Source organism: Merops nubicus, unplaced genomic scaffold (genome assembly GCF_000691845.1).
Source record: "Merops nubicus isolate BGI_N331 unplaced genomic scaffold, ASM69184v1 scaffold615, whole genome shotgun sequence".
NCBI lineage: Eukaryota > Metazoa > Chordata > Aves > Coraciiformes > Meropidae > Merops > Merops nubicus.
This window is the reverse complement of record NW_008607358.1, coordinates 1-56,674: the sequence shown is the minus strand read 5'-3', so window position 1 is coordinate 56,674 and position 56,674 is coordinate 1. Positions and strand designations below refer to the sequence as shown.

The window sequence follows — 56,674 nt, the reverse complement described above, 5'->3', positions numbered from 1 at the left end:
GCGAGGGTGTGGCTGCCACAGGCTGGCCGAGCAAGCCCTGGGGCCAGTGGCTCCACTGCTCTCCCTCCTCCTCGGCTGGCAGGCAGCCCACACTCACATTTCCCCCCACCTCAACTTCTGTGCTCTCCTCTCAGCCCAACACTGCCAGGCTCAAGGGTGCACAAGATGGAACAGCACCATCCAGCTCCTAGCAACAGAATAACTGCCTCAAATTTCAGGGTCTTCCAGCCCCCCTTCATTGCTTCGTGCTGGAGAGGGACCACAGACCCATTCCCCACGGCTGGGAACCTCTGCCCGGGCAGTTCCAGGGAAGGAGCTGCCCCTCCACAGCAGCACTCACAGCACTGGAGACAGTAGAGCACTCCTGTGTGCCTGCCCCTCCACAGCAGCACTCACAGCACTGGAGACAGTACAGCACTCCTGTGTGCCTGCCCCTCCACAGCAGCACTCTGACAGCACTGGAGACAGTACAGCACTCCTGTGGGGCTGGCACTCAGTGCTCACTTGGCAAAACCTGCATGTTGAGACTTCAGTCTTAGCCAAGGAAAAACCTAGACCATCCCTACAGCTTCCTGCACTTGTCTTTAACTTGAGGAACTTTTAAATTAGGAGCCTTACAGATTATTCAAACTGTTCCTCTGGATTAAAAACAAGAACAAAAACAACAAAGCAAACCAACCAACAACAGAAAACAACCACAAACATGCAATATCTCATTTTGGACAGGGAAAAGCATTCCAAAAATTATTAGCATGATTCATTTGAACATGATAATAAACAAAGGGATTTGCTTCAAAGACTGCTGGTAGAAGCAAAATGCTCCAAATAGGTCCCAGCAGCTGCTCTGTGCTGGGCCACCAGGCTTCTTATGAGAAGACCTAAGCAACACAAGAGTCTTTAAAATCCCATTTGTCAGACTGCACCAATAGTCATCTCATGTTCTCCTTTTGCCCTGCCTGCCCCTCTGTAGCCAAGTTGAATCGTGAAGAGTGTTTCTTCAATGATTTATGCAATAAAGATCACAAAATTATCAGATAAATTATTCAAGACATTATTTGCCAATTTTTGCTGCTCACATTACAAGAAAGAAATTGAGATCCTGAGAACGTTACATGCAAAAAGCTTGTGCCTACAAAGCAGCTTTGCCAAACCTTAAGCAGAGTGTTATTTGGAAATCCCCGTGCCCAAATAGCTCCTACTGCCCAGAGCGGGGCCAGTACAAGTGACAAAACAAAGGTTTGCTCTCCAGCATCAAAATGGGGAAAAAATACATATATTTATCTTAAAGGTTGGTTCAGTCATTGAAGAGTTGCCTAGCAACATTTCCTAGCAACACCACTGCAGGAAAACCACAGCAAGCACTCTCCTACAAGTCAATTAGAAATGGTAATTTGTCTGGGAAGATCCCACCGTCCGTTCCCATTAGAAACAACAATTCTTTCCTCATCACCATTCTTTTTGTTAGACCCTTTGTAAATTTATCCTTGCTCCATTTCACTCTGCCTTCCTTCAGTTCTCCTTCCCAGGTAACAAAACTTTACATCAACAGCAAGCCACCATCGACAGTATTGGGAGCAACACCTAAAAATATATACCAACTAATTCATCTTAATTTCTAACTCAATTATCAGTTTCTCTTCTTTTGCAACAGGAGCCCCAGAGCCAGAGCTGGCTGCTCGGTGCCCTTCAGGTGTGGAGATGCTGCCACAGCAAGAGTCCTGCAGCAAGCTGCCACTCTGGCACTAGAAGTTGTGTTGTGCTTCCTGAAGTTCACACTGTGGCTGGGTAACTCCTCCACATCCCGAAGCACAACACAATTTGGGAATGTGGTATTGCACCAGTAAACGACTACGCTGTTCTGGGTGTAAGCAATAGCAATGGATAGGAACCCTTTGTTTCAAAAAAAAAAGTAATTAAAGTGCTTGGTAATTTCATGTCATTTAACGCAATATGTTCTGAAATGAGATTTGAAAGCTAAAAAGCCTGGCAAAGCCTTGGGATGGGAATGATCACCTATTTAAAGCCTTTCATACTTGAATCTGTCAATCTCAGCAGGGAAATTAAATGAAGAGAAAGAGGAAAGAAGAAAGTGATCCTGTGTGGGCTGGTGACTGATCGAGGTTTAAACAGTCTCATTTACTTATCTCTCCAATATACAGTAATGACAAAAAATAGATTTCCTGCTGTCAAATGACCATAATTTCCTAGTTGTTTACTCTCTCTAGGGCCATAAAGCTATCTCCTACTTAATTGCTTCCCAAAACTATTTTATGCTTTCAGCAGTGTTTTTCCTACTCCCTCCCTCCTTACATAATTTGCCAGTAATTTGAGGGAGACGTCTCCCTCAAAGTTTGGGGGAGATAAGCCATACACATAGATCTCACCCATAATGCACTTATATTCCTAAAGGGCTGCAAACTCACAAAAACTTAAAGGATTAGAGAAGTCCCTTCAGAGACTTAGAGCCTGAAAAGTGTTTTCCTAGCCCTGCACCTCCAAAGCAAAGAGCAGTGCTGACCTTCCCGTGGCGTGGGATGCCCTCACTACTGAAGCACCAGTGAATGCAAGCACTGTGCTGCCTTTGCCCAAAATCCTCTTTGGGAAAGGGGAAAAAGCTTCTTCTACTATGAAGAAGCTGCATCAGGCCACAATTACCTTTCAAAGTTGCAAGTCCCAGAACACCAGGCACGGGGGCAGGGAGAGAGTGAGTTTGCCTCATCTGTCCCCCTGCCTTGGACAGGGTCAGCTGTGACCCCCACCATTCCCAGAAGGGCTTTACCCAGCATGACCTCAGCAGCCACCAGTGATGAAGATGCTGCTACCTCCAAAACCAAACCACTTTGGTTACTCATGAACTTGTCCCCTAATGGCAAAGCTTTGCCACATGTGAAGTCCTTTGACTTAATTTAAAACTCCTAAAACGAAATAAAAATTCCTTCAAAGAATTCACAATGCCCATACAACACTTGCCAAACCTTAGTCTTCAGAAGGGAATTTCTGCCTCTCCCAGCTGTTTTCGAGCCATCTCCCTACAGAAGATACCCTTAGTGACCAACACTTCCAAGAAGGTACAGCTGCTTTGCAGTGGCTACTGGGGAAAACATGGTAGGTGTGTCTGGAAGTATCTGACTTCAAGCTGAGAAATAACATTACAGCTCTAGCAGCATCAGCTTTAATTGACACTATTAACAGAAAGCTTATTAGTCTGTGAAGCCTACATGGTGGGTCTGCAACCCTCCAGCTGACTACAGCTAACTACTTATTTCACAAAGCCCACAGCAAAGTTATTCAGTAGGAACATAAAGGGTAAAAACCACAACTGTGTGCTTTAACATATAGCTTGTCAAAGTTATTGGAAAGGGCTATACAGCCTTTAGCAAGGAAAAGGCTTCCCACACTTGCCTGAGAGCAATAGATTGGGTAATAAGGCAGTACAATCAAAAAGCAGACCTTCCTCCATAGCAAACACATTTTGATGCTCTGATTTATATGGCAGTATCCTCCGTCAGCTAGAACTGGGAGACAGATCTGCCTACACCTTTCCTTTAAATGAACACAGTAAAAATACCAAAAGAGCAGCGAATCTCCAGAGCGAGCTCAGGAGAAGAACCAGGGCAGGTTAAATTCTGCAGCAGCAAAACCATAAATGCACCGAGCATGACAGAGTGAAATAAAAGGGTCTGAAACCAGCATTGCCATTCCTGGGTGAACACGTGAGGAGAAAGGCTCAGATAAGCCCAGGGGCTCCTCTCTGCTCCTCAGCCTCTCCAAGAGTCAGTGCCCCCTGCTCTGAGGCTGGGCTGCAGGGCTGCTCCCCACTGCTGCTCATGGGGTGCTTGCCAGGAGCTCGGTCTGCCCCAGGTGAGTGCTGCAGCTCCCCAGGAAGGAGGCAGCTCCCTTGCACAGGATCACCCTGGGATGAGTGGACACACCGAGGTGCCTCGCTCCCTCTTGCCCAAGCACAGCTTTCACAAATAAAGCAAACCACGAAGAGCAAACAAGCAAACCACATCCCCCCCACCAGACACTCCCTGGGCATGGATTCCACTTCACTGGAGTTAAATGTAGTTAAGTGGTTAGAAGTCACTCTTCCAAAGCCATGATTTGGGATTATGTAAATTCTGTTCAGAGCACAGGGAGCAGTTTATAGCCTTTTACCAAACCTGCGGTACTGAAACCGTGTTTGCTCATCCCTCAAAAGGCCAGGGAAGACTTTTACAAAAGAAATGAAAAGGTAAGACTTGAAAGGCAATTTTAGAATTTAAATGAGGGAGTAGTGAAGTGATTATGCCTACAGCCCTTCAGGACAGACAGAAGGGCTTTTTTTATAAAGTTAGGCTGGAAACAGCCCAATTCAACTATCAGAAAAAAACAGAAATAAAAGGGGGTGGGAGGGGGGGGGAGAGCCCAAACCAACAAACCAAAAACCCCCAATGAAACAAACAACTTCTCTGCATTAAAAGTATCATTGTGCTAATGGTCCAGAAATCCAAAATGCCCTCCCTCACAGGAACAGGAGGGCAAGTGAAGAAGTCACTGGAGAGACCCACTTAACCCTGAAAAATTCCAAAGCCCCCAGAAAGGATCCTGTAAGGTAATACACTGGCAAGATGAAAGGCATTACAGGCTCTGCATCCCAAATTCCTTTATGTTCTTCAGAAGCACTCAGCCATAGCAAGCACCAACTGCTGCTCTTCTCAGCGGAGTTAGCCGCTCCACACTGACCCTGCTGCAGTCCCAGGGACCTGGGAATTCAGCTTTATCCATGCTTATTTGGCATGGCTGGAGTCAGAAGACAGGGTGGATGGAAAACAAGACAGAGCCAGAGGACAGGTCCCCAGGGCAAGAGGAGCAGTGGGCTCCCTCCTAGCACCACCAGCCTGCAGCAGCTCAACCTGCAGGCTCCCAAAGGCCCCACGGTACAAGCTACCTCAACTCCTTCAGAAGAAAGCCCTCAATTCTCTATTGCTTTTTGGTAGCTAAGCAAGAGGAATCCTCCCTTTTCCTTTTTCCAACAGAGAAAAAGAAAGCATAGAATAAAATGCAAGTTCAAAGTCTGCCTTTGTTACAAAGGGAAAAAATGCCTGAGAAGAATATCGGGGGCAGTTATAAAATAAGCCCAGGTCACTGACAAAATGTGACAGCCTCTGGGCAAAACCCACAAGCTTTCCTGGAGACATCTATCCCCAGCATCATGTCCATTCTTGTTTTAAGTTCTTCTGCTAAGAAACCCTAGTGCCTAAATGGTTATTTGTGGAATACTAATAGCCACAGTTTGCAATTGAAATGAAGGCAGCAGAAACCAGGCAGACAATCCCTTTTGTAAGCCAGAGGGTAGGGACAGGATGCAAGCTGCTAAATGTCAAGAAGCAGAGCTGTGGCAAAAATCCCCAACATTTTGTTGGAGCAGAATGCTGGTATGAAAAGGAGCTTTGTCTCATAGATAACCTACAAACTCCCACCTAAGCATCCACATTCAGCCCAAGTTCACTAGTCATCAGACACATACAGGGTAAGTCACTGGCCAAATCTTTACTGACATTAGAAATTTAGTACCACGACCTGGACAGAAAGTCAAAGCAAAGGAAGGAGAGGGAGAAGAGACCTCATCATAACTCTCTTTTTTTCTTCATTTAAAAAAAAATAAAAAATTAGTATGGACTGCTCAAAGCCAAGTCTCTGATTCATCCACTAGACTTGCAATTTAACCTAAGAATGCAAGGGGAGGAGTGTGGAATTTGTCCCTTTTATGGAGCAAAAGCCTCCAGCTTCTAAAAAGAGTTGTTTTGTTTAAGAGGACGGCACATTTGTCAAGTCCTCTCTTGCCAAAGGAACTACAAGTTCTTTGCAGAAAATGGTCTCACAACAGCACAGAACGATGTAAAACAGCCTTGTGACCCACCACCTCACTGCCCCAGCCCGTTCTTTGTAGAGCACAAAAAGCATAAAAGCAGCGAGTGGAGACCTCCCAGGCTCAGGTGGAGCAAAACTTCCACTCGCTCCAGCTCCTTTCTCAGGCAGTTTGCCTTCACACAGACTGCAGAAGAACACTACATATCAGACAATCAGACACACAGGATTTGGGTGGATTCCCAGGGCTGGGACACAAGGCCACACACCACTCTTCCAGCAAGCCTGGGGAGCACATGGGAATTTGGCTTGTCCTTCCTCATTCTCCCAGAGAGGTGGGAGGCAGGAAAATCTGTTGCTGCTGCTCAGGTTCAGCATCCATCAAGTTGCACATTTTCCCTCAGAGAAAGGGGAACAAGGGGAAAGAAGTTCTGCAGGAACATTTTTTTGCCTCCTCTGACTGCAGCCTTATTACCTGTCAGGGTTCAGTCTCTTGTCCCCAGAATGGATTGTTCACATGGTGTGCGAATCCCATCCCCACACAGGAGATACTGAGTTTATTGGGCTCCTGTGCAGGATCATGCTGGGGAACACCACATCATAGTGACAGACAGAGAGTAGTTTTACACCAGGCAGTGAGGGAAAGGGGCAATGGGCCTGTGGCCTTGAGCAGCAACAAGGTACCTATGGCCTGTGCTGAGCAACAGGGTATCTGCTGGTCTGAGGAGTAACACTGGTACCAACCACCCTTTGCTAGGCAACCATCTGCCCATCAACAACATATCTACTGCATCTGGCTTGGTGACACTGCATCTATTGCCTGTGCTTGGCAACAACATGTATCTATTGGCCCTTGGTGGGTGACCATGTACCCATGACCCCTGGCCCTTGAGTGGTCACTTCCCTCAGTTTGGGGCCTCTCTCAGTTTTCCCAACTTCGGGCCCATCAAGCCATGTCTTCCAAGGGGGCATTCCTCCTCTTCTTCTAAGATCTACCACGTTTGGCAAGCCTGAAGCAGTGGGCACAGCTACCCAAAGATGAGAAGCATCTGGGAGGTGACACACAGCATACTGATGGCTGCCTGGAAGGAACTGCTGCTCTAAAAGGCACAGAGAAACCAGATTTCCAACTGGCATGTCTCAAGGTGTTCAAGTATACCTACACCAGAACCACCAAAGCATTTCAAGCCACATGCAAGGGCCAGAAGAAAATGTAAAGTCTGTTCATGAGGCTTTGTAGTGCAAAGGACCAGATTTGTGTGAAAGTGATTCATCTGTCAAGTATAACATTCCATACCAGTTTGCAATGAGAGATAGGAGAGAATCATAGAAGCACTTTGGTTGGAAGAGACTTTTCAGATCATCAAGTCCAGCCATTAACCCAGCAGCACTGCCAGGCCACCACTGACCCGTGTCCCTCAGCACCACATCTCCATGGCTTCTAAACCCCTCCAGGGATGGGGACTCCACCACTGCCCTGGGCAGCCTGGCACAGCCCTGGACAAACCTTTAGGGAAGAAATTTTTCCTAATGTCCAACCTAAACCTCCCCATGCTCCACTGTTCAGAGTATCCTGCACCAGCAGCACCCTTTCCTGAGCAGAAAGTTTATAAACTGCTACTGCTGAGAATGTCTTTCCCCACCCCACCAAAGAGAGAGGGGAAAAAAAAAACCAAACCTGTTTGGAGCTTTATTACCTCTCAGGATTCAGCCCCTACCTGTAGCAACCCTTCCTACTGAGGACAGGAGGACTGTTCAGCCTGAGGCTTCAGCAGGAGCATAGGTGGCTATGGGTAGGGATTTTGCTAACAGTTACACAAAGCTTTTTGCAGGCATTGGATCACCCAAATATTCCCTAAAAGGCAAGGCAAGAAAAATGGCACATTGAACTGTGATGCACTGGCAAATGGTCTTGAGCAATAATAATAAAAAAAAAAGCAGAGGTAGCTGCATGGCTACATACCAGATGAATATTTGTCACAAGAAGCCATTTCCATCTGTCCTAGTTTGGCTGTGGTAAATATGCTGAAGGTAACTGCAGACCCCTAGGCACCATTGCAACAGGCTTGTGTACTTCAGCACTCCAATGCCCCAAGCTTCATTTAAGACCAGAGGACACCTTATCTGTGGCTCTTGCTATTGTGCAATTGCTATGGTATCAATACGTGGAGAAAAAGGGACTATTAGAGAGTGTAATGATCATATTTCTTCCCTAAACTATCTCTTTGGAACACCTTGAGAGTGGCTTAAAGCACAGGTCAAGGAGTCCAAGAGGTTATTGCATTGAAGGGATGAGACCTGAAGGGCTTCAAGGATAAGAAATGTCAACTATTGTGGTTACCACAAACTGATCTTAAAACAGATAGCATGATAAAGAGAAAAGGATGGGCACAGCCTTCAAAGGACAGTCATTCTTCAGTGCCTATCAGCAACACTTCAGTTACAGCACATGGTCTCCCCACATCCCATGATTATACTTCCTGCTGTGCTCACAGGCAAGTATTTCTCAAAACTAGTTTCCATTCCAGTGGCAAAGACTGACTCCCTGCTGCACATGCTGCAAGCTGGAGACACGGATGCAGACAACCTTGGAGGTTCCTTCCAACCCAAACCACTCTATGATCCTCTAGATCAAATTAATTAAAAGCATAAAACTGTACAGTTGTGTGCACATCTGGAATAGTGCTTTGGTTCATAGCTTTGATGCAAGGCCCGGATCCAGTGGCAATTATCTTACAAATTAAAGCACTCAGGCAGCCCAGATACGAAACAATCAGTTGTGTTCATGGATTAAGAAAGTATTTCTGAAAAAGCAGCAGGGAAAGGCCTGGGGCACAAGCCTGGCAAGCACAGAGCACACGTGTGGAGGTCGTGGGTTAGTCTGTTCACAAGCACCGAGCAGCTCTGCACCATTGCAGGGGAAGCAGAGGAAGGACCAGAACACTCGACCCGGCGTGCTTTGCTCTGCTGGAGTGAAGTGGCCACACACAGCTGCTATTTCTTGCCAAGATGGCAGCAGATCTGTGCATCTCTTAAAAACAAAAGGCAACCCATGCTGTTAAATGTCCTTTCACCACCCTTCTGGCTGCAGGAGCTGCCCAGTTGCCACCTGCTTTCCAAACAACTCAAACATTCCAAAAAGATTGAAAGAATAAGCCAATTTATATAAAGAAACAATCTTCAAGCAAGTGACAGTACATATCTTCAACTCCTGTGCTCTCTTTAAAGTTCAGCAATTTTATGCAAGTTATCCCTAACCTGCCATGCTTGCAGCAGAACAAATGCTTGTTTTACACTGGATAACTCTGCTCCTACAGACCCTTCTCCATGTGGCTCCCTTGCTGCCTCCATGCTGCCAGACCTTGCAATATTTGGCACTCCTTGTCTTTTTTTTTGGTGGTCTTTGAAGCTCAGGATTTCACTAATTCATTTCCATGCTTTGTTTCTTCTAAGAATTCCATCATGAAGCCTGCTCAGGCCTGGGAAGCAACACTGCACTGGCACACGCCTTTCACAGCCAGGAGCTCACGTGTGAAATGGGAGCACACACACTCACACTACAGCACAAACGAGCTGGAGAACAGGGCTCAGAGATGGGGAACAGCTTCCTGGCCCAGAAGCAGCTTTCCACTCAGGAAGATGAAAATGGATTTCTCCACTCTGGTTCTATAGCCATCCCCATGTCAATTTGTAGAGCAGATGCTTTAGACCAACAGGTTTTCCATCAGGAGCTTCAGCAGTAAGTGGAATTGGAGGCATGTACTCATGCCAGTGTAGTGCCATGTCCAGGCTGGATTTCACTGTGCTCCATCATCCCTAGAGCCCACATTTCCTTCATCTTCAAGGAACTCACAGACAACTTTCCTACCCATCTCACCACCCAAACATACTTTAAGGCAATCGACAAAGTCCAGGATGTCACCATCCATAATTGCCTTATGCCTTGCACCAGCTACTGGGGCTTTTTCCTCTGCTCCTGTTAAAACTCAACTACAAACAGATCTGCAGCTTTTCTTATCCACTTTCTTATCCACTGTGACCACGACAGAATTCCTCCAGAGCAATTCCTGCTCTAGTTCACAGGAGTCTTCTCTTCTGGGGTGAAGACAATGGTTTCTGCACAGAGGTGCCATGACCTCAGGAACAAGTCAAGCCAGCTTGTGACTCAGTTCAATCCATTGAACACAAAAATAATATTCTGCACCTATTCTCCACAGATTTTGTAACAAGACTTCCAACCCTTGAACTACAGACCACATTCTGATTCCTTGTCTTTAAATTATTAGGCCAGGATATGTACAAGTTTCTGAACAGACTCTAAGATTCTCAAAGCTGAGTATTCTATTTATTTGAATTGGGACTAGATGAGTTAAATTGATTTTTTTTTAATGCATTTATCCTCTGTAGGGACTTTTTTTTCCCTTAAATGCTGATTTACTGAAACTGTGCCTATCCAATACTCATTACTGAAATGCATGGAAAGCTGCCAAAAGAAGCGATGCCTTCTGGACTAAACAAGGGATTTATTACTGAGAAACCACAGCACAGGGTAAAAATCCATCACAAACTTATTGATTTAAACTGATTGTAAGTAATCACACACAATTTATATTAAGTGAAACATACTGCCATCTAATTTAGAGTAAGTGAATTGAACACTACTACTCTGAATTCTGTTTAAAAGCAAACTCTAATTGATATCCAAATAGAAATAATTAAAGCTTTCAGAAAACATGAATAAAATATTCTGTTATCTCTGTTTATTATGTATTGATAGGTCATTTTTACCTATTTAAAAATAGTTAAACAGTAATTATGGTATTATATTTCAGCAGAGATGGAGACCTAAGCCTGAGGGCCAGTTAAATAGAATTGGACAAGTGCTGCACCTACAGCGTGGAGAAAAGAATTTGATGTGTGGGATGTTCTTTAAATGAGTTCAACTCACTCTTAATATAAAGGCCTCCAACTTTGCCTACTTTCCATCCAAAATATGATAAAATAAAGTTATGCATTTTACTAAAACATGCTTCTTTCACCTCCAGAGAAAGGAGCTGGGGATGAAAATTGTACAACACAAGTTGTCAGTGTGGCACCACACCTTCCTTCCAAGATCCCAGGCAGGGAATTGTGCCTGTCAGTCTCCCTTGGTGTGTCACATAATTGGAACCCAATCCTCAGCAGAATTAGTCAGCCCCATAACCAATTTTATTTTTAAATAAATGTTTGAAGGTATTTGCTGTTCTTTTAAACTGTCAGTGTGTAAATACTGCCGGGAATTGGAAAGAATCTTGTTCAGAATGATCAGTCTCACGCTCAGCAGCCTGGCTATTAATATGTAAGGACCTGAGAACATATTACTTTTTACTAATACAATCACTTAATTGTAACAGGAGCACAGAGTGTGCCAGCACTTTTGGTATTCAATTGGCTTCATAGCTTTCAAAGAGCAGAAGCCCACTCAGTCCTTTCCTCATGGAAACCCCTTCTTGGGTCATATTTCGTTAAAGACTGACATAAATTTCACAGCAGGAGCACTCATGTGCCAGACAACAACATGATCAACTCACAAGGTTCACTGGAAGCATTTCAACTGTCCTCCCCACTGCAGGCTGGGTTCAGAGAGCTGCCCTTTTGCAGGAAGGGGCATTTTAAGTCTTACATGATACTAAAAACATAAATAAGGTGTTGAAATGGCCTTTTGACAACTTGAAAATTTTATTTTTAAAGTAATGCTCTAACATATGTTGCACTCATATGCAGCTCATTGCAGGATTAGGTTCAAACTCATAAGTGGAACAGTTGACCATAACTAGCCTCATTACAAGTCAATTAAGTCCATTTGCAGAGTGTATTGCAGGACTGGGCCCTCAGGAATTTGTGATGTTCTTAGAGCTTATTAAATCGGTGGATATCTTCAACAAAGCAATAGCCCTGCATCCAAATCATAATTTACTCCTATTTGCCTGGTTAGCACCAGCCACCTGTTAGCTGTTATTTTTGCACAAATAGACATGTGGGTTTTTATACAAACTTTTCCCATTTTTAATCATAATCTGGCTCTTACACCAATGCTCCACTGCAAAAGGCTCTCTGCTTTTCCACTGCTCTGAGGTGCAGCAGTACCCCATTGCCATGGACAATGCCAAACTGCACCAGAGGATGCCCATGCCCTCAGGTACCTGCCAAGCATGACTTCCATTCTCAGGAAGCTACTATTAGAAACAAAACCTAATTGACAAGCTCAGTTTTTAAAAAACAGAGCTATCCACCACAAACCAACACTGTTTAGCAAAGACTTTTTCCTGTCTACTGATGTGAATGTTTTCAGACCATAATAAGCCTGCTTGAACACAATTCAGAATCATTTGACTGATCTTCCCACCCAAAAGTACATTCAGTGGATGAAGAGAGCAGAGTTGGTTTGATATAATTTCCTCCCAAAACCTGTGTGCTGTCAGCTGCCACGCTGTTTGTGAACAGAAGGTTGAGGAATTAGCAAGTTAAGAGTAATAAGCAGTCCTCTTCTCCAACGGGTAACTTTCTTTGTTAATAACCAAAACTCCAATCAGAAATAAATTGTCATAAAGGAAAGAAGTGAAAGAGGTTTATTTTGTGTGGCTTATTTTGAATGGCTAAGGTTAAGCAGCTACAACTACTAGTTTTTTTTTCCCCTCCCCACCCATTCTCAGCAGCCTGGCTGTTTCCAGCCAGTCTCTGAAGCCTGTGCTAGAAAAATAACAGGCTAACTAGCAAAAAAAAAAAAAAAGAGAAAAGTTCAGTGGATCATGTGCAGCAAGACAACTCTGGCACTATCTTTAAATAGGAAATTGTGAAATGCACAATATGAGAGTTGGCTCTGGGCATGAAAAGCTGCTGGCAGCAGGACTGTTTCTGAGCCAAGCTCTGCAGGTTACAGTGGTGGTCAGTGGGAAGCAAGGGGCACACCTCAGTGGGAAACGAGGGGCACACTGTCAGAGGTGCTTTCACAGAAAGGGGCAGCAATACTACATCCTCCTCCTCTGTAATCTAACTCTGATGTAAGTTTTGAGGAGCTCTAGCTCCCACATCAAAATACATCCTAAAACCAGGGTTTGTTGTTTTGACTAAGCCATTTCCTCTGCCTCAGATCACTGCAGAGCACACCACAGAAAACATGAGATTTTCTGAGGTTTCACCTGCTGCTACACTGTGTGGTAACACCACACAACTACGTAGATACAACTGGTGCTAACACCTTGTGTCCCATCACATCCAAAAGGGAAGGCCCACAGTCCCTCTACTTCCACTTTAAAAGGCTGTTCCAGTAAAGCCATTTGTCCTTTGTGTTGCACTGTGGTAGTTTGACACTTTGCTTTTCAACATTAAAGAAACTCCACTGCTAAAGATTTCAGCAATCCAGCCCCAGAGGATATCAGCAGTAATGACACTGGGCAACAGCATAAGGGATGTGAAATGAGAAGCTGCAAAGTGAAGTTTAGACATGCTTAAGCAGCTGAAGCAGCAGTTAATATTTGCTTTCTTTCCAGCCCAAAAGGAAGCAGTTTGATTAAAGGACAAGCTGTCCTACACTCTCACACCCCAACATTCCCAACAGCTCTAACAGAGCCCAAAGCTCTCCTGCACCGTTGGGCACACTGCCCTGGCAACAAAGCTGAAGTCAGAGAGCAAAATAAGCACATCACAAATTCAGCATTTACATTCACTTCAGATGAAAATCTGGTTTTTCCAAGCATTAGGGAGTAGCCTTTTTTTCTGGTGGTAACAGACAGAGAGGACCCCTGCCCTGCCTTTTGCCAGCTCAAGGCCCTGCCAAGCCACACAGCTCCCCATAACTTGTTCCATCACTCGCCACAGGGATTCCCTGCACTCACTGCTTTGGCAACTCACAAAGGGCACAAACTGGAACCCAGAAGGTTCCACCTGAAGAGGAGGGTGCCAGAGCACTGGAGAAGGCTGCCCAGAGAGGCTGTGGAGTCTCCTTCTCTGAAGAGATTCCGAATCTGCTTGGACACAATCCTGGGCACCCTGCTCTGAGTGACCCTGCTGGAGCAGGGGGGGGTTGGATGAGATGGTCTCTAGAGGTCTCTTCCAATCCCCATCATTCTGTGATTCTCTGAACTCCCATCCTTTAAGGCACAGTTCCAGCCCTCTAGATGCAAAAGTACTTTGTTTGCCAAAGCCCCAACCTCCAGACTGCCCCGAAACCTGGGCCACCCAGATCCCAGCTCTACAGCCCAGTCCACAGGGGGATGAAGCTACCCCAGAATGCACACGTATAACTTCTGGTTGCATGGGGTGGAGGAAGGAGAGGAGCCAGGGCTGAGCCAGCTGCTGCTGCAGGTGCTCCCAACCCTGTCCCACTGCCCTCCTTCCTTTCTGTTCCTGCCTCCACTGTGGTTCTGCCAAGTATTTGACACAGCTCCCAGAGAACTGGGACGCTGGAGAAAGCAGAAGTGAATCTGCAAAATACTTTAGAGAACAAAATAAAATGTCTGCTAAAAGTTGTTTACAGCCTGTGTGAGATTTGGAGAGAAGCTGGAAGAAGTGCTGCAGATAGGAAGAGTTTCTTTTACCCAAGGAACACTTCTCTAACAGAGAAAAGCATCACAAAGCATTTCTTCCTCAAAGCTGCCATGAGCCAGACTTGCAGCAGCACCTCAGAGCACTGACCAGCTACCCATCCACTACATGCAAAGGAAAGGAAATAGGCCACTAAGCTTTCAAGATGAAGCACTGTCTGGCATGAGCTGCAAAAGGCCACAACAGCTTAGAGAGGAGCAAGCAGGCCTAGCACAACCCAAACCCAGCACCCTGACCCAGAACTCACCACCCTGCTGGGACTGGCACTGAACGGGTCACAGCTTACAGCAGCAGAGAGGCTGGGCCAAGAGCATCGTTAGAAGACCAGGATTCAAAACCCCAAAGCACAACTGGCTCTACAGGGATTACTTGGCCTCCGTTTCTTTTCCCACAGGAGGTACAACATTGCCCAGTCTCTGAAAGGGGCAAGCACAGACCCCAGCTTTTGTTGTTTGTTTTTAAAAATAACCTCCCTGACACAGTCTGCAGAGAGATTTGGAGGCCTTAACTCCCCATCAACAGAACCAAAAGACAGCAAAATATTACAAGATGTTTTCTGTCCTGGGTTGTGTTCTTAGCCTCAGACAGTCTTCTTTTCTTTAAGAATGAACTATATTTTAAGTCAATGTAATGTCAAAGAGCACCAAAAGAATCCCCCCATCACATCTTCCTTTGCTATCCCTGTGACAGCATCTACACACACTGTGTTTACAGCCTGTTACTTTCTGACAGTTGTCCTCTCCTTGCTTATGCCACAGCTTTGGGTCTCAGAAAAGTGAAATGTTGATATTCAACATGAAAGAGAAATTCATCTGTGTGATGAGAGCAGAGAGCTGGCATAAAACCTGTCAAACTGAGGAAATCTCTTACAACTGCCATTGGATAATGAAAATATTCTTTAAAACCCTGCAATCTGCAACTGCAGAGCAAGACAGCAGCAGCCGCCCACACCTGGAGACCCTCCTCTGTGTGAGTGCACATCAGCCTCTGTACAGACACTGGAGTGCAGACAAGTCCTGTTTCCAAAATGCTGAACCAACAGCAAAAAGGGTCAGACAGACCATTTGGGTCCTCATTTCTCCTGTGCCAAAATAATTCATTATTGCAGAACAGTTTAGGAGGAGACAGGAGAACTGCCAGCATCCCAAGTGCAAGAAGCTCCTTGCAAAGGATCAGCCCTGGAGGCACAAGGCTTCAGCTGGGGCAGGATGGATGGAGCCTCACACAGGTTCAGAGCCACACAATGACAAGCAAAGGCAGGTTAGGTAAGAGGGAGCCTCAGCTCTTCTGAGGAGCAGCTGGGGAAGGTCACTGTCCAGCCCAGTGCACAATTTCAGGCTTTTAGAGAATGCAGTCTACATAATGAACATGCTTTTTCAGGAATCAAAATAAAGATGCATATGAAGCTTAAAACTGCAGAGTCCACACGTTCTTGAACTTGCACATCTGAATGTCAAACAAGAAAAGACTTTCTTTACAGAGAGGATCAACACGGGTTCTGTTTTGCCACAATTCCTGAAAAGCTCCTGATAATTTCAGTGAATCACTTTGCCTCATTGCAAACATCACCTGACTCTAGTGAAAGACAAAAATTTATATGCTTTTTAGACAGTTCAGTAGAGATTTTCACAGGTCACCAGGGAATTTGGATGTTGAGCTCTTGCCAGAAGTTTGAACATTGAAGAGTAAGCACCGGCAAGCAAATATTTGAGGTATTTAACCTCTCCTGAAGGTACCAAAGCTAAGCCCCCAAGTGACTAACCACTTTCAGAAACACAAGCCTTGGATTTTGTGAGGTCATTTATGCTGGCATTGAGCAGATATTAAGAGATGTGGGAGCATTATCCAACACACCTTCACCTTGGCCTTCAGTGCTTATGAAGTCAGCCAGGCACGCTGGGCCTGCAGGGCAGAGCACAACTGGCTTCAGGGCTTTTAGCCACTGTTGTGATTTTATATGCAGTCTAAATGCAAAGGTGGGGCAGGAGGGGCATTCAGGAAGGCTGATTTGAGGCCAGAGAAAACAGAGTATGGATAAGAGTGGAGGATTGGTATTATCCAGTTGATACTGTACAATAAACATAGTAAGTCCATTAATCCAATTAGCTGAGTAGAGCAAGATGAATATGAGGGATACTAGTGAAACAGGAAGGCTGCAAGAGGCCAAAATTAAACATACCCAAAACAGAGATGCAATGAAAACAACGTTCTAAAACAGTGGGGGTTTTGTAGCTAGTGCAGTTTGAGACCTTAACCTGAGCACAGATCTCATCCCAGCACTTTTGGAGCTTGTATCCCAGACAGAGAGCAAAAAGAGACAAAAGTGCAAGTTTTTTCACAAGTCACAACACACCAATTTCAAAATTCTGCAGATGAAGCTTGTTAAGCTGCTTGCAAAATCCCATTGCACTGTGATACGTCGAAAAGAAAGACAACTATCACTGTAAAGATCTGGCTGCTTGCAGAGGCCTATTAACTTGTAACACAGCCCACATGTCCTCCATGGATACTCAGACAGTCATATCTAGCAAGGAACTATGAAAATAATGGGGAGGAGGAGGCAGCCAGGCTAAGGAAAGAACTAGCAGCCTAGAGGAGGAATAGGTATTTTAGCCAGTTTCCAACATTTATGGCCATTACACACACAAGGGGAACAGGAAAGCAGCCTGCTGAGCATTAACTTCAACAAGACATCCATAAAAGGGAAACTTCTCCCCCTGAATGTTTAGGGAGAAGCTAATGAAGACTGACTTATGCATGCATTTATTAAAATTTTCTCAGCACTGAGCATTTCAGCTTTTAAGTTTCATGTGCAGCTTGAAAGCAAGGCAGAAACCAAACCGTTAGGAAGAACACCATCTCTTTAGAGGATTAGGAATTAAGTTAACTGCACATTAAAGATAAAATAGTGGAGTGCTTGTCTTTATTCTTAATAATAAACCATAAGGCATTGAGCTACACAGCACGATTAACTTCTTTCAACTTCTCACTATAACTGCTGAGACAGCTACATGGTAGTCTCACAGAAGCATTAATAAATACAGAACGATTAAGTTAAAATTAAGTGAATTTAGGGCAGGCAAAAAATACTACATTGCAACCCTGAAGAAGTAAGTCTTTTGTTCATGTAAAGAGCAGCCTGAGCACTGGTAGCTTTAGAATGAATTCCTCAAAACCAAAGTCATTCACAGCTTGAAGTGACCAGCTCTGGGGCTTTACATGTTATCCAGCATGCCTCCACTCCTGCCCAACTCATGATTCATAGAATTACAACACTGCCTGCAATGCCTACACCACGCTGGTGAAAAGGATAAATTGGGAAACCACAGCTGAGGTCTCATTTCTTTTACCAGGCCCACACAGTCTTGAACTTCATTTTTCTTTGAACAAGTTCCCCATAACTCCTCTTACAAACAGGACAAAAAAAAAAAAATCCAACAACAAAACCCTGAACAATCAAAACTCCATTTAAGCCTGTGAGATACAGACATACTGAACACACAGGGACCATTGTGATCATGAGACAACCAGGCCAACACATAGAACTGAGATGTCAAGTAAAACTTTCCAAGGCTCCCAGGAATAAGAACACTCCCCACAAGACAGAGTTGCACTTTCAGTGTGTAACTGCAAGTCTTAACTGTTCTCTGTGGTTCAATGAGATGATAAGTTTCTTCACCTGTGCCCTGGCCTGGTTTAGGATAACTGAAGTAAGAGAAGGACAGAGCAAACCTCCCAGCCCTCCTCTCCCTCCAGGCTTTAGCAGCAGCTGCAGCCTATGAGCAAACATTGTGTACTTTCTCCCATGCTACCACCTCCCACCTGTGGGAGAAGCTCACCTGCAAGGTAGACAAAGCTATTGGTTTGAGCAGTCCTCAAACTCCACCTTAAAGTGCTTCTTTACTCCCCAAAAAAGCTGGGCAGCACTTAAACCACTGAAAAAAACCACAACTCTGGCACCCAAGCCCATCCTGTTAAGGCAAAGCTGTGCCCTTGGCATTGCAGGGTTGGTTGGGGTGTTCCATACCTGGTTAGTGAGCCATCTTTTCCTGTATTACCCAATCCAGCACAGGTGACTCAGACCCAGGCCTAAGCAAATCTAAACAAGCAAACAGCCCCATAGGGAACAGCTGAAGGCATCATTGCACAACATGCAGCATCTGCTTTGAGGTGAATCACAGAACTCCAGCATGGTGGGGGCTGGAAGGGACCTCTACAAATTAACTTGTCCACCCCCCCTGCTCCAGCAGGGTGCCCAGGATCACATCCAGGCAGCTTTAGAATATCTCCAGAGAAGGAAACTCCACAGTCTCTCTGGGCAGCTGCTCCAGGCTCTGCCACCCTCAAAGGAAAAAAAAAAATTCCTCTGGTTCAGCTAGAACCTGCTGGGTTCCAGTTTGTGCCTGTTGCTGGGCACCACTGAGAAGAGTCTGGCCCCAGCCTCTTGCTCCCTGCCCTTTAGATATTGGCAAGCATTGATCAGATCCCCTCTCAGCCTTCTCTTCTCCAGGCTACGCAGCCCCAGGGCTCTCAGCCTTTCCTGGGCACAGAAGAGTCCAAATCCCCTCAGCATCTTCCTACCAGATTCTCTCCAATAGTTCCCTGTCTCTCTTGAACTGGAGAGCTCAGAACTGATGCACCCTCCTGGTGTGGCAGGCAGCAATTCCCCTTCACATCTTATTTCTGCAGCTGTGTGAGGTCCTAAGCAAAGTATTAAAGCCCTTTCAGCTAGGTACAATGTGCTACCTGGGACATGGTAGATGTGCCTTAGCCAAGCATATGAGGCTCGTGTGTTTAGAGCTTTGTGGTGGCCTTTAGGCACTACAGCTCAGCTGCCAAGAGAGCTCAGTAGCATATGCACAGACCCAGTGTGCCAGGCTGAGCCTTGAGGTGTTTGCCACCTAAGCACATAAGGCAGAATCAGAGCTGCTGAAACTTTTCCAAGAAAACACTGGAAAAAAGGCAATGAACCAAAATTAAATGCTTCCTGGAAACGTACTAGCTTCCAAAAACAGTGGCAAGTTTCCCCATATACTCTCCTAGTAGGCTGCAGGGATTTCACAACATCACAGGCTGAGCAGACACATAAATTACCTGAAAAGGGCTTTTGGGTTCTACAGGACCAGCAGCCATAGGAAACTTTTGTCTACCCAAGCTGGCAGTGATTTCTAATCTGTGGTGTGTGCACCCCCAGGAAACTATGAGAGGTGAGCCTTTGGTCAGATCTCAAAAGAAAATGTTTTCATTAGAAACTACTGGGTTTCTGGACTGATAGGTGTCAGGATTTTGGGAGCATGAAAGTCTGGTTACTGCAAAGACCCAGTTCTTGACGTAAGAGCCCTGAGAAACTTGGCTTGCTCTGGAATATGCACAGCAGAACTGGGATTCTGAGAGAGCACACTCTGCTTCCTGAGGCTGGTACAGTCCCAGCTCGCTGTCACTCGGCTGGCAACCAATCTCAGCCTGAGGCTTTAGAAACCATTACTTCATTTTGGGTAGAATTTCAAAATGACATTTCCTATGTTGTCTTTTAAACTTATCAGCAAAGTTCCATTCTCCACCCAGAAGAGTGACTTCATTATGATTTTCATACACCTACAGGATGGAGATACAGTACAGTGTATAGCATACATGGAGAAATTTGGAAAATTAGGCTTGTTTTGATATTGGTTAAACTATGTAAGGCTGTGAGTCTCTCACTGGCTGAAAAGACAATACAGAGCTCCACAATCTCCAACTGGTGCCATTGCCAGATAGCCTGTTCCCCTTGTATTCCATGTTTGGAATAAAAATGCAACAGCTTTACTGAAGGAATCAAAAGAGGCAATAAGTTTTGCAATAAGTTTTCCAGTTTATGGGTGGAAAACACCCAGTTTTACACAGTTTATGGTAAACTGGGTGGCTCCAGTTTAGAGTTTCATCTCTAATAATTTTTTTCATACTTACAGCAAATTCGGGATTTCTCTGATGCTCAGCAGCAGAAGACTTTATTATCTTCAGCAGGTCTTCAGCTATGTACAGGAAGAAAGGAAGCACAGGTATCAGCCTCTGTCTTTGCACCACTTTCAGGTTCAGAAAATCATATTAAAAAACCTTTCTATTTTGGAACAGAGTATTCTATTATGTACAAATCATTCCCATTCATTTCCTTTTAGACCTCCTGTTCATCTCCCCATCAGACAATCCTCTGTCCCTGCCTCAAAAGCATAAATATGCTCATAAAACATCATATCCCAGGCTAATGTTAAAGCACTAGTTTTACACCCATCAGATATTTTTACAGGCTACTAACTCCATATTTGCCAAGATGTAAGCCATCCAAAGAATCTGTCAGAACTTCTGAAGACAGCCACATGCCAAAAAAGACACAGCAAACCAATCTTCTTTCCTAAGAGCCAAAACTCAAATCTGGAATTCTTGATAAAAGAAAAAATCCTGCAATTTTACACTTAACCATCACATTTTTACCTGTATTTGTGAGTCTTTTTTCCTGTCTTAAGTGTGCAAATACGATAGTCTTTCACTGCAATTTTCACTGATGGGATGTGTTTAAAATGTATCTGAACCAAAATGTGTTTAAATCAAAAGCCTGAATCACTGACAAGTGTAGTGTTGCAGAGCTGTCTTATTTTTCAGTTGGATTCCCAGGTTTAACGAAGTGCTTAGCTCACACAGCAAAATGCTGCAGGCATTCCTATGCAAGGAATTTTGGAAGTGAAAGTCAAGGACATTCATGATTTAGCTATTCAGTGACAGGCAAATCCAGACCTGGACATGGGGGCAGAACTAAATTTGTCAGAGGTACATGCACAAAAACAAGGTCCAGGTTACTACTGTAGTAGTCTAGATGCCAGAATTTCATGGAATCTCGTGTAAATGATCAATTAGACAGAGATCCAACTACCCTGTGCTAAATTTACTGGGAATAGGTGGTTCTCTGTTAAATTATTAAGCAGTCTCAGTGCTAATCAGAGTCAACTTTACTAAGTCAGAACTGCAGAGACATAGAACAAGCTCATGGAGTTTAGAATTAACAACGTTATAAAGCTACTGCAGTCATCACAGTATAATTCTTAAAATACGATGCCCACTTTGACTCTAATCCCTCCAAATTGCAGTCAACCTAACGGTAAAACTAAATACCCTGCCAGAACAGGCTTAGTGCATTGCTAATGGGTAGTGGAAAATATAACTGGGGAAAAAAACAAAACAAAACAACAAAACCCAACAACCAAAATCATCACAATGAAACTTCTCATATAGAATTTCTAAAAATAGATGTAAAATCTCTTTACAGAAGGAAAGGGGGGGAGAAAAGTCATATCACAGGGTGAGAAACAGAGAGACAGATTCTCAGTATGATCTTCTTAAGACTCCCCAGCAGGTTAGAACAGAAATCAAACCTGAAGCCTCTAGTCCTTTGCTTTGGAACACAATTTTAAAACACACAAACATCTGAAGAAACACACTACAGAGGAATATATATTGTTTTAACACATTGATTTACCTCCACACAACTGGAATGAGAACAAATTTTACTTCCAATTCTACACAGACTGGCTGTATCCCCATGTTACCAGAGCTCACAAGTCCTGCTATCACACTAAACATATATGATGTACACACAATATCCAGTTCAGAAATCCTTCTAGAGGTTCTCCTTCTTACACCCAAGGTGGAGGATACAGCCCACCCTGGTAAGACACAGAGTGACTCCTGGGGTCCTGCTATCTGGCCACCAGACCTGTCTCAGCCGGTGAGGTCTTGTCGGGATGGAATTTGAAACATTTCTTACTCAACCTTATCTAATGAAGCTCAACTTTGGTGAAGGAAAAAAAAAACAAAAACAACCAACCAACCAAAAAAACCAAGCCACCAAAGTGTTGCTTTTGCTCACTAGCATCCTGCCTTCTTAACTTAAGATAAAAGTGGGAAATTAAGCAAACTATTAGGGAAGAGGCAACAAGTTGAATATGAGTGATTGATTAAAAAATGAAAAAAGGGAATTGTTAGAGGTTTCTCTTCCCTCCCTATGAAGGCCTCTGTTTCTTTAATCCTTACTTTTGACCAGTTTAACCTGGAGCTGCAGGGTACCACACCACTGACCTTCCCTCCAGGAGCTGCAGCCTGGCTGAGTCAGGCCCAGGAGGTCCTAGGAAGTAGAGTGTTCCTGAAGATATTTCTCAAGATGCCTTTAACAAAACAACTCCCACCTAGACTCTTCTTCTCCTAACACCTTGCAGGTGTGAAAGCAGGAGTGAGGGGGCTGCTGAGATTTGTGGAGGGCGGGAAGCACCGCCGCCTGAGAAGCACCGGCTGCCCCTCTCTGCGGCCCGGCAGGAACTCCCGGCAGGCTGGATCCATTTGGGGGCTAAAAAGAGCCCCCAAAGAGCCGCAAAAGCGCAGGGTTAACCCGCGGCCGCCAGCCCGGGCCCGCGTCTCCCTCTAGCGCCCGCGCGCCGCCGCCATCTTGGCTCGGGTTTTTCTCTCTCCCACACTGCCCTCTGCAGCTCGGCTCCCGGCCCTGCCTGCTCCAGCCAAAGGGCTCGAGCTGAGGGGAAAACAAAATAAAAATTAATATAAGGAGTCCAAAAGGGTCCTTTCAGTCAGGACGGACTGGTCAGAGCAGACCCATGTTGTTCGCCAGAACACCAATGCCTCCCTGGCCTGGCTGCCTCAGCACTAATGCAGAGTTGCTCACACACAGCTAACAAATCCCATTTTCTCGCACAAAGGTGCCAACTTGACGCGGCATGAAGTCCTGATAAAGACGATCAATCGGTTTCTGCAAGCCAGGCGCGTTTCTGCCCCATGGCAGCGCACTGTGCTGTGGCACCACCAGGACAGACGCCTGGTGAGCGATGAGCTGGGCCGGGCACACACACACCTGCCCACCCTGGCCGTATTTTGCTAAATAGATTATTCAAAGCAACAGATTACTCTATTGCTGTACTATTCAGTGATGTATTTACTGCTGCAAAGCTCCAGATGCTCTGTAAGCCACGATAATACAGTTAAGTGGAAAATGAGTCATTTAAAACCATAATGACTATCATAGCATGACTCCGCTGGCAGCAAACCACAACAATAATGCTGCAAGGTGGATGATACGCGTCCGTCAGGGCTGTTGGTCCCATCCAGCTCTGACTTTGGGTTGAACACCCGCAGCCCTGAACCCCCCAGCGCTGCTGAGGGGAGCCCACTGTGCAGTGGCTGGGGGCTGAGGTGCCCCTGCCCTCCCCAGCATGTGGGTGCCAGCCACCATCTCCTCAACGCCGTGCTCCACCTCACCACTGCCGGCTCACCTCACACCTTAGCTCTGTGAAAACCGCTTCTGTCCCTGCCAGGGGTGCAGTGCGGGGCACACAGATCTCCTCCAAAGCAGAGTGCAGCTCTCCTCAGCCAGACCAGCAGGTCCCAGGGCTCACACAACAGTGGCCCTGGCAGCAGGGTGCATGCAGGGCTGCCACCTTCCCCAGGGAACTGGCTCCTGGGCCAGCACCCCCCAGGCTGTGCCCATGGGGACAAGACCCATTTTGAGGTGCTTGTCTGGGGGGGGCAGGCAGGTGTGGGGCTTGGCCTTCATGTGGGAAGGGAGATGAAGTCTCCCTCGGCCTGGCCAAAAAGCATCTGGGGGCATGTGGGGCCATGCTTTGCTGCTCACTCCTCAGGGCAATGCCCCTCGAGGCAGGCAGCCCCTGGGGAGAGTCAGGAGAGCTTTTACAGCATCAGGGAAACCATAGCCCTCTGCTGACATGGCAAGGTGAGTAGTGTAGACAAGGAAAAACCAAACCAGGGCCAGGTTTTCTGCTGGTATAAAGCAGACAGCTCTGATGATTTTAAATAAACTATTTTAATTTACGTCCTTAGAAAATTTGGCATTCACTTTTCCCCCATCTCCAAATGAAGCCATTCTCTTCCTTAGTCCTTGGCTAATCCTTTCAAAATCCAGGTAATGGGAAAAACAGAGTAATGTCCTCAGTAACGGCTGAGGCTTTGAGAGGCCAACATACACTAACTCATATTGTACATGCTATTTACTATAGAGGAGCATCTTTTATTCCTTTAACATAAGCAATGTGCTTTCTTGCTAGACTGTAGCACCATGTAATTTAAGCCTAACTCTCAAAACTATGATTGCCTTTATCTAGCTGAATGCTCTTGGTATGGTCCATTTCTAGTCCCTCTTATTAAATGCAATAAAGCAAGGTCACTCCTTACTCAACCTGATCACTGCCTGCCACGGCACCACTGAGATTTCTGTCATTTATGCAGGGGAACAGCCAAGCTCCTCACAGTTCAGCTTCTCATAAAAATAATTTACAGCTACATCCACCTTGCAGGAAACAGCATAGCTGTCCTGTCAGCCTACACATATTTCAGTCTCTCTTTAACTACCCTCTTGTGGTATCTCTGAAGAACGACAGCCTTTTCTAAGAGACTAAAATAAATCCAGCTCTATTTGGTCATTCTAGTATTAACACAGAGAATAACTTTACTTTTAGAGGACAAGTAGCTAGCAATTGCTTTAGAATTTGTTGGGGTTTTTTTTATCAAATGAGCTCCAAATGAATTGTGTTTGCCTCGAATACACTGAAGTCCTTCAAAAATAGAGACCACTGAAAATCCCAGGAAGTTTATACTTGCATTTTTAGTTGTCTTTAGAAAAAGAAAAACACACACACACACACACAAACCCCAAAAAACAACAACCATAAAAATCTATTTTCCAAGCTTTTGATGCTATTGTAATCTGTGCTGCATTTCTCCCCTCCCCAGTTCAACAGAAACTAGTCAAGAGCTTTGGAGAAGCAAAGCAGAAGATGAGTTCCATCAGCATCCAGTAATGTTGTATATTTGATAAGTGAAGTCTCTATTTATAAGCTCTCAATTATTTTCTTGTCTTGAAACAAAGATGATTGCTCTGGGGGTGGATGGCTGGGTTCCTAAGGCTAAATGCAACTTTTCCAGCAGAGAGACAAATCAACAATCCAGCCAAGGAAAAGGCTGCACTCTGAGTGAGTTGGAATACTGAACAACAGTGAGGATTAAACAAGGCACACTAGGTGGTAAAACACCATTTCTGCCCTCACTAACCAGAATGACCACAGGCCTTGTCACTTTGGGTCAATACTTGAGGTACTTGAATTACCCATAAATAAACAAACTCATTCTTTCATTGAGCTAATTTTAGGAAATGTAGGATCCCAGAACTTGTCAACGTGGATTCAGGTTGAAAGTGCTTTTTAAAGACAAAACAGCAACCCAGAAGTCCCTCATCTCTTACCACCATGCAATTTACATGATTTGGGTTTTTTTGTTGTTCTTGTGGTGACTAAGGCAGTGACCTAGTTCCCTGGGTGACTCCTGGGGTGACTCAGGCAGTAGGTGGCTGGTTTTACGCTGGAGACTCGGAGTTTTGTGTTCCCAGCTGCACTTTTCCCATTTATAAAATGGAGATAATGATGTAGTGAAGTCTGTATAACCAGAGGAAACACCAAATGCAAGGATTGCCATCTACAGGGAAGGCCTCAGCAGAAAGCAGCAGAAAGGACATGTGAGATTGTAGGGTGCCTTGCTGTATAGAGCTGGATACCTGTGACACTGAGCCTGACATTGTGTGTGCATTTTAATGTATATAAATACACGTTTCTGTATGCAAACAAGGAGGGGATATTCTTTATGATGAGGAAATATCTTTGTGCTAAAATTGTCTTTAGTTGCAAGATACCTGCACAGCAAGAAAGTGCTTCCCCCCCCAGCCCCAACACACAGCTGACAGAAAGGGGAAAAAAAATCTCTGGAAACTGCCAGCTCCACATAGGCACTTGGAGGCGTTGCCAGCCAGGAACTTCCACCTTGCCCACGGCCATAAGCAGTGTAAGCCCCTCCAGATGGAGACAGGGTGCAGGGGGGACACTCTGCAGCTTCATTTCTTCTTGGGTAGCAAAATATGCAGTGTTCTATAGTGGTTACCATGGCCTTCACCGAGGCCTTCAGTTTTCGTTTTGGTCTATAGCACTGCTGAAGGTTTTTTGCTTTATAGCAGTGCTGAGAAATGCTCACTCACCCCAGCAGGGCATCAGGCACAGTGCAGTCCCATAGTAAGGGATGGACTGTGCCCCAGAGAGCTTCACATAAAGGATGCCTGGGACTGGTACTTTACACTGCAAAGGACGGAAGATTGGACAAGGCTGTAAAAATCAACAAGAGAGGAGGTAGTCCCACCACTCATTGGCATGTACTTCTCTGCACCAGGCAAGTTAGAGGCTAGTCTCCATCTGGAGTTAAGGAAGTCACCTTCAAGAGGCAATTCAGACTGTTTAAGGTGGGATCCTGCTCCAGAGCTCCTTCTGAAGCTATGGATGTGCATGCCTCCAGAGATGGCAGCTGGAGTCCAAAGAAGCCAGTCGCTTTATCCAGGTGAGGCTTAACCCAGTCACCGTGGGAGTAACAAGCCCCTGCACAATTTGAGTCTTTGGTCATTGCCTGACCCACAGCTCGCGCTTCCGTCTTGCCAGAAACAAAAGCAGTAAGCCAAGCAGCTCCTCTCTGAATGGAATATAACCAGTGGTCTGTTACCTTGTTCCAGTGCCCCAGGTGGCTTTCAGCAGAGGTCACCTGCATGTGTGAAGCAGTAGTTAAGAGTTCAGATTATCAAGAATCATGCTAAATATTTACTTAACAAGGCACAGCAAAAGCAAGTGAAAATACTTCCAGTAAAATCCTCCCCAACCTCCATTTCCCTGTCTTCCAGCAAGGACTACAAATTTTCATGAACTCATACAGGCACAGGTAAAAAGGAACAAAAATACTTAGTGTCTATGGCTCTTGGAAAAGTTGTCTGCAGTGTTTGTAGCTGCCTATAACAGTTTTACCTATCAGAAGTCATGAAAAAGAACATGACCGGCAAAAAGGCAAGAGACTATCAGTAAGGCATGAACAGCAGAAAAACAGGTTAAGAGCTACCTATTTAATAATGAAAAATAAAGCTGACACTAGAGAAAGTTAAAAAAGAAGGGACAAAGCACGTCATAAAGTGAACATTGTACCAGGGGACAAAATGCTACATGGGCTTTCAAAGATTCACTTCCTATACACTGCTTTAGCTGGTATCTCAGCTGGTGATAGGAAGCTGTGAAGAAGAAAACAGGTCAGGGGGTGGGAGGATGGGAGCTTGAAAGTGTAAAGCAAAGGTCCTGGGTGTTGTAAGCATAGTAACTCAGGGTTTCCTATGATCCCCATCTCTCACACACTACAGAATAATACCCTTGTGACTCATCTCATTCCCACAGGTGGTACTTGCCATGGTCTTTCAACAAACTCTAGTTTTTAAATACTAGTGATTCAAAATATAAGACTTAAGACAAGTGTCCTGCCTGGGAAACCCTGCTCAGAAGATTTGTCTATACCTGTAACTAACGTTTCTCTGTCGAACTTTTGAAAAGGCATGAATGCACCTGGAAGTTTGAAAGCATTCAAAACTTGTTTCACCTCTTACTGCACGTTCCAGGTACATTCCTCTGAGCATCGCCGCTCTTACAACACCCAGAGCTGCAAAGGCAGAGCCACCTGAGCAGTACTGAAGCCAGAGGCAGTGAAATGCCTCCGTGCCTTCTGGGACTCTGGGCTTGATTCATCCATTGGCTTGACTGGGAATTCAGGACCATCAGCAGGAGTGTGCTCAGCACCTGGGAGGACAAGGATCATCGTCTGTGCGATCAGACACCATATTCCTTCCCCTGGAAGACACTGTCCAAGCTGGCAGGACTGCTACTGCAATGCTCTGAGACAAGCCTGCCAGATACTCTCCTCAGACCCTCTCTCCTGAGGCCCCTCACACTGTATCTAGGCAAGCTTGCTCCCATAGTTTTCATCCTTCTACAGCCACCTATAGCTAGTTTCCTTTGGAAACAGTTGTTTAATTATGTGCATCCAGAAGACCAAGATGTGGGCTCCTCACAAAACAAACAAAAAAGTCCTTTTTGCACATTATGCTGCTATTGTACATTCTGTACAGTCTACACAAAATTGGATTTTCAAAAAGACATTGGGCTATTCTTCACTCATAGTTATGTGGTTGAAATTCAGGAAAATTCCACCTTCTTTAGATTTACATGGGAGAAAGAGAGAAACACAGACAGAAGTGCCACAGGGCTGAAGAAAAAAACAAAACCAAACTGAATATGTGCCTGCACACATTTAATTGCTTAGCAAAACAATTGCCAGTTGTTGAGGGTGGAGAAAGATTTTCTAACCCTTACTCAGGAAAGAAATTTTCAGTGCCATGTTACCTCTGCCAAAGTAAGTTGGGTAAAGGTTTTGAAGTGTTTGCAATAAACTTGTGGGAAAACAAAAAAAAACCAACCCTCCTGGAAATCATGTATCATGAAGAGCTAATTTTTTTTTTTTTTCCCAAAAAAAAGGAACCCTACAAAAGCTGTACTAGGAACTAAACAATTTCCAAGAAATTGGAGATGTTTATGTACAAATTGTTCATCATAACAAACAGCCATATGTTTAGCTGATGAAAACTGGAAAAATGCCCCTGGCTTGTGTGGGACTGCACAAATGCACAAAAGGGCTTTGCATGCAGCCACCTATCTAAGTAAGAGACTACCCTGAAAGAGCAATCTGTTAACTAAAAGTTACAGTGAGTAGGGTGATAGCACATTTTAAAGAATCCAGACAAGCCAAGGATCTGGTCTCCTTTTTGTTCCTTTTTTCCTCATGACTATAATAATTTCACTCAGATGGCTTATAAAAGCTTGCCATTTCTTTCACATTGTTAACAGGTATTTCTTCTGAACAAAACCCCACTCGTGGGAAAAAGCCTTTCTTCCCCACAGCAACGATGGGGTACTCCACACAAAGAAGCACCTAGCAGTTTAGTTCACATTTTTTAATAACATGGCACAATTTACATTACACAAGTCTTCGCTGATGAGGAAACATGCTGAAGATTGAGAGCCGCTTCACTTTTCTGTTCACATAGGATCTAGAAAGGACTTTATTACATACAGGATAAACAGCAAAAAGGTTCGTATATAACAATCTCTTTACAATACTGAAAGCTACCACTACGGTTCCAGTGTACATATTCTTCAGGGTTGGGTTTTTTTTTGTATTTTTCCTTTTGTTCTTAAAAAAAAAAAAAACACTGCACAACATCTGGAGTTCACAAAATCTGAAGCTCACAACTAAACCTTCAGTTGACTACTAAAATAGATCTCTGATCATTAGAAACAACTGTCTGTAGGTAACTTTTTTCTTTTTTTTTTTTTTTTGTTTTTTGCCAAAACAGGATAACAACTTCAGATAGCACTTTAATACACTAGAAGACCAATGGAACTAATTTTATTTCATACATATATTTTACAGTCCAGTAGACAAGATATTGAATTCTCTCTGATAAAGTCATATTCTCTCCAAATATTTAGACAAGAAACTTAACGCGTTATAAAAAAGTGTGTTATGAAAAGACAGATTTCAGAAGATTGATGTATATTTTTAAAAAGGACCGTGTTCTTCACATTATTTCATGTCTTGTATGATTAGGGAACACCAAGGCTGACCTGTTAACTATTCACAGACTTTATTACCAACTGAAATACAACAAATCGCATTATGAAATCTGCATCGGAGTTCATTAATTAAACTACTGATCCACAGTTGAAAACATATCCATCATTTAGAAAAGTTAATAGCTTTCTTGTAGGATCTGTTTCAATGTAGCTAAAAATCACTTAAATCCCCCACACCCCCCAAAAGAAAAAAAAAAAGTGTGTACAGATAAAAATGACACACTGGCAATAAGAACAGACATGAACGGCTATAAGCAGATGTTCTTCCAAAAATAAATTTGACACGTGAAGTGACGAGTTCTGGAGAATATCCAGCATTTGATTATTACTCTGTTTAACCCAGATGAATGTGACTGCAAACCAACCTGTCACAGCTACAGTCTCAGTGACTACAGACCGCTAACCCTGACGCCTCCTACGGGGCACAGGAGCTACAGTAACATCAGCATCTTGATGCGGGGGTTCAGACAGGGAACTACACTTCCAACGGGCTGTTTCTTCATCAAAACAAGCAAGAGAAAGAGGCTTCTAGCATAGATGAGCTTGTTCAGGGAAAATATGACTTTAAGTATGTTGTGTGTTGAAAAGGCTCCTTTGAGTTATAAAGGCTTTTGTGAAAAGCCTTAAAATTCATTGCATAGTTGAAGGGGTTTAGCTGTCTATAACAATATATGGAACACAGCATAAGCAGACTGTGTTGATCAATATTAAGTTTGCAAATAGCACAGTTTAAGAAGTATTAATGTATTATGTTACTTAATTTTATCTATTTACATTTGTACAAAGTAAAGCTTTCATCTTACCCTTTTTGCATATATGAACCATTAACCCATGAAGCAATCTTTTTACATAAATATCTACAATTGTCTTCACTTCAGGTCTGAAAGAGCTTTGTACGGGTGACATCGGTGGTGGCTTGTTTCTAGTCAAATCCCTCAGATTAACGTCTTGTTCTTCAGTTCAAATTTTGAAATTTTTAAGCTAGAAATAAAATAGAGTAGGAGACACGAGGAACATATGGACTTGGCTAAAAGATCTGGAAAATTTCAACATGTAATATACAAAAAAAACCATTTCAAAATCTTTGCACTCAGGTCTATACATATTGTACAGTGGGTCACATCCCCAGTCTGTATCAATGACTAGTAAGAAGGTCTTTATATTATGTTCATTTACAACGTCCTGTCCCTCTTCCTCTGGTTTTTGTTTAGTCTCACTCTGCTTATCGAGCTTCGATGTCCTTGAGGGTGTGAGAAGGAGGCCTCTCTCTCATCTCTGCTGACAGAGGAGTAGTCCTTCTGGGAGACCCAGGCCGAGGTCCCAGAGTAGAGATGAGAGGCGGAGGGGCGCTGAGAGCTGCTGTGGGAGGAGTTTTATTGAGGATGCCGTTCTGGTGCCCCGTCGGGGGGCTGACTCTGGGGTAGTGCATGCTAGGAAGTCCTGGCGTGATGAGGCTCGGGTGGGGCAGGTGCCCCTCCAAGGCGGCCGGGTGAACCGAGTGCAGGCGCGCGTGCTCGTAGTCCTCCCGCAGCATGTGCAACCGCTCCCTCTCATCCAGGTGGTTGCCCCTCTCATGCTCCCGTCGAGGGTCAACAGAGAGAGGGTGGTGGTGATGGTGGTGGTGATTGTAGTCGTGAGGTTCCCGATCCCTGAACGACCTGTCTGCTTCGTATAACCTCGGCGTAGAAAGACGATGAAGGGGGTCATTTCTTAGCAGAAAGTCTCTGCCCAGGGGGTCTCTCCGGTGAATATCCAGCTCTCTGTACGGATCTCTTAAGGGATCTCTCATTGGATCCCAGTGGAAAGAAGGGTAGGGGAAACGTTCTCCACCAGGAATTGGGCTAATTCCCATAAAAGGGGTCATCATGCGAGTCCTGTCCAGGCCACTGATGCTGTTCATGTGATGTATACCAGTTACACCTACAGTCATGGGCATAGACACTAGAGGACTTGGATGGACGTTAGATGTAGATATCGGTGGTGGCTGATCAGATGACCTATGAGTCTGAGGTCCCTCAGGTTGAACATCATGGTCTTCCTTTCGCTCCTCCTTCACTTTGACTTCATTGCTCTTCTTCGGGTTGTCGTACGCCGGCTCGTTCTTCCGCTCGGCCTCACGGTTTGAAGTACTGTTGGGCCTGGTGCTCTCCACAACGGGGGGCCTAGCGTAGGGCGAAGGAACCCTGGGCATTTGCTTAGACTCTTCCACCACTCGGCTTTCATGGCTCAGGCCTTCCTTCTCCGAAATATAGTTGTCCTTCACCTTGTGCTCTTCAACATTAATTTCCTTCCGCGATTCGGAGTGATCCCTCTCTCGTTCTTTGGGTTTCTCTTTTTCTCGACCCTCGGGATTCAGATGGCTCCTGATCTGCTCGTTCGAGCTGCGGTTATGTCCGAGGGAGTTTACTGGGTGGATAGGTGCTGGCGAAGGATGGCTGGAGTGTCTTTTCTCAATGCTTTCCCTAGAAGAAAGAAGTGTAAAAATGAAGGCACGAGAAACTCTGTGAATGAAACAAAGCAAAGGGTGTCTGACTTTATACTCTTTGCTCTGCAGAAAGCCAGTAACATGCACCAGTAAATGCACTGTTCCTTTTGCACACCCAAAACACTGACAGAACAGCCCATCTCTGAACTAGGCCTATTCTATTATCTCAACCCAGAAGAAGATCCCCAAAGCTGCTTTGTGAATGATCTGATTGAGATTTCAAACCCTGAAGTCCACAGAAGGCTTCCAAGGGAATCCAGCTCTAGTACACATACATCTAAGGTAATGGCCTTAATAAAAATAAAAGCATATGCATTTCATCCAAAAAAAGTGAGGCAATTAAATCCAAATTACATGGTTATTAGTATTTTACCTGCTTCTTCTATTAACGATACATTTAGGAAAATAGATGACACTTTGTTCAACTGGCTTTTTCAAAGATCTCTAGACCTATGTACCTTACTGGTTTCTTATCTCTATTCTCTTCAATCATCTAAGCTTCTCAGTTTACTTCTCACAATCCAATGTACTTCTTAAAACTGAAAAGAAACCTTCTCAGGACAGTAGTACTGATGGTGACAATGCACCTCTCTGAACAGGCAGGCACTTCTCCAAGTGTGCAATGCCCTTCAGTGCAAGTGTTTTCCCAGAGATGGCCATCAGGTGCAGATTACATGTTGACTTCCTCAGCAGAGATCAGTCTACCCTGTATGCCCATCATTTGGGGTGGCTCTGGAAACATCACTCCCCTGGAGCCAGCTGCTCTTCAGATTACCAACTCTTTCCTGCTTCTAGGGTAGAGCAGGCAGAGCAGGGACAGGGCCAATGCTTCTCCCTGCCAGTGATAGGAAGTCTCAAAATACTGTCCATTTCATCTTTTTATTTATGTTGCACAAAATATTAAAGAATTATGGTCTGAAATGGAATTGGTACAGAATGGATTCTGTACCATTATTTTCTGGAAGCAGTGTTGACCAGGAGCTGTTATGGGCAACCCTAAGTGAAAAAGCTTTCCTATTTCAAAAGAATCAAATGCATAAGTTAAATCTAATGCCTCAGTTCCAGTGACTTTAACCTCTCACTAATTTCAACTGGTCTCTGAGTTACGTCTCTTCACAGAGTTAGTCAGTGTTGGAGACGTGCTGTTAGCTGAGCAGGGAAATCTGTTCATGGGGAGTGCTGGACAATGGGCTGTTAGAGGCAAAAGTGAGGGAAGTGGTGAGGCCCAGGCCAGTCCCAACCAGCTCCAGCCTCCTACACCACCGTCTCTTTGGGTGCTGCAGCCTCCTCTCAGCAAGGTGCAGCCTGAACGTGCTCAGATGAGGACAGAGGCTGGAACTCACTCTGGACAGGGTGAGCAACACTGGCTGGCAGAAGGGCAGCTCTGAAGTGGACACTTGCTCCTTCACCTGTGCAGTTTCTGCTACCTACTTTTTTTGCTGAGCTGATCCACGTAAGATTTCTACCTGTAAGTACTTCTGGATGGTGGAACTGCAGCGCCTACAGAAAAGATATCTTTGAAAAGGAAACCCTCATTATTATATCCTCATCAGATGCATCTTTTGCTGTGTCCAGACTGAAGTGCTAAAACTGTCATTTTATGGCCATGTCTGAGAGATCTCTGAGAGTCCAGAATGTGACTGTTAGAAAACACTTGTAAGATGGAGCATTTGATACCAGAACTGCCTAGTCTGCACTAACTACCAATTAATTCCTTGGTATCAGGTTCTGCTTTGATGGACTGTGTCCTAAACAGTCTGGAAATTGTGTCTTGGCTCCAACTTCCCTCCTCCTGCTCTCCACCAGAAGTCAAGGCATTTGATTTAACAGCTTCCAGATTTGGACACTGAGAATAAGTCAAGGCAGTCCAGTGAAGGCTCCTCAACGAAGACTTGATTCTTTTACACTGCTGGGAAAGCACTGGCTTGTGGACTCTGCAATACCCAGTCTTTCATTTATTCTGCTCATGGGACTAGTTCAGAGGGCACCATTAATTGTTTTATTTCACTAGGAGAGCTCATTGAGTCCTTTTGTTGATATTTAGTAAATTTTCTATGTAATTGATGCATTTAATGCATAAAATTTAGAGAAAATAACACGCATTTTCTGTAACTAAAGAAAAACATCTGTGTGACCAAAATAACATATTCCTTTACCAATTCCATCCTGTTCAATTACAGTGATGGCATTATCTCAAGAGGCTATTGATTAGAGCTCACTTAAATGAACTACATGTAGTTCAGTGGTCAGAGAGGGAGTAACTTTTCATCATCAGATTTGCCAAGGGTTCCTTAGGTTAATAATATGAGAACAGCTCTAAGCCTCTGTCTCCACAAAGAAGAAATTTCAGATCATGTTCTCAAATGAGACACTCCTTAAAACAAAAAGAAACTCTCCACTACTGCAAACAAGGCTCCAGGAGAAAGCAGGGACTGTACCAGGACATTGCAGTGTGACTCCCCAGCCAGCTCTGCACCTAGAAAGGGCTCACAGACTGCAGTTTCCTACTGTCACAGCTGTCATGAGGAGTGAGCTTATCTCACTGCAGCTGGGAGGGGGCCGTGGCACGCTGGCCACGCAGCTTATTGCAGAAGGGCAACCAGAGATTCACTCACTGCACTCCACTCTTAGCACTGACCCAAGATGGGAAGGGCCAAGCCCAGAGCTGCCTCAGAGGTACCTCTCCACTGACAAAAAAAGGAAGTCTAGATGAATGTTTTTGGTTAGACAGGTCATTTGGGGGCTGACAACGTTAGACCCTTGATGATGGGATGATTTTGAGATTAAATCATACCTCTGGGTAGGATTCCCAGCTCTTCCTATCTGAACAAATTAGCTTAAAATAGGTAACAGAGACTAGGATCTCAACTGGAAAGCAGGGCTACATCCTGGCCCTGCTGGGTGCCACTGAAGATAAAGAACAGGTCTGAGAGGCTCCCAAACTCCTCCAGGTGTTATCTACATGGGGAGCTCGTCTCCAGGAAGGGTTTCCCAGCATCTTCTCATACAGACAACAGTGTGAGCATGCTGCAAAGCAGAACTCTTCAAAACCACACAGATGGATGCACAGCAACACTAGATCAGCAAAAACATTACTGTACTAAACTGAGAGCCATAATTGTGCAGGAGTATGAGGTATGAATGACGTTTACTTTTAAGCTCTTAAATTATTGAAAATAAATATGTTCTGAGCTATGATATGGAGTTCAGGCAATGCCAAAGCAGCTTGCAAGGAATGTAATTTGGAAAGGGATTTTCTTCAGCAGAAACACTTCATAAGAAAACAATGAAACAGCAACTGAAATAATCACATCATTCTAAAGACTACCCATATCATTAGTAACTAAAATGCTTTGCCATTCAAGCCAGTAAAGTTACTCACATGCTTAAGCATTTTGCAGGACAGAATCCCCAATTTCTAACAGCAATTTATTTTGAAGCATTAACACCAGACATGAAAATAATGAAGCTATGCTACCAAACAGAAAATATTCCAAATGGAAAATGTAGGTGAAAAGATCTGTACTTTGACTTGCTCTTCACATTTTACAACAACATAGAAAAGCTCTTAAATGTATTTTTAGAATATCTAATGTGTTAGCATAACTTCTTTTAGAAAAGGCTACTAATGCTTATCGTTGGATTAGTGACAGAGAAGTCAGAAAAGCCCATCTCCTAAATATTCTTTTATGTTAAAAAATTAGAAACCAATAGTCATTATGTAGGAAAGTAATGTGCAAACTTAACAGGAAAGCCATTAAGCCACAACTGAAAAAGCTTCAATCAGCCTCTCTACATTTTTCAAGGAAGGCATGACACTTGCTGAATGGCAAATTCTTATAATTTGGTACTTATATGTTAAGAGGAATTGTTACTGAGTTAACTGTATAATGGGAACAGTCCTGACAAAGAAAAAATATGACCAGGTTTTACTTTCCATTAACCCTTCCCAGCCTGGACATGTTAGTGTGCAAGTCCATGTAAAACACTGAATAAAAACTGTGCTTGGAGGTGTGTAACCACAGGGCGTGGGTGTGTGGCTTTTTGAGGGGAGTTAAGGTTCACTGGATGAACTGCACGCTCTGAAACTTGCTGTGCTACTGGAACATGACATACCCCCTGCATTTTAGTGTTGAAATTTTACAGCTTTATCAGTGGTCGGTCCATTTTGGAAGAGGGAGGCAGCGTTGTCTGTTTTGCAGGCAAGGTCAAATTTACAAGGTTATTTTGGTATCTGGAGGTGCAGATATGCGTCTGATGGACTTTGGAACCCTTGTTTTCATCCTGTCAGGCACCTATCTACACATTAAGTCTTCAAAAGACCTACGACAATGTGACCCACAAGGTAAGAGTGTGTGGGTCTGATTCTGTTCTCACTTGACGCTGCCTGAACTCTGCTCCAGCAAAGCTCCTTCTGATGAAGTGCAGTGCAAGCGAGAAGAGAAACAGAGGCAGAGGAAGAGGAAACACCCGAGTCAGAACCTGCACCCTCCACGGCCCCTCGCGGCGTGGGCAGCAACGTCAGCTCTCCCTCTGCTGAAGCTCTGGTTTAAGCATGTGCCAGGCTGGGAAGGGTTAAAAGCGGAACGGAGCCCCAAGCTTTGAACTAGACAATTCTTGGAAGTGTTCTTTCGTACCTTTCTTTGTCATCTTTACTAACAGATGAGTCTCGTTTATCTACATCTCTATCTCTGTCATGAGCTGCAGCAGATGAACTGCGCTCCAGCTCTCCTGGCTTCAGCCAGGGCGGAGGGGTCGGGAACGAAGGAGGAGTTCGGTGCAGTCGGTTCCAGGGCTCGTGAGGGTTGCTAAAGCTCTGCATACTGGGGCCATCCTTGTGGCCGAACACTGAGTTGGGTGCTGAAATGGTGAAGTGGAAAACAAAAAGGTTTAAGAAAAAGGTATGCTCTAGTGAAGGTACTTACCAAAAAAACTTTTACAGCACTCAGAGTTAAAATGAATACATATTATTGGGAGCTGGAAAAGGAAAGGAAATTAACAGAGATTCATTAGAGGGTCTCATTCCTAAAAATGGGCAGTTTTAATTGGAAAGGGAAATGCTGTGGGTAAAATTGACAAGGGATGACGCAGGAAGAGAAAAGTGACAATGACCCTTATTCCAAATATTTTGGAGGCATCAGGAAAAGACCATTATTTCAGACTACAAATAATGGAACTTGTTGCATTCGATCCTGAAGCAAAGTAAAATATTGTGTGACCAAAATCATGCCAGATTTGAAGTATGGAGGAAGAGAGTGAATTTTAAAAGGATGGTCTTTTGTGACTGGCCAAATCTAGAGAAATGTTGATGATCTGGGACAAATAAATGCAGCTTAGTGATCTTTTCCAGGCACATATCCTGGATTACCAGTGAGAAAGGACAAAAAAAAAAAACACATTCCCATCCACAGCTAGGGATGCTGCACATATTAACTATTTTTGAACATGCAACAAACCCACGAGAAATTTCACAAATGCCTTAGACTCATAGGTTCTGTATTTTTTTTTTTAAATTACTGAATGATATAATGGTGACATTTAGCACTATGTTGAACCCAAACTATTAGAAATCCTAATTAATAGAAAATAATTTACTGACGACTAAAAAATACTGTTATTTAGAAGGAAACAGGTCGCTTTTCAAACTCTCATCTCTTAGTGCTATGTGGTCTAAGCAACAGGTGAGAAAGACAGCAAATAGTCACCATCACTCAATAACCTGAACGACACAGCAAAGAGGGATTCATAACCAAAGAGGTGACTCACTGACTGTGGGGTTCCCCAGTCCCCCGAAGGCGTTGCTACCCACCGCCGTGAGGCCGCTGAAGGAGGCCGGGCGATTGAACGGTTCTGCAAACCAACAGAGAGAGCTGAAGCCTGCCAGCATCTTGGTAATTAAGATAAAGCATTAATGTGTTATCCGGCTAACAGAACGAGCCGGAGCTCGCCGGCATCTCGGTAATTAAGATGAAGCATTAAGGGGTTATCCAGCTGCATTCAGTCCGCGCGAACGCCCAGCCCGTGCCCCTGGGGAGTGGAACGTCATTCCCACAACACAGCAGGGATGGTGAGGGGTGGGACATAACAACCTTTTCATTTATGGCATCATCTTACTACAACTTCCTTTTTCAAAGAAAAACAAGCTGTTAAAAAAGACACGGTATTGAGGCCTGTAAGTAGCTGCTTCATTTAAAACCTGCAAACTTCTCCATTTTTATTTCCTTTCATTCCCCTCCAATTCAATTCCATGGTTGTTCTCAGGAAATGTCCCTGGCTAGCAAGACCATTATTAACCCTGGGCACTGTGCTGCAAACACCTTCAGGCCATGTCTCCTAAACCATAGCTGGGATAGAAATACAATCTCCTGTTATACTGAAACGTCACGCTGACCTGAACATTTTGTAATTCTCTTGATATTTACTGCTAATGCTATATAAAAATCTAGTATGGGCTGGAAACTATTGGAGTCATTTTTTTTTTAGGTACAGTCATATGAAGCAAATTCACTTCTCACTTTATTTTGGAGGAGTCTCACAATTTTGATGAAATTATTTCTGATAAATACCAGAGGAGAGAAGAAGAAGGCCAAACCAAACATTTTCTACAGGCAGCTAAGTGCAGAATGACAAACCTACATTGTCAGGCTGTGGCAATTTGGTGACCCTCCCAAATCCTTCCCTAAGCGAAAAAAAATGCCAATTCAGAGTCTTGATGTCAGGCGCTCCCGTGGGCAGCAGACCACTCACTACACCACCAGGAAGTTAGCAGGGAAATAACAACGTTTGGTAACTTGAGTGGCTCCATTTTTAAATACGTATTCACTAATTTTCACTACTTTTCAATAACAGACACATTTGAGGCCAGATCACAAGATTTTAAGGATATCTTTCTCACTCACTCACATGGAAAAGCAGACATCCAAGTACGAATTAGGAGAAGAAACACCTCTATGAACCAAAGCCTTCACCTTAAGGCATTTTGTTTGACTGGTTCTGAACATGACTGCAGTGAAACCTAACCAGCCCTGTCACTCTGCTCCTCTAACGCCCAGAGTGGTTCCAGAAGTATTTCAAAACATGCTGTCACTGACACTCATGTGTGCATTTAGAACTGCTACTTGGGTAATAGCTAAATTAAACAACTAAAATGCACAACTTGTCAAGGTTAAGTACTCGGGACACTCAAAGAGTCTTCAGTGGGAAGCCTTTAATGGTCTCAGTGGTCAGCGTGGGTTAGTTCTGAGCTGTAGTCGCTGTTAATCAGTTCAGAGAGCACGTACCTAAGTGAGCAGCTGGGTTGAGGAAGTTGCTGTGGTGAGGTGGTGGGCCAAAAGGGGTGCCGGCTGGATGACCCCCACCTGCCAAAACAAAGCAGAAAGGGTGAGCTCCCAGCAAAAACTCAGACAGGGATTCAGCTGTGCTCTGGGCTCGACTATCGTTTCTTAAACGGCAGCTCGTGTCAGCAGACGCTGCCCTGCACTGCGCAGGGCTCTCAGGTTAGGAGCCTGTGCAAAGGGCAGCTGCTTTTCTAAACAGAAATTCCCAGTTAGAGAATAAGGGGAGGAAAAGAGAGCATGTAAAATGCAGCTTATTTCCAACCTGTCATCTCCATGATGCATCGGACCTCACTGTGTGAAGAAATATTCTCCGTTTGTTACCTGCTCGGCATTTCAGTAGGTTTGGCTTTTTCAAAAGCGTATAGAATTTTAAAATATTTATCAAATAGACCAGCAGCCCCCTGGCACGTCTTGCAGAGAGTTCATAAGCCAAAGCATATGGGAAATTTCCTTTTACATGGCAAGGATTAGCATTTTAATGAGCACACCACAAGAAGGGGATTTTGCTTCTCGTACTCACTGGCTGTGGAGAAGAGAGTCGAGGGCCGGGCCAGGTCGTGGGGGTGGTGGATGGCTCCGAAAAGGCTGGGACCTGGTGGCCTGCTCAGAAACTCGGGTTTCAGGCCGAAGTCCAGCTTGTGCGGATCAGACTGCATCTGTTTCTGAAAAGTAAAAATAGGATTTGGAGGAGACTGTCCAAAAAGATAGCAGTAAAAGGCACTTCAGAATGACATGGCTATAGCAATTTATTCATGCTAACTGACATTTTAACAAGGATATGAGTTTTTGGGACTCTGAGCATAGGTGCACAGCTGTTTTCCTGGGAGGGGGATCTAAGGCAGAGAGAGAAAATCTCAGGCTCCCAATGCACATTCCCTGCAAATTTCAGCAGTGTTTTCCCATATGCTCACATCCATCCCTCCAGAGCAAAGCATTTCAGCATGGATCTGACTTAAGGAATAAGCATAAAAAAACCTTGGAAGAGGCCTCAGATGCTTAGTTGTAAGAATAGGTCTGTCTTAAAATAATCAAAAAAGAGCCAAAGAGAAATGCTGCTCTGGCCCTGATCCCAGGTGGGCAGGCACGTCCCAAGCGGCGTGGAAGCAGCAGCTGTGACAGGCAGAGCTCAGCCGACCCTCCGCACTGCAGGAACCCCCCAGACAGGGCAGAGACAAGGCAGCGGGCACCAGAACCAGGAATTTTAACTGGGAAACTGCCATCAGGAAATACTTGATGCAGCACATCTTTCAGTGCTTCTCAGACTGCAATGGAGCAAGCTAGGGGCTACAGTGAACCCGATTCCAGACGAGGCATATTTCAGCCTGAAGAACTGAAGTCCCATTTTGACTGCTTGCACTCCAAAGCACTGGAAGTTGTTGTCTTTATTTATATGGAATTAGAATCAGCAGGCCTTCTTCTTTAAGATAAAGTTGATGAGGTAGATGTCTTGTAAATGATAAGTGGAAGAAAGATGGGCTCTTCTTTGTGCCATGTACTCATTTTAGTGCTCCCTACTTCAACAGTTTTATAGAATGAAGAAGAAAACCAAATTCCCAATTACCTGTGCTGCTAGAACTCCCTAAACACAGATTGCTGATTAATTGTGCAGGTCAGCTGAAAGCATTTACAAACGCCTAACACTGGAGCAGTAGATCTTAACAGTAACTCTGGAGCATGTAACGCTTTATAAATCAGTACTTAATACTGTGCCAGCTCAGAGTATGGACTATTCCAGTGATATAAATATGTGTATTAAAAACTTATGACCAAGTTAATGTGTGTGCCTAGTAGCTGTTTTTCAACTGCTAGTAACATGTCTACGTAGCTATGAGAATAAAACCAAAAAGGCTTTATCAATGTTTTGAGATCATGGCCAGCAAGAACACTGAAATGGAAAAGATGGCCAAGTTAAGGTCATGTCTTTTAAGAAAGCAACACTGTAGTGTTTTAATAATTAAACAAGCTCAGAAAATATAAATGCCTCAGCCGAAGCTTGTGTGACAGATTTTTATGCTGTGAACTCTTTATTCTTCTTTTTAACAACCAAATTATAAACCCCTGACAGGCATTACTCAGAACAGCAAAAGCTGCCTGCAGCTTTAATAGCAGCCATGTGAATGATGCTGTTCTAAATAATGAAAAAAACCCAAAACATCTGAAGAGGAACATGAATATCAAGGATGTGTTAAAAGATTTTGGCATGTGTCGGTTACCTTAAAATGGTACCAAAGAGAACTCATCAGATTTATTTGCTCCCCAGTTGCTGTTCAGGAGAGAGTACCTCTTGAGGATAATCCTTACACATGTATTTTAATCCAGCAAATGTGTAACACCTTAAGTCTGTCCTCACTAACATCAGTGTAACTGTCTACACTCATTTCATGGCACGTTAGATCGGGCCATAAAGCCTTTCCTAAAAGAGACAGGGACAATTATGGAGCATAAATTGTCTCCTGAATCAGGCCAGTGATGGACTGGTCAGTCTAAGAAGGAGTGTAGAACTGCTTCGTGTCCAGAGCTGGTATCCTGGCTTTGCCTGAGGAATTCCCTGGGCATGCAGACAGGTCACACAGGTCTGAGCTGTGCTCCATGCAGAGGTCCAGGCAGGGAAACAGCATCCACAGCTGCATCCGACTCTTCCTGAGGTCAGGAAGGTTGTGTTTTAAAGCCTCCTGTCTTGCCTGCTTCTTCAGCATCTGTTGCCCTCTGCAAGCAATTACTAGCGGGCCAGATAGTTACCAATTCTTCCATGCTTTGCAAGCAGTCTGGTGTCACTGCAAGGAAACTTGAAATCTCTGAGCTAATCTATTTTATTCCCTGTTCTATGGCCAGGCAGCATCTTTTCAGCTTGCGTGGAAGAAAAGGCACCTTCACAACCTTGGGCTGAAATCATTCTCTGAGAGCCCTCAGACAGAGATTCCACATTTGGTGGTTGCATGCAGAGGGCAGGACTTTGCTCCTTCTTGACTGTCCACCATTCCTCATTTTTTGACTGAACTGAGATAGGAAATTCATTTCCCAATTATTCTTGAAATTATCATCACGCACAGCCTCAAAAAGTCAAGTAACACCCTTTCCTGGACTTCTGGCCTTTATTCCTGTTTTTTAACATGCAGGATAGAAAAGTATTAGGTAAAAGAAGTGGCTGCATGAAAATGTCATTTACTACGAGTTATAAATACACCAGTATGACCTCTCTCTGAATATCAAATCAAGGAAGATTCAAAGGACACAGATAGCATGGGAATAATAATTTCATTTCAAGAAAATACCCTTTAAATAAAATTAAAAAAAAAGGACATATAACTCTCTAGGTCTATAATCTTGTCTTTTTTGATAACAGGAAGATGAATGAAGATCACTAGCAGGGGAAACATAAGGAAGCAAAGGAGAGAGATATGTCTACTGCAGCAAATTAACCTGTCAACCTTGTTTAAAAGGGTTATTTTTAAACTCTATTAGCTGCAGATTTTAGTATCTGTTCAACATCTTCATATTCTTATAGCACTACCTTAGTGCTATGGACTCCTTGTTAATTTTACTTTCCTACACAAGCTCTTGACTCTTGAAGTATGAGCACTAAAGAACACCAACCTTTCCTGACTTACTGAAAAACTTCAGGAGCAACACAGAATTTTTCAGTGACAAGCACAGTGCAAATACTATAAAGGGGAAGAAAACTTCTTCACACAGTCCACATGCAATGGAAATACCCTTTTAAAAGAATAAACTATATCTTTTATACACATCTCTGACATCTGTTTGAGGAGAGCCTGAAGTAACCATTGCCCTTACCCTTGAAGTCTCAAAGCTTGTCTAACAAAGAAAAGATTTCCACCCCTCTACCTTCAGTGCACTGAGACAGTGTTTGGACAATGTGACCTGAGAGCAGCCCAGACACGTACAGGTGCCAACCTCCAGCTGTGAGATGGGGTGTGAAAACTCTGATGGGAGCCTGGGCAGTCCCACTGGAAAAAGCATCTTAGGGACAGAAGAAATCTTCCTGTGCCCTCTTCTGTCTGTCAACACTGATAACAGGAATAGGATGCATGTACCTAGCTTCTCCAGACTTAAATTTTATCTTGGTATCTTTGTGCCCTCAGCCATAAATAGAAGCAATGTTGGAGCTCTTCCCATTCAGCTCTTCCTAGCTATAAACTGGTTGTTATCATCCAAGATTTGGTGTCCTCACTCCGATGTATCACAGGCACTCCCTTGTCACACTACCTTTAGGAATTCTGGTATGTCATCACTATGAAATGGAAGGTTATGCTGTAGTGCTACATTTATGCTTTGCTTTAACAAGGCACTAGCCACGACAAGGAGCTGCTAACACCGAGAGGCAAACCCCTCCTCGCGCCGCTCGGCAACGGGCAGTTTTCAGGTGTGCCCAAGAGACTGACCTTGACCTTCTGTTGGTGGTGGTATATCTGCCAGGCGATGTGAACGTGCATAGCACACCACTTGCCAGGTTTCTGGAGAAAACAAAGGGATATGATGTCAGTCAGTAACTTTCAATAAACCCGTCATGCTTTATTCTAGTTCTAGCAGTCTTGCCAACTCTTTGCCCCATCTGTTTTTGTCTAGGGGACTCCCCACACCAAAACAACTAAAAGCAAAGGGTCTCCCTTCAGTGCCTTCCCTCTCCGCCCTCTTGGGAAACCAAAAATGCAAAGAATTTGTCTCTTGAGAAGAAATTTATTTGGATATCCAGGAATGCTCCTGGTCACTCTCCTCCCCAAATAAAGTCATGCCTGGGTTTTACACACGCCTGTAGTCATCTGATGCTGCTGGCCACGAATGCAGCTTGTGTTGCTGAGCTCAATGAAACTCTCTCCTGTTAGCAGCTGCTCTGCATAGCTGGACTGCTTCAAAACTCCACATTGAGTTCATTTCTGAACGTGCAGCTATTCTAACACTGCTTTTCCACCAAAAGATGAAAATGAAAGCACTCTGAAAGATTGCTCTGGTTTTCAAAATCCACCTGTCTCCTTCCTATAACTGCTGGTCTGTACCTCCAAAACTTTGGCTCACGAATATACTGAAAAAACTCTGAGGTCAGTCACTTCACAGTGTTTGGGAGGGCTCTTTGCATCCTTCCTGTCACCATGCATTTAAGTCATGGGGAGGAGTGAGGGAGGAAAAATCAGAGTGCTATTTGGTTTTCCTTGTCCTGGAAACAGTGCAAAATCAACACCTGGAGATCTTGTTTGAAAAAGACTCATTCAGGATATACTTTCTCCAATTTTGTTATTTAGGGGTTTGTAGTTAACAACACAACTAATAACTCCTGCAGATTTAAAAATAATCACAAGAATTCAAGAAGCTCAAGCTACTTGATGCTTCACAAACTATGGCATATGGTCTGCCTTCTCTTTCTAGGTGTGTATCAACCAACAACTAAAAACACACAAAAAATAAAACCCATCTCACATACACACTCCCCTGAACTCAATCCTGTTTATTCACAGCAAGTGGCTGTGCCAGTGGTTTAATGAGTTCATTGGGCTGGTTTGATCAAATCCACACTTCCTTGAACATATTGAAAAAATAACTACAAAACCACTTTTGCATCACTGTAAGATGGGATTTTTTGATCTTTACTTCTAAAGTAAGTTGTGTTTGAAGTGGGGTGTCTGTCTGTACTTGACAGTGATATAATGGGGTAGGAAATACCATACTGAATAACACTGAAAACACCCAGTAAATAAGAGAAAGCAAAATCCTTCAGCCTGCTGGGCGATGACAGAGGGGTCACTGCCAGGGTGGGTCTCTAGGATTATTCAGGAAACCTCGTAAACCAGCACGACAGAAGGACCATCAGCATTTCTCTTCCAGCAGTCATGCTAGGGGGTTGCAGGAGAAGAACAGAAATCTTCCAACTTTGAAAGTGTGTATTCCCCTGGAGTGCCTGCACGATGTGTGTGAAGGAGTGACCAGGCTGCTCAGCAAGCACGGTGTGAAATAGCCAGGATGAAACGTGGCACTGCTTTGTAACTGCTCTGCTGCTTTAACCCAGTGGGGACTGAGACGAGCTTGACAAACTGTATCACAAGAAGATTTCTTACCCTCAACATGGGCCTGAACGGATCTGTCAACTGTGAAGAAGAAATGACAGCTTGGTTACATGCCTGTCACTCAAACAATTGCTCTAATTAACAAATTTGTATTGCTTCATTAAGAGATGAAATTAAAATGTTATCATTTTACTTTCAAATGAAGCTCTTTCAGATAATAATTAGTCCTTTGCCTCCGTATCCGAGCCCGTGTCCCTCCCCCCACGGCTGTCGTACCTAAGTGTTGACAAGCAACTAAACAAGCCTCACACAGAGCTCTCTGTCCTCTGGCATCATCATTAATCTGTTGATTTAATGCTACAAAAAGGGCTGGTTAACTATTCGGAAGAAAAATACAGATCTGTCCTTTGGGCAAACTTCTGTTCTCATCTCTCAAAGCTGCTGAGCTCACGAGAGGATTGGCTGGTGGCCTGGGCCCCTCTTCCACAGGGCTGACCCCATGAACTGGGTTGGAAGGGCTGGAATGGAGTTTCAGACAGTGATGTGCCTGTTCCGTGGCTACGGCGTTAGGTGCTCAACATGTGCATTCCAACAGCCATTACTGACTGACTGCTTGCCCAAGGGGTTCTCTGTCACAAGTGGGCTTTCCCTGAAATATTTCTTACACTGCAACAGATGCTGGTAAACAGGGACTGTATCAATAAACATTTGTCTCATTAATATTTTTGTGTGTGGCCTGGGATTTTTCGGCAGATTATTTTCTTGTTCTCCCTTTTTTATTTTTTGCTCACATTTAATCAATTAATGCTGGAAAATAAATACAATTCATTGGCTATTTCTCATTTAGTTTGGATTTTCTTTTTGAAAGGCAATGCTAAAGGAGATTTATAGGTCTAAGAGGTGCTTTGCAGTTCCAGTGATAGCACAGTACATCATCTTGAAATAATCAAAACTACACGACCAGTTGAAAAGGAGCATAAAGCTAAACGACTTAATGATGGGAGGCTCCAGTGATCTTTTCAATTAGATAGAACAAACAGAAATAAAAAAATATGTTTCCTTTTGGTATAAAGCTCAACTACAGCACCAATTCAGGGCAAAACAAAGTATTCAAACTTGGCATAACCCAAAGGAAACAGTTCTGCTGTACTTCAAAGTTTAGCCATGCCACAGCGTGGATTTTTCAAGGGAGCTCCTCTTTGCTTTTGTTCTGCTAAAAACATGACTGCATGATGCTCCTCATTGCAGACAATGTATATTAATTCAAAATGCCAACAACCCATGGGCATTCGCAAAGAACAGAGAAAGGCTAAGAGCCAAAGTGCTGAGACAATAAATGCTGCTCACATAGGCTACAACTCACAAATCCAGAGGCGCCAAGTGATCAATAAAGCGCGTCTGTATTTCACGGGTGAAATCAATGGTACAGTAACCAAGGGAATAACTGCCATTATCCACATTAAAAACAATTACAGAGTAAAAACATAAATCTTGAAGAGGTTTGTACATTTTTATGTTGAATTGAACTTTTATGCCTTTGCCCCTGGGCTTGTGGGGATGCTGACAGCAAGGAAAAATCACTTCCACTGCACAGTACCTGTTCGATTTTGCTAATAATGAACAGAATTAAGGATCAGCATTTAAGCTGTTCAAATACAACTTCTCTAGCTCTCATTGCCTTAATCAGTTCAGTCTAAGCTTTAGTTTTAGGGCGTTCATTTGGACATATTGAAGATGGTAGCTCTAGCGTTTAAGGTTTTCAGGAAGAACAGCTTGACTTGAACAAAATATAACATTTTCTACAGACCCGTGGATCTTTCTGCAGAAGGGTGTGTGGGACAGTTCCAGGTCTGGCTGCAACATCAATAGGATTGGAAGTCTAGAAACGTGACAAGGAAAGACAACATTAATGAGTCACACAATGCATAAAAGCAACAGAGAGTGAAAAACAGCACTTAGCATTAACATGGCCTACACAATGAAGATGAACGTTTTAAAGAGGAAAGGATAACTATTCTAATCTACTTAGGAATAAATGTATTGCAGTCTCAATTTTCAAACTTTCATTATCCACCAACGTCCCATTACTGTAATCCAAAACACGTGAGGGAACAGGGACTGTTTACACTGGAAAATCCTTCCACTACTGAAAACATGATTGGCAACATACTTATGACACAGCATCTAAAGCAGGACCTGGAGGACCAGGCTTGTGCTCTGCTGTTTATCAGTAAAGCACTGGAAGAGGCTCAGGCTGCCAACATGACTGTCAGCACACAAAGCACCAGTCATCTCTTTATGCACTGTACAAGGATCTGAACTCCATCCACAATGAACTGCTGCCATACAGACACCAGGAAAAAGCAACATCCAGTTGAGAAAAAAAGGTTTTTCCCATGATTTCAGTGTGAATATTCACCTAATCTAACAAAACAAAGCTTTGTTGGGAAAAAAAAATTACAAATACTACATTTAGAGATTCTTCCCACATTAAAATGAAGAAAAAAAGAAATCAGCTACAGCATAACTAACAATTAACAGTTGTTAACAGTCTGATTACCATACATACAAAGAATGCCACTAATGAACCACAATTTACATATTCAGTCATTACAGTGGAGGGGCCAATTTAAGAAAGAAGGTGTCTTCTCTGCAGACACTTCAGCCCTGATTTCAGACTTCAGTTGCAAAGACAACAGACTACAGAGTATGATTTCCTCCTGGTTATAAATCAAGAGTGACTTCACAGAAACAAGAGAAGAGAAGCTCACACTGCTCACAGGGATCTATCCTAGAGATCACAAACAAGAGCAGAACACGATCAGAGTACTGCACTGTGCTGGAGCTGTGAGAGAATTATGGAAATGAGCAAACAATAGTGATCATATTTTCTTAAAATCTTAATTATTACATGGCCTGACCTTAATGCATACCATCTGAGAACTAATTGTATTGCTTCTAAAGTTAACTATGCCGTTATGTGTATTTTAATTTTTTAATATACACAGATATCTGAATCTGATGAGAAATAACTCCTCCTTGTAATAAATTTGGAAAAGTCCAATGGTCCTCTGTGGAATTAAGCTGTAACTCAGATCTCAATTGCTCCAGAACCTGAACCACATGCTAACCCCAAAACTAACCTGACCCATAACACCAGCACACCTGAGTATTTCTTACCTTGGGCTGAAATGCTCCTTGCAGCGAGCCAAAGGGGCCAGTGGGAGGAATCATGGGAGGAATCCCTGATACAGCTGGAGGATAGGAGTGAAACAGCTGCAACAAAAAGAGAGAAGAACATAAATACAAATGCACATCAAAATGAAGACAGGAAGCTGGACGAGAGATATTCCTGCAGAACACCAGGGAAATGGCACATGGAGAAAACTGAGAAGCATTGAAGACGTGATCTCGTTGCAACGATGTTAGTTAAAGCAGTCGATGAAATGTTCACAGATGTCATGATGTTTAGAGCTTAAAAGCAGTTGTGAAATCATAAAGCAGCAACCTGTCCCCTGGATGAGCCCATCACAGCATAAAAGAGACTTTCTTTTTAATCCAAACGATAATTTTTTTAATTGGATAGAAGTTTTAAATGGTTTCATTTTGAAACTGTGTCTAGAGAAAAGGCAAAAGACTGAGCCAAATAAGACTCAGAAAACTATTGTTTAAGTGAAAAAAAAAAAACTCTTACAAGTTGTAGGATATTGTATCATTAAAACTCCATTAGTACGTTAGGATTTCAATATTATCTGCAGGAAATGAGGAAAATACGTGCAATTCTTTCTTCATTAGCCTGTCTGAGAGGATATCCTGCCACATCTAATATTAGCAGAGAGACAACCTGATTTGTTACAAACCATTATTTAAAAGGAATGCTGAGGCAGACCCCCCCAAAAAACTGAGGGTACTGTTTTTAGAAAGACAGGCTACTAAGCATAAAAAAGCGCACACCTCCACTGACCTCACTGATCCAAATGTACCTGTTCTAGGAGAATTTAGGAAAAAAAAAAAAAACCACAACAAAAAAGCAGTTCTGCACTAATGCAGACAAACACACGGGAAACAAGCAAGTCAATCCTAACCTCCAAATCTTATCTTGTCTCTGTGGTCTGGCTGTCAATCTTGTACTCATGCTGTAACACAGGTAAATTGCCCAATTCCACAGCAAATGCTGAGATTACACACAAAACTCCTATCTGGTATGAGTCGGGGATTCAAAGCATCACACTCCAAATACATTCTCACTGTGAAACCTTGGGATCTAATGGGGGATGGCTGCTAACACTGCTGGTATTGCCACCCAAAAACCTAAAGGGGGTTATCTGGCTGATGCAAATTCACCTCTGAACAGAGCTGATCAAAAATCACTCTAGTGTGTGCTACTTTTAAGGTCAAAATAAATGAGTTAATGGCCATCTGACCAGAAGCAGGACTGGGCAAAGTAAAAGACTGGACACACGGAGTGGGCAAACACTGAGAAAAAAATCACATCCCAGAGTAAATCAGTATTGCATAGTTTTGATATTTTTTTTTTTTTTTTAATGCCAGGCATATGTATGTGCTTTTCTTAATCATTTTTCCTTCCACTAGCTTATCTGGCAAGGCCATTTATTCATACCGTATTTACTGAAAGCTGAGAAAATATTTCAGTATTTTAGAAGTATCAAAAGATTTTCTTGGTTTAAAAGCACGGTATCAGGTCTCCTTTCATAATACACTTCTATTGTTGTTTTTAATTCTATTTAATTTGGACCTGATCCATTCAGTGATGCAGAAAGCATTTTTAGATTAGCTGATACTGAACTGTAGGCATTTGAGAAATCATTAAGAGACACATGTCCTCATTTACAGTAACTTTTAATGGGTAAAATGTGTTTTAAATCCTCTAGTGTCTTCTGCATTTAGTTCTCTGTGTAATGAACTAATTCCAAACGATGGAAAGAGACATAACACTTAATATTATCTTGGCTATGACTAATAATAAGCAATCCTTTCCTTAGAATTTTATAAAAGTGGGTAAGTTAATTGTGACCGTTCCTCAAGGTCAAAATTATTGATAAAATATAAGTATTGTATCTCCAGGATCTCTTTCTATCAGTTAATTTCCTCTAGCCTTCAGACCAAATCTTTAATAGTCAGTGTTTCCTTTTTCTCCCTCTCTTTTGAGCAACATTTTCCCCTTATAGCTTCTTCAGGGAACAATGTGGTACCCACAGCTCTCCTGGGGCCAGGTGCAATTTAGCACTGGACTTGATGCAGTGTGACCTCCAGGTAAAATTAATGCCCCCCCCCCCCGAAATTATTGTAAACCCAAAGATGCCAAGAAAGAAAACTGTTTTAAATCTTTATATGAGCTTCTATGTGAAGTGTGTTCCCTATTCTAAAGTAGACTGATGTTAAGGGAACAGGTCTTGTTTTGCAAAATGCCCTTATAAAGTTTAAAAACATTGCCAGCTATTTTTAAGATATCTGAATTTTTGGCATGGATCTATAATGCAAACTCATCACTAGGAACAGGAATGGAAGTGCCAGTTTCACACTTCTACAACAGGAAAGGCCCTATTGGCTATGCACTTGTGCTTTTGGATGCTGCAGCTGCTCAGGGAACTGCTGCAGGCAGTTCCTCTGTTTCCTAAATAATCCATAGTCACAGCAGAAGAGACTACTGAAATAGCCTGGCTAGTATGGCCCTGCTGTAGGTTAAGAAATACTGTCAGCCCTATGTAATGTACAGCCATCACGTTGACCTTCTGGTACTAGCTTGCTAAATATCCAACAGACACGACAGTGATTTCTTTGCAGCCCCTTCCCAAGGACAAACCCTTCCCAAAGGAAGGGCAGGGGAGGCACGAGGGACAAGACCTCTGCTGGTGGAGCTCCGCCAAGTTCAACAGCCTGACTCACTGGCTAGCAGAGGACAACCTGAAGCCTCTCCCTACTCTAAGGAGGTAATACCAGGATCTTTACAATTGTGGTAACAGCCAGATTTACAGGAGATTATGTCACCGCATCTGGAAAGCTTATACAGTTGGGAGACTTCTGCAGTGCTTCCCGTATTACGTGTCGACTTCTGGGCTGTATTTGTCTAGAAATCATTTACCTATTTCCCAGCTCTGTGTTCTTGCTTGAATCAACACGCCACATTAATGATAATATATCTTTTGAATCCATGTAAAGCTCAGCAAATAGGAGAGCAATTTTGCAAACAATGATGCAAACGAGCAGCATTACCCTTCTGAGCAGAAGTGATTATCGTAGGCTTAAATGTTTGCCTAATACTCCTAGAGCTCTGATCCTGCAAACACACTCTCACAGTTAAAGTTACTCAAATGAGGTGTCAGAAATGAACAGGACTATTCACATGTACTACAGGCAGAAGCTGTTAGTAGGAATCATTGTTTAATTGGTACAACAGGAAGCATCACACTATCACCTTAACCAGTTTTTTTTGCCCAGTTCCACTTCTACGCAAAACCAACACATAGAGCCAAGTGCTTTGCAGATTTCTGAGTGCTGATGCAGTACTCCTTCTCTCATCAAAATATCACTATGGGATTTACAAATTCTTGTATTCGACCAGGTACCTGCCTCTGCCAGTAGGATGAAGGAAATACAGCCAGTATTTCAGCAGCAAATGAATCGGTAGATTCAAACCTTTAAGAGCAGAAGCTTTATGATTAACTGGTATATTAAAAATCAGTTCATCTCAATAAATAACATTTTTGGTAGCTCTTAGATAAACACATCTAGTGCATAGCTGGATTTATGTTGCTGTCATCAAATGGAGCTTTCAAAACATAACAAGCCCAGTGGAGCAGATGTGCCTTTGAAATCTGAAGGATAGGACAAGTTTTCCGATTTTATAAACCAAAATATGATATATTAGGAAAACTATTAGATTACCTATCCCTGAAGGATTCGTATGATAGTTTGTCATTTCATTTCAAGTTTCTTAGGAAAAATATCAGTCTAAGGGTTTGTGGCACAACTGAAACACAGTGATGAAATTACTGCTCTCTCCTGCTTCATGTAACAGTCAGCTCTTCTGTCTCATCTTTTTCACATCAAACCTGCCTTCAGACGGTGTGAGAGCAAGAGATCTTTTGATTGGAAAAGCTGATACTGCATCTTTATCAGAAACAAGCACCACAAATGCAAGCCTTCAAAAGCCAAAGCAACCAAGAACGATAATGGTAAATCCTGGAGTGATGATTAGGGAGAGATTGGACACTGTGCTGTTGATTGAGTGGTGATCCCAACCCACCACAGAAAAGCAGTTAAGTCAGTTTTAAAGAGAGTAATAAAACTCACACTGTGACGGTAGAAGGGGTCAACTTTTGTAGGGTATTTGTCAAACTGCAAAGGGATCAAAGCACAAACTAGTTACTTAATATTTCCTTGATTTGGTTCTGTTGGTAAAATTGAAGACTACTTCTCTATTATTTGGCAACCAACAGAGAGGAAAAAGTATGCAGAAAATTAGTTTCCAATTAAACTCTTTGGGATTTTCCTTTCTTCAAGGTAAAACAAGGTCTTTACGAGACAGCAAAAGGAGGAGGCACCAGAGTGCTCCACTCCAAGCGCTGCAGTCCCACTTCAGAGTCCCCTTCAGCCAGCAGCCTCGTCCCTCAGCCCCTGCGCTGCCACCTGGACCTACTGCACGCGTGCCCATCACGACGGTGGGCAGCCCTTCCTCTCCTACCCAGCCACAGCGGGCAGCAGAACACTCCTTCCCCACGGCCTGGCAAATTCTTAAAGGTTGGTAATAAAGAATAGAGTTGTGCTCTACTTATCCTCACATTTCTGCCTGGGGTACGCACCATGGGCGGTGCTGGCGTCGGCATGATGGCAGTGGGTGGGATGGCGTGAGGGAAAGGCGTGAAGGTGTGCTGGTGTGTGTGCTGGTGCGTGTGCTGGTGCTGATGCTGGTGCTGGTGGAACTCGGTCCTCAGGTACGGCGGCGGGCCCAGGGAGGCCCCGCGGTCCGCGCTCTGCGAGGCCAGGAATCGCGTGTTCAGCTCCTGGCGCAGGAGATCTTGTTCTGAAACACAAACGGCAAAACAGCCCCCTGTGAGCTCAGGGCTTCTCCCAGACCTCCTGCCTCGTGCTTTGGGCTGGCTGTGGTAGCAACGCTGTACTTAAAACTTCCTGGAGGTAAATCCCAACACTGTGCAGGGTACGAAAGCTCCCTGGGATCCCTCAGAGACAGCAGAACGTCTCCATTTCCCTGCTTTCACCAAGCCTGTCTTCACTACAGCATTCCTCTGAGCATGAGAGTTCTCCCTAAATTAGTATGGATGTGGACATCGTCCTAGATAAATGAGGAGGCTGGGGCAAGCTGGAGTGAGAGTAAGCATTGAGTGGCTGCTGATAACATGAGTTCCCTGCTGCATGGACACAAAACACTGTTACTCAAACATTGATAATCCTCCATTTTCTTCCCCCAGATCTCTCTCGGTGACCTGGGAGGAACAGACACTTTACATCTCCCCACAGGCAAAGTCTGAAGAACACAATATTCTCCACTGTCAGAAATCTCTACTTCTCACAAAACCTTACACACACAGGGGCTCAGGACCACTGCGTGAACAGCCACTGGAGCCCTTCCCTCCAGCCAAGGAAGCCACGCTGAGCACAGACCACAGCTGCAGCAAAGACATTCACTAAGAGGGTCACGGATCCTGTGTGAGCACCTTGTGAGCTCTAGTGTGCTTTTATCATGAGATAAAAAAAAAAAAAAGACATGGAAAAAGCACAGCCTTCCAAAAACATTCATTCGCAGGGCAGAAGACAAGTCATTGGGTATGTCTGAGTGGTTTTTGGCTTTGGTAACACTCCAAATTGTTTTGCAGTAAGTATAGCTTCTACCCAACTGACAGCCCTCATCAAATGCATTAAAAATCATTATTCTGACTAAAAGTGGAGAATCCGCTTCCTACACTGCAGCAGACACAGAATCATAGAACACTTTGGCTCGGAAGGGACCTCTAAAGGTCATCTAGTCCAACCCCCAACACGCTCGGACCACGATCCATCTGTCTCTTACCTGAGTAAGTACTACCAGCTGGGTGTCCTGGAACCTGCAGCGTCCCTGACGTCAATGGAGGTGGAGGAGGCAAAGCCGTAGGAGGGGCAAACATATTGGGGTGATGTGGGTGTGCGGGGGGCTGGAGGGTGGGCGTGAAGGTGTGCAGCGGGCTGTGGCTGGGTAGGGAGAGGGGGAACGGGGAGGCCGAGGGATGGTGAGATATGTGTGGAGGAGGGGCCTGAGTCTTGGCAGGAGTGCTGCTTCTGCTGCTGCTGTTAATGAAAAGAAAAGCCATTAAGCGTTGCATGGAAGCGAGAAAAGCTCCAACCGTACACATACACAACCCCACCACGTTAAACACATCACTAATGTGAGCTACACATTACAAATGCAAGTTACTTTCCAAGCAATGCCACTGTGAAACTCCTTTCTCCAACCATCCGCTGTACCTTTTCCACTATCTTTTACTTCCTGTGGTCTCTCCACACCAGAACCTGAGACATATTCTCCCTCTCTGCAAGAGGTTGATACTCTGTCCTCCAGCAACACAGGAATGACACACAAAGGAGTAATCAGCCCTGTGCATTCATTACTTAATTATCCGGTCCTTTCTACATGACTGCTTCTGATTCATGTTTTCAGGCAAATGAAGCTCAAAATCAGTGATCGCTGCATTAATAAAAGTTTAATTTTTTTTTTTTCTTGTGACTTGGTAAGATGAAAGACTGCAGAAAATGTGGAAAGAAGTTGAGATAGCAACAACAGCTATATGCTTATTGTACAGTTATGCCTCTCTCTACACCTATGAAGAGGTCGGACGAGTCAGCAAATAAATATTTGCGATTACCCTGGTGGCAATTTTTCAGGTTTCACTTCCTACTGATCAGAATTTAAAATATATTCACGTAGTGCTTGATTCTACTTGTCATTATTTCAAGCAACAACACGCTTTTATTGCAGTGACTTTTAAAGACATGCAACACCAACTTGGTTAAAAACAAATCGAAGTCTTAAACACCTCCCAGACTTTAGTCAAACCATGAAGGAACCATAATGCCAGGTCACCAGGTGTTGAAGAGCACCATTTGCCTGCCAGAAGCTCAGATTTGGGGAAAGCTGACCTAGTATTAACAGCACTAGCTTAGAGTAGGGGGAACCTGAGGTCTCTGATTCACAAAGACATCACAGGTTCCTGTAAACATGTTGCTTGAGGTTTATCTCACTCTGGCCAGATAAAGAGAAAAACACTAAAGACTGCAAGGTGTCAGCAGGGCAGAAAAAAATAAAGCTTTAAAGTCACTGGTGCAAGACCATTTGTGCTAGGCTGTCAGCAGGGCCAACAGGAGCTGTACCCTGCGTCTTGCTCTGGGGCATGTCGGTAGCTGGAGAAAGCAGAAGGTGTTCACAGAGTCAGAACTCTTTAAGAAATCAGCCTTGAGAGTACAGCCCAACCTGCAAGAATTGCAATTGTCTTCCTCTGACCTATATTGCATAAAATCGCCCCAAACCAACCGCAGTACGCAATGACAGATGGGAAAATAAAGGCCAATTAACTTAAGCCCTTAAGGAAGGCTAGATCAGAAAGAAAGTGATCCTGGCCCATTGCAGGGCAGGAATTAGCGTTAAATGCACAAAGTCCCCTTTACGTCCCACCGACGGGACGTGCTGTCCCTCCTCCAGGTAATTCACCCCGGCCAAGCTGCGTGCCGCCGCTCGCCTACCTTAAGCTGTTGAGGCTCAAGCTGCTGCTGTTGTAGGCCGAGAGCGGCTGCGCGAGGCCCTGAGCG

At 43.9% G+C, this 56,674-nt stretch overlaps 1 protein-coding gene across 1 annotated transcript; it reads right to left on the bottom strand.

Annotated features, from left to right (window-relative positions):
* Window positions 1-31,074: 31,074 nt before the first annotated feature.
* On the bottom strand, window positions 31,075-56,670 carry AUTS2 (autism susceptibility candidate 2; the record flags this gene model as incomplete). Its single annotated transcript, XM_008939898.1, has 13 exons — window positions 31,075-32,479; window positions 37,140-37,362; window positions 38,269-38,352; window positions 39,783-39,860; window positions 40,360-40,501; window positions 44,243-44,314; window positions 45,908-45,937; window positions 47,664-47,735; window positions 49,037-49,132; window positions 53,171-53,215; window positions 53,680-53,900; window positions 54,906-55,159; window positions 56,609-56,670. Coding segments are annotated over 13 exons (2,619 nt in total), but the record flags the coding sequence as incomplete, so codon positions are not given.
* Between the last annotated feature and the right edge of the window lie 4 nt (window positions 56,671-56,674).